Genomic DNA, 72,089 nt, shown 5'->3' with positions numbered 1-72,089 from the left:
TCTGGTTTCTTCCTTTTTTAATTAATTTTATTTTTATATTTTTTTGTTTTTTATTTTTATTGAAATACAGTTGATTTACAATGTTGTGATAGTTTCCAGTGTACAGCAAAGTGATTCAGATATGTGTGTGTGTGTATATATATAATATATACATATATATATTCTTTTTAAAATTCTTTTCCATTATAGGTTATTACAAGATATTGAATATAGTTCCCTGTGCTATACAGTCGGTCCTTGTTGGTCATCTATTTTATATATAGGAGTGTATGAATTTTAATCTCAAACTCCTAATTTACACCCCCTTCTCCTTTGGTAACCGTTTGTTTTCTTTGTCTGTGAGCCTATTTCTGTTTTGTAAATAAGTTCATTTGTATCATTTTTTTTAGATTCCACATATAAGTGATATCATATGATATTTGTCTTTCTCTGTCTGACTTACTTCACTTAGTATGATAATCTCTAGGTCCATCCATGATGCTGCAAATGGCATTATTTAATTCTTTTTTATGTCTAAGTAGTATTCCATTGTGTATATATACCACATCTTCTTTATCCATTCATCTGCCAATGGACACTTAGGTTGCTTCTGTGTCTTGTGTTTTGTAAATAGTGCTGCTGTGAACATTGGGGTGCATGTATCTCTTCAAATTATAGTTTTCTCTGAATATATGCCCAGGAGTGGGATCACTGGATCATATGGTAACTCTATTTTTAGTTTTTAAGGAACCTCCATACCTAAATGTAAGACTGCATACTATAAAACTCCTAGAGGATAACATAGGCAGAACACTCTTTGACATAAATCACAGCAATATTTTTTTGGATCTGTCTCCTAGAGTAATGGAAATAAAAACAAGAGTAAACAAATGAGACCTAATCAAACTTACAAGCTTTTGCACAGCAAAGGAAACCATAAACAAAATGAAAGACAACCCACAGAATGGGAGAAATTATTTGCAAATAATGCAACCAAAAAGGGATTAATTTCCAAAATATACAAACAGCTCATCCACCTTAATATCAAAAAACAAACTAATCAAAATATGAGCAGAAGATCTAAATAGACATTTCTCCAAAGAAGACATCCAGATGGCCAACGAACACATGAAAACTTGCTCAACATCGCTAATTATTAGAGAAATGCAAATCAAAACTACAATGAGGGACTTCCCTGGTGGCGCAGTGGTTAAGAATCTGCCTGACAATGCAGGGAACACGGGTTTGATCTCTGGTCCGGGAAGATCTCACATGCCACGGAGCAACTAAGCCCATGAGCCACAACTACTGAGCCTGCACTCTAGAGCCCACCAGTCACAACTACTGAGCCCTCGTGCCACAACTACTGGAGCCCACATGCCTAGAGCCCGTGCTCCACAAGTAGAGAAGCCACTGAAATGAGAAGCCCGCACACCAAAACAAAAAGTAGCCCCCGCTCACCGCAACTAGAAAGCCCGCATGCAGCAACAAAGACCCAACGCAGCCATAAATAAATAAATAAACTACAATGAGGTATCACCTCACACCAGTCAAAATGGTCATCATCAAAAAGTCTACAAACAATAAACGCTGGAGAGGGTGTGGAGAAAAAGGAACCCTCCTACACTATTAATGGGAATGTAAATTGGTCCTGGTCTCCTCTTTACGAGACATGCCCTCTGTCACCAACACAGATGGCTCCAGAGAGACCGTTCTTTGCCTATAGGACAGATCCTTGTGGACCTAAGGTGTTTATTACCCTAGCTTTAAAAACAGCTGCAGAGGAGGTTGGATGAGATCAAGTTTACACACATTCACTCCAGTTTACAGCGTTTACTTCCAGGTGAAAGCTCGATAGCTCCATGTGAAATATTGAGTGGAATATATTCAGGATTTTCACAACAATCATTTACCATGACTTCTTTGTCCAAGTGTCTGTGTTTATTAAACTTAATTATAGTAATTTTCTAGGAATATTTGTTGATTTGCATAAAATTATTAACTATGTTAAGTAGAATGATTGTAATTAACTTCTTCCTATCTTCTCCCTTGTTTCTTTCCCTCTTTCTTTTTTATTTAATTTAAAAATGGGAAATATACTGAGAGTAAATTTCAGGGGTACTCATCACACACAAAAATGATAACTATGTAAGGAGATATGTTAATTGGCTTGACTATAAAATCCATTTCACTATGTATATGTGTATTGAAGCATCATGTTGTACATCTTGAATTACACAATTTTTACTTTAAAATATATAAATAAATGAAATTTTTTATTAATTAAAATAAAATTACAATGGGAACAGTCTCAAGAAATCTGTTCTTGAAAAAAATTGGTTTAAAAAATATAAAGGCCTTCAAACATGTGAGATTACATAATGCCAATTGGCTCTGAATATTTAAACTGTACTAGAGCCTGTCTCATCTCTTGTCTTAAATGTCAGCATTCCAAGGCCACATTTCCTTTTGGATACCTGGAAATGACCCTGAATCAAGGAATAGAGTATTTGTTCTACCTATTTTCAGCCACTTGTCCTGGAGAGAGACACAAAGCTTCTTTGGGCCAGGTTTTCTCTTTTGACTAAATGATCTCTGGATTTGATTAAACAGTCTCTGTAATTATGCCATTTTAGAAATGATATATAAGAATAATCATTTTCTGAAAGTCAATTATCAATAGCCAAAGTATCAAGAAATTATTTTTTATGATTTTGAGCTAGCAATAAAACTGATCAAAATCATACATTTTTATTAGAAATGGATTTCAAAATTGTCAAGCCATTAAGAACCAAGTACTTGGTAGCTTTCTTGAGATGTCTCAAAATATTGTTTTCAGTTGACTAAAGGAGCAGTCGAGCCCATTATTTGCTTTATAAGGCTCCAGAACAATTTGAGAAACAGTTCATTATTGCTCAGTAAAAACTATTTGATAGTATTCTTTATTTTATAAGATAAAAATTAGTCAATAATTCTAGATATTCTATATGTGCCATCTGTTTTCCTTCCACCCTTAACTCAAAGGTGCCCCAATACTACCCTCCTCTCTGTTGCACTCTGAAATCTGGATAAAGAGAATGGGAATTGTTACTTATCATTGACCACCTACTTAGCACTGTATAGTTTTAGGGTCAGAATTTCATCATTAAAATATATGGGAATAATCTTTTATTTTGATGACAAATGCCAGTTTTACGAGTGTCCTTTCTGACTAGGCAAACATATTTATGGCTTAAATTGATCTACTACAAATTTTTTGTCCTCTTATTTTTATCTAGAATGATACATATAATTTCATGACTATTTTTTCCATGTTCCAGTCAAATTTCAAATGACTAGAATTTCTTACAATTGAAGAAGTTGGACTAGTTGATGAGAGATATCAGAATAAGTAATAGATTCTGATCATTCACATGCCAGAAAATGATAATTTATTCACTTTAGTACTAAAGAGAAAATCCTAAACTAATAGAAAACATGAATGGATTGGAATGGGGGAAAAGTAGACAGAATTAGCAATGGTAGAAATAATATGTGGGATAGAAATTATTAGAATAACTGAGAATACAGAGAAATTGAATAGTCAGAGAAAGAAGGGAAAAATTTAAAGTGACTGTAAACTTAAAAAGAGATGCTCTCTATAAACTTATAGATGCTTGAGACATGAGGAATTTAAAGAGGGACCTTCTGTTATTTTCTATTATGAGTAAAAATTTTAAATCCTATCTATTAATATGAAATTAAAATTTTAATCAAATAACAATCTCAATAAAAATGAAGTTCCATATTTATTTCTTGAGGAATGTTACATACAATATGTGGGATCCATTCTGATGTGTTATCTGTGAGTGTGAATCTCTCATGCTTCAGAGTCACTGGGGAAGAGAGATGGCTAACTGATCCTGAATCTAATAGTTGCCGATGTTACCATTGACAGGGAAGGCATGTATGTTATCAGAAACCTAATCTAGCAAAGTAGTAAGAAGAACATTGAAATAGCTGATAACCTTGGAAAATCATTGAAATTTGCCACATGACCACTTTCTGATCTATAAAATGAGAGGGTTGGCTTCCCTCAATGACTTCCAAATAGAGTTGGAGGAACATTGTGGACTGCTGGTCCATGACAGTTTTTATTGACCTATGGCCACATGGAAAATAAAGGAAGACGGTATAATGTTTTTCATAAAACTAAAGCTAAGTAGTTTTAAATTATGTAGGTTCTATTTTGTTGCTGTTAGGATGTCCTTTCTTTTATGAAATGATAATAAAGGCAGATGGTAATTTTATTTATTAATATTTTACTTTACAAAATTAAAGGTTCTTAATAATTATTAATTATTAATAACCTTACTAGACAACCCCCTGACATTCTCCCACAGTGTTTCTTAGAAACCTAAAATTCTGGTGCCACTAAATAGGCAGTGCTGCCTTTTTTTTTTAATCTACATTTGAAAATTTTTAATGGATCTTTAAATGAGAGTTTTGATTCAGTTAACTAAAATATACACAAGCATAATTTAGTAATCTAATATGAAGATCCATCAGAAAGGTAAGGACATTTTGAGAAATGTCAAGAAAGTGTGACTTTATTCATAATATATACACCATGAAACAGATATTTTCCATTATTTTGGTTACTTCAAAATTTAAATTCTACTTGTTTTTCAATTAATTTTTTTCATGACAGATGCTGAGTATTGACCTGTTTTTTTTTCCTGACAATATTAATAGGCTGCCCAATTACATGATACAACTGTTTTTTGCATTTAATTTAAAAGACTTTGGCTCAGCATTTAAAAAATCAAGTTACGTGATTTCTAAGATTTCAACTACCTCTAAATTTCCATTGTTTTGTGAGTCAAACTAATGTCATAGAAAATATGTGCAAGGTTCCCAAAAAGTATTTATGCAAAAGTTTTCATGTTTTGGAGCATGACTGCCTAGGTCTGCTAAGTCAGAAGGATGGGCCCAGTAAGGAGAAGCAGATGCATCCCAGGAGTTGGGTGGGTGGGGCTGGGAAGGGAGGCAGTGCATCTGCCATGAGGACAAGCTCTCTCATGAGGGTGACAGAAAGTGGTCAGTAGGCACGGGTATGTGACCTCCTCTGTGAGGTATGGAGGTGTCCTCATAAGCAACAGGAACAGGAGAGCTTAGGAGTTCACATGGACAAACAACAACAAGGAATGTGGGTCAGGAGGAAATGAGGCCCTGGTCACAGGGAAGGTGACAAGACCCTCCTCATTAAGAGGTGATGGAACAGGCAGCTTACCATGAGAGTCTGCCGTCCATGAGAACAGGAGAAATCAGCTAATATTTTAATGAATATTTAGCATCTATGTACCCTCCCCAGTTCTTTGCCTGGTTGTTGGGAAAGAAGAGACAGCTGAGAAACATCAACTGAAGATATTCCATGTGGAGTAGGAGAGCTGGCAGAAACTCCTTCCCTCCTCCAGGCACTCCAGACTTTCAGATGGCAGGGACTGAAAGTCAGGCAGGACAGCCAAGTAAAACACCTAACAAGCATTTCCAGAAGAATGAGATCTTCCTGGGCACAGAAAACCTAGGGCAGGCCTGAAGATCAAAGCAAACTCCCAGGTGTATAGAGAGCTGACACCTAGGCTCTAAAGCGGGGAGGCATTTCCTACAGTTTGGAAAACTGGTTGTTTGGATGTAAAGCACAAGGATAATACTGGAATTTCATGAGAGCTTACATCAAAAGTCTGCAAGAGAAAAGTCCTGATCCTATTTCAAAATCTTCCAACAAACAAAAGCCCAGGACCAGATGGCTTCACAGGCAAATTCTATCAAACATTTAGAGAAGAGCTAACACCTATCCTTCTCAAACTCTTCCAAAATATAGCAGAGGGAGGAACACTCCCAAACTCATTCTACAAGGCCACCATCACCTTGATACCAAAACCAGACAAGGATGTTACAAAGAAAGAAAACTACAGTCCAATATCACTGATGAACATACATGCAAAAATCCTCAACAAAATGCTAGCAAACAGAATCCAACAGCACATTAAAAGGATCATACACCATGATCAAGTGGGGTTTATTCCAGGAATGCAAGGATTCTTCAATATACACAAAAAAATCAATGTGATAAACCATATTAAAAAATTGAAGGAGAAAAACCATATGATCATCTCAATAGATGCAGAGAAAGCTTTCGACAAAATTCAACACCAATTTATGATAAAAACCCTGCAGAAAGTAGGTATAGAGGGAATTTTCCTCAACATAATAAAGGCCATATATGACAAATCCACAGCCAACATCATCCTCAATGGGGAAAAACTGAAAGCATTTCCACTAAGATCAGGAACAAGACAAGGTTGCCCACTCTCACCACTCTTATTCAATATAGTTTTGGAAGTTTTAGCCACAGCAATCAGAGAAGAAAAGGAAATAAAAGGAAGCCAAATCAGAAAAGAAGAAGTAAAGCTGTCACTGATGGCAGATGACAGGATACTATGCATAGAGGAAACTAAAGCTGCTACCAGAACTACTAGAGCTAATCAATGAATTTGGTAAAGTAGCAGGATACAAAATTAATGCACAGAAATCTCTGGCATTCCTATACACTAATGATGAAAAATCTGAAAGTGAAACTAAGAAACACTCCCATTTACCATTGCAACAAAAAGAATAAAATACCTAGGAATAAACCTACCTAAGGAGACAGAAGACCTGTATGCAGAAAATTATAAGACATTGATGAAAGAAATTAAAGATGATACAAATAGATAGAGAGATATACCATGTTCTTGGATTGGAAGAATCAATTTTGTGAAAATGACTCTACTACCCAAAGCAATCTACAGATTCAATGCAATCCCTATCAAACTACCACTGGCATTTTTCACAGAACAAGAACAAAAAATTTCACAATTTGTATGGAAACACAAAAGACCCTGAATAGCCAAAGCAATCTTGAGAACGAAAAATGGAGCTGGAGGAATCAGGCTCCCTGGCTATACTACAAAGCTACAGTAATCAAGACGGTATGGTACTGACACAAAAACAGAAAGATAGATCAATGGAAAGGGTTGAAAGCCCAGAGATAGACCCACGCACATATGGTCACCTTATCTTTGATAAAGGAGGCAGGAATGTACAGTGGAGAAAGGACAGCCTCTTCAATAAGTGGTGCTGGGAAAACTGGACGTACATGTAAAAGTATGAGATTAGATCACTCCCTAACACCATACACAAAATAAGCTCAAAATGGGTTAAAGACCTAAATGTCTTTAGGTCAGAAACTATCAAATCTTAGAGGAAAACATAGGCAGAACACTCTATGACATAAATCACAGCAAGATCCTTTTTGACCCAGCTCCTACAGAAATAGAAATAAAAACAAAAATAAACAAATGGGACCTAATGAAACTTCAAAGCTTTTGCACAGCAAAGGAAACCATAAACAAGACCAAAAGACAACCCACAGAATGGGAGATAATATTTGCAAATGAAGTAACTGACAAAGGATTAATCTCCAAAATTTATAAGCAGCACATGCAGCTCAATAACAAAAAAACAAACAACCCAATCCAAAAATGAGCAGAAGACCTAAATAGACATTTCTCCAAAGAAGATATACAGACTGCCAACAAACACATGAAAGAATGCTCAACATCATTAATCATTAGAGAAATGCAAGTCAAAACTACAGTGAGATATCATCTCACACCTGTCAGAATGGCCATCATCAAAAAATCTAGAAACAATAAATGCTGGAGAGGATGTGGAGAAAAGGGAACACTCTTGCACTGCTGGTGGGAATGTGAATTGGTACAGCCACTATGGAAAACAGTATGGAGGTTCCTTAAAAACTACAAATAGAACTACCATATGACCCAGCAATCCCACTACTGGGCATTATACCCATAATTCAAAAGGAGTCATGTACCAAAATTTTCATTGCACCTCTATTTACAATAGCCAGGAGATGGAAACAACCTAAGTGTCCGTCATTGGATGAATGGACAAAGAAATGTGGCACATATATACAATGGAATATTACTCAGCCATAAAAAGAAATGAAATTGAGCTATTTGTAATGAGGTGGATAGACCTAGAGTCTGTCATACAGAGTGAAGTAAGTCAGAAAGAGAAAGACAAATACCGTATGCTAACACATATATATGGAATTTAAGAAAAAAAATGTCATGAAGAACATAGTGGTAAGACAGGAATAAAGACACAGACCTACTAGAGAATGGACTTGAGGATATGGGGAGGGGGAAGGGTAAGCTGTGACAAAGCGAGAGAGAGGCATGGACGTATATACACTACCAAACGTAAGGTAGGTAGCTAGTGGGAAGCAGCCGCATAGCACAGGGAGATCAGCGCGGTGCTTTGTGACCACCTGGAGGGGTGGGATAGGGAGGGTTGAAGGGAGGGAGACACAAGAGGGAAGAGATATTGGAACATATGTATATGTATAACTGATTCACTTTGTTATAAAGCAGAAACACACCATTGTAAAGCAATTATACTCTAATAAAGATGTAAAAAAACAAAAACAAAAAAACTGGATCTGATTTAGACTCCAGATACAACCGTTAAATTTTAGGCAATACAGGGGATAGAAGAATATGTTAATTGACATATCAGGATTATAATCAGCAATCCAGGACTATGGGAAACTTGAAAGACAACTGGGTTTCTTCAACAAATGTACTGCAACAAAAGAGAAAAAGGAAAACATGGATTAATCGATTTAATAGATATTAACTCTTTTCAGTGTTTGGACTTTATTTGGATGCTTGAGGTAGTTCAGGACATTTAAACATTGATAGATATTTGAAATAAAATGATTTGGGGTTTTGGTGTGTAGTATTGTGGTTATTTTAAAATAGCACTTATATTTTAGAGATACAGAAATATTCAAGATAAAGTGATATGATGTCTGGAATTTGCTTCAGAATAACCTGGAAAGGAAAAGTGGGTGAGAGGGGGTTTAGATGAAATAATGTTGAAGATAGGTAGAAGTTAACCAAGATGGGTAAAAATTGTGACAGATGGGGACTGGAATTAAGGACATATTGAGTGGAGACCAGAACATTAGTTAAGACCTCTTTGAATTGGCACAGACTGTGAAGGTATTTGTGTCCCATGTGAATGCCCACCAAAGGCCATCAACTGCACAAGAGGCTGTTAATGATGAGGTGGACAAAATAACTCACTATGGCTGTGAGTCAGCTTCTTTCCCCAGCACTCCAGTGCTAGTTCAATAGACCCCTAAACAAAAAGGCTGAGGTGGCAAGGATGGAGGTTATATATGGATTCGACAACATGTAATTTCCCTTACTAAGGCTGGCCTGGCTAGTGCTTCTGCTGAGTGCCTAATGGGCCAACAGAGAGTCCAGCCTTGAGTCTCTAATATGGCATCATTCCCAGGGGGACAAGCCAGTCACCTAGTGGCAGGCTGATTACCCTGGACTTCTATCATGGAGGGGCAGAGATTTGTTCTCATGGAAATAGACATATATTCTGGATAGAGATTTGTCTTCCCTGCCCTTAATGCTTCTGCTAGCACTACCATTCATGGACTCACAAGAATGCCTTATCCACCACCTTACATTCTAAACAGGACTGTTTCTTTTATATATATATAGTTTTGGTTTTTTTGGCTGTGCTGTTTCTTACTTGCAGCATGTGGGATCTTCGTTGCCGTGTGCGGGATCTTTAGTTGTGACATGCAGGATCTAGTTCCCCGACCAGGGATTGAACCCAGGTCCCCCTGCATTGGGATCACGGAGTCTTAACTGTTGGACCACCAGGTAAGTCTCTAAACAGCATTGTTTCTGATCAAGAAACTTCATGTCACAGCGAAGAAGTGCAGCGATAGGGCTTGTCCTATGGAATTAACTCGTCTTTCCACATCCCCCATCACCTGGAAGTGACTGGCCTAAATGAGAGGGGAAATGGCTTACTGAGGACTCATTGATGGTACCAGTTGGTAGACAACATCCTGAAAGAATGGGGTTCTGTCTTACAGGTGCAGTATATGCTTTGGATCAGAAAGCATTACATGGTGTTCTCGCTCCTATAGCCAGAATACAAGTGGCAGAAGTGGAAATGGCTTCTCTCCCTATTACATCTTATAACCCATTTGCAGATTTTTGCTTCCTGTCCTGACAACTTTGAGCTCTGCTGGTTTGGCTATCTAAGTATCTAATAAGGGAATGCTTCTGCCAGGGGATACAACAATGTTTCCACTGAATTGGAAGATGAGACTATGTGTTTAAAATAACAGAAATGTCTTTATCCCATGGTTTCTGTGGGTCAAGGATCTAGGCACAGGTTAGCTGAGTCCTCTGCTCAGGGTGTCACCGTGCTGAAATCAAAGTGTTGGCTGAGGCTGCAATCGCATCTGGGGCTCAGTGTCCTCTGCACAGGTCATGTGGTTGTTAGCAGAACTCGGTGCCTTGCAGCTGCATGATTAACATCCCTGTTCTCTTGCTGTCAGCTGGGGATGGCTCTCAGCACCTGGAGGTCGTTCTCAGGGCCTTGCCATGCGGCCCCTCCTATCTCAACATGGCTGTTTTGCTTCCAGACTAGCAAGAGAATTCTTCTGCTTTTTTATTGTTCTGAAACATGTTTTTATCTTTCATTTAACATTAAGAACATCTTTGTTGTTGTTGTTGTTGTTGTTGTTTTGGTGGGATTATTTTTGTTTTTTGGGGGGTTTTTTTGGCCACTAGTGCAGCATGCAGGATCTTAGTTCCCAGACCAGGGATTGAACCCGTTCCCCCCTGCAGTGGAAGCAGAGTCTTAACCACTGGATCACCAGGGAAGTCCCAAGAATGTCTTTTCATGTAGACAAATGTATGTTTACCTCATCCTCATAAACAGCTGCACAGAATTCCATTGTAGTAATAGATCATCATTTATTTAGCTAGACCCTAGTGACTGACTGACTATTAACATTGCTTTCTATTCCCGCTGTTTCAAACAATGCTGCAGTGAAATTTCCTTGCACACACAGTATGTCCTGGGGCATTTCTGCAAGAGTGCCTGTAGGGCACATTATCCCTGGGTCCAAGAGGAAGCATGTTTCAAATTTTGATATATTACTGACTTACCCTCAATTATTATGACAATTTTCACTCCTGCCAATAGTGTTGGAGAATTTCTGTTCTCCCTACCCTAGCCAGCATGGGATATTATGAAACTTTTTTTTCCTTCCAGTTTCCTTGAGATATAACTGACATACAGCACTGTATAAGTTTAAGGTGCATGGCATAATGATTGGGTTTAAGTACATCTTGAAATGATTATCACAATAAGTTTAGTGAACCTCCATCATCTCATATAGATACGAAATAAAAGAAAGAGAAAAAACATTTTTTCTCCTTCTGATGAGAACTTAGAATTTACTTTCTTAACAGCCTTCACAGATAACATATAGCAGTGTTAATTACATTTATCATGTACATTACATCCCTAGTACTTATTTCTATAACTGGAAGTTTGTACCTTTTGACTATTTTCATCCACTTCCCCCTCCCCTCAATCCCCACCTCTAGTAACCACAAATCTGATCTCTTTTTCCGTAAGTTTGTCTGTCTCTTTTTGAAACCTAATTGACCTACAACACTATGTTAGTTCCTTTTGTACAATATAGTGATTCGATATTTCTATACATTTCAAAATAATCACCATGATAAGTCTGGTTGGCGACCAGCTGTTTGTTTTCTGAATCTATGACTCTGTTTCTGTTTTGTTGTGCTTGTTCATTTGTTTTGTTTTTTAGATTCCACATATAAGTGAAACCAAACAATATTTGTCTTTGTAAATATCTTCTTTCATTCAGTAGATGGCCTTTGGTTTTTTTTTCATGGATAGATGTTGAATTTTGTCAAAAGATTTTTCTTCATCTATTGAGCTGATCATATGATTTCTATTCTTCAGTTTGTTAATGTGGTGTGTCACACTGATTGGTTGGTAGATATTGAATCTCTTTCATCCCTGGAATAAATCCCACTTGATCATGGTGTATGATCCTCTTAATGTGTTGTTGAATTCAGTTTGCTAATATTTTGTTGAGGATTCTTTCATCTGTGTTCATCAGTGATATTGGCCTGTAATTTTGTTTTCTTGTGTTCTCTTTGTCTAGTTTTGGTATCAGGGTGATGCTGGCCTCGTAGAATAAGTTCGGATGAGTTCCTTCCTCTGCAATTTTTTGAACTAGTTTGAGAAGGACAGATGTTAACTCTTCTTTAAATGTTTGGTAGAATTCACCTGTGAAGCCATCTGGTCTGGGATTTTTTGTTTGTTGGGAGATTTTTTACTACAGACTCAATTTCATTCCTGGTCATTCATCTGTTCATATTTTCTACTTCTTCCTGATTCAGTCAGGAGATTGTACCTTTATTGGAATTTGTCCTATTCTTCTAGTTTGTCCACTTTATTGACATATAGTTGTTCATTGTAATCTCTTATGATCCTTTGTACTTCTGTAGTGTTTGTTGTAATTGCCCCTTTTTGTTTATGATTTTATTTGGGGGAGGCCTTCTCTTTTTTTCTTGATGAGTCTGGCTAAAGGTTTATCAATTTTGTTTATCTTTTCAAAGAACCAGGTCTTAATTTCATTGATCTTTTCTGTTTTTTTTTTAGTCACTATTTCATTTATTTCTGCCCTGATCTTGATATCTTTCTTTAACTAACTTTGGGTATTGTTTGTTGTTCTTTAGATGTAAGGTTAGATTGTTGATTTGATATTTTTCTTGCTTTCTGAGGTAGACTTGTATCACTATAAAATTCTCTCTTAGAACAGCTTTTGCTGCATTCCATAGATTTTGGATTGTGTTTTCATTTTCATTTGTCTCCAGGTATTTTCTTCTTTCCTCTTTGATGTCTTCAATGGCCGATTGGTTGTTTAGTAGCATATCATTTAGCTTCCACGTGTTTGTGTTTTGGGTAGTTTTTTCCTTGTAGTTGATTTCTAGTCTCATAGCACTGTGGTCAGAAAAGATGCTTGCTATGATGTATGGTCAGGCCCTCAAGATGGCTGTTCTCTTGCTCTCTGTACCTTCCCTGGTCAACCAGTCCCTGCTTTACTCACATGACTCTCTAATCCTCTTAATTATAGGGCTTAATTAGTAACTGCCTACCTACTTGCCCCCTGCCCCAGCTGCTGGTTTCCCTGGTAACTGATGAGCTAATCTGGCATCAATTCACCCTATAAATGGTAGCCGCCTTCTCCCTGGAGTGGTGAAGAGTGTTGCCATGTCCTGCCTGCTGTCTGCCATGCACAGTGAGGTGTTGCTCCAGGACCTTGCTTCATGTGTACGTTTCTCTTGTCCAATAAATCTTTGATGTCTCTGTTGCTGTCTCTGGGTGAGAAAACTCCTGGGAGCTGAGATGTCAGGACATAAGGATGGGAAACAGAAAGTTGTGGAGGTGATCGGGAGGAGGCCGTCTACTAACATGTGGGGCCTTGTGGTAGCTGTGTACCATGAGAGATGTCTTTTTCTTCCATTATGTTGATGATATCCTGTTAACCTCAGTCTTTTCCCAGTTTAAAAGTAGCAGCCCAGTGCTCCTCATTCATCTGACTGCACGGGGGTGGCTGGTGAATAGAGACAAAACTCAAGGACCTGGATTATCTACAAAATACAAGCATATCCCTGACCTACCACCCCTAAACAATTAGAGACACAGGCTTTAGGGATATGAATTCAGAGACAGACTTGTGAATTAACATGGCCCGTTACCCACGAGTGTTTGGTTGAGGTCTGTGGCAACAGCAAAATAACAAGAGTGCCCTTGGGCTTCTGGTCCCAACTACGGAAGGGGGCAGAGCAATGATAGAGTGTGATGGAACAACAGCTATAGGCAGTCTACCATACATTACAACAGGTGGAAGACATTACAAAAAACCTACCCAATTCTTTGCGCATGCAAAAAACCACTATTCATTTGTATGCAACATATAGGATCCTTGTGGACATCGATAGTGACCAAGGAATCTACTTTATTGGCCATGAAGTTCAGGAATGGGCCAATACAAAGGACATACAGGGGCATTTCCACCTGCCTTACAACCCCACTGCTACCGGGCTATGAAGAGACTACTTAAACAGCAGTTGAGGTGGGAAACTCACTCTTAACACATGGACACATCCCAGGAGCAGTTATCCCAGTGCCGACGCCATGTTAACCTGGAGGAAACTAGTCAACACCATTCGAGTTCAACTGTTGACCACCGAAGGACTGTTGCCAACTACAGGTCAGGAGAGCAACTCATTTTTGCGCTTCACAGGATCTATCCCCAGGGGAACATATTATAAATAGCCCTTAGGACTGGCAGGGAAGTCCTCAGTGGTTTGGGTTTGCTGTCCCACTGGGGAATAGGATCAGAAAGGGATTTACAGATTTCACCTGTCTTCTACCCAGCCCCACCTCAGATTACTAAGGTAATTAATCCAGGCCTCTACTGTAGAAAGGCACCATTATACTAACCCTGTGTACTGTTACACCACCTCTCCAGTATTCGGCACTGGCTATGGAGACTGAGGGTGGGCGGGTGGTATGGTATTGCAGGCCAGGACAAAACGCGTAGACAGGGGTGGCATTACCTCAGAATGATGTTACTGCTTGTATTTTGCTTAATGGTCATGATCTTCCCTATATTGTGCCTGTTAGACATCTTGCAGCTTGTCCTATTCTGAGTGAAGGGAATCTGTTTGCGGACTGGGTGACAATGGTGGCCTCACTGAGAAATGAGTTTGATTACAGCAAAATGCCATTGTCAACCTCTGAGGGTCCATGAAGAATTGACTTGATAAGCTCCTGGTTCCAAAGCTTGCCCACCTGTTGGACTGTCGGTATCACATTTGTGGTATTTGGTTGCAGCTGCACTTCTACCTACCTGTCCTCAGGGATATAGCAGAAGAAGTATGGGCCAAGATTATAGAGGTCATACAGGGTATGTAAGGGTGGAGTGTTTGACCACGCCATTCAAGATGACTGTCCTCTTGCTCTGTATATCCCCTGTTCAGCCAGTACCTGCTTCACTCACATGACTATCCAATCTCTTAATTATAGGGCTTAATTAGTAACTGCCTATGTGCTTGCTTCCTGCCCCAGCTGCTGGTCTCTCTGGTGATTTATGAGCCAAACTGATGGTTAATTCCCCCTATAAATGGTAGCCTCCTCCTCCCCCGGGTAGCAAAGACTGCTGCCATGTCCTGCTTGCTGCCTGCCACAAACAGTGAGGTGTTGCTCCAGGACCTTGCTTCAGGTGTGTAAGATCCCTTGTCCAATAAGTCACTGATGTCTCTGTTGCTGTCTCTAGGCTCTTTCTTCAGTCTTGAGGCTGGCAACTACAAGCCTTGCAGGCCTGTGGGGTGCAGCCCAACATATGATTTTAATCTTCAATTTACTGCGACTTGTCTTGTGGCCTAGCATGTGATCTATCCTGGAGAATAGAACTTTTGCTTTTAAAAGACTTGCCTGATTAGATAGGTTGAACCCACCCAGGATAATCTCCCTTTGAATTATAGTCAACTGATTAGGGACCCTAATTTCATCTGCCAAATTCCTTTTGCCATATTGTTGTATAATCATGAAGGTGATATCCAATTGTATTTACAGGTCCGTACAATGCTCAAAGGAAATTACACTGGTGTTTACCCCAGGGGGCAGGAATTGTGGGATCCATCTTAGAATTCTGTCTACCACAGACTGCTCCCTGGCCACCTTACACTCCTTATACCACTGAACCAGCAGGTGAAAAAGGTTAATCTACTGGTGTTATGATCTCAGTTACTGCAGGAAATTGTTCGACTTTTTAATGGAAGCAAGGAGGATTTTTTCTGGAACCCAGGAGATTTTCTGAGGTTCCCTTCAATAATTCCATGCCAACAGTAAAGATCAATGGAAAGCTAAAGGAACTGGAAAAAGGCAGGACAATTGAGTTTTCAGACCATTCAGAAGGGAAGGATTGAATCATTCTACCAGTAAAGAATCTGGATGGAGCTGTGGGTTCTGGCTGTGGGCAAGGAAAACAGGGAATAAGTGGGTGAAGTTGGAAGCTATAGACGTCAGCTCTGACCTTGTGAATAACTACAGAAACGAGGACTGGTAGCTTTGCATATTTTCTGTTATATGTATGTGTTTATTCTAACTTCTCCTTCCCATTTTAATTTTATATAACACTAGGTGGAGGTCAACTTTACAATGTAGTCTTTAGTGGGACCTAAGACTGAAATTGAGGCCTAATTAATATAGGCAGCAATGGATTCAATGACCTTTGGGGCTTTGTGTTTTACGTGGGGGAAGGGCAAGAACTTCACTTATCAGAGGGTTAGCTGTTTCTTGCGAAAATGTAGTTTCTTTGCTGGGCAGGCATTGAAATGTGTGTAGAATGGTGCATATGAAAGCTGAGAAGTCAAAGGGGTCGACTGAGCTGCTTATGAACTTATTGCTTCCCAGCTCCAAATTCATTCTCCAATTGCACACCCAGAGTGCTCAGTCCTTTGACTACCTTGTAGCCCCAGCCCAGGAGCCTTGGTGTTCACCTTGCTGCTGTCTTAAGAGGCACACCGCGTGCTTCTGGCTTCATGCTGTAGCAACCCACAACCCTCACCACGCACACTCCCAAGCATGACCAGGCCTGACTTTCCTGCCCCCTGCAGGGATGTTCCTGAGACCTTTCCAAGGTGGGCAATGTCCGCTCTGGCTTGGTACCTGCAGAAACATCCCAGCTTCCTCAGCAACCTGCTTACATGCCTTGGCTTGCCTGTGTCCTAGGTGATTGTTTCCTGTTTATCAGATGACCCTAACCCAGCAAACTTTCTCACCAGCCAGTGGTTGTCTGCAACCGCACCTTCTCCAAAATTCAATTAACCATCAAGTTAAGAAAAAGGGAATTCGGTTGGAGCCAAACTGAGTATTATAACCTGGGAAGCAGATTCTCAGAAAGCACTGAGAACTCTTCCACCTGTTAGAAGTTGAAGGCATAGACTTATCCATTTTTTTTTCTTTAATTGATTCTATTTTTTACATAAAAAGTTCAGTAAAAATTGGATAAAGTAAAGTGATTTTTTCTTTTTTCGGTACGCGGGCCTCTCACTGTTGTGGCCTCTCCCGTTGCGGAGCACAGGCTCTGGATGCGCAGGCTCAGCGGCCATGGCTCACGGGCACAGCCACTCCACGGCATGTGGGATCCTCCCAGACCGGGGCATGAACCTGCGTCCCCTGCATCGGCAGGTGGACTCTCAACCACTGCGCCACCAGGGAAGCCCAAGTAAAGTGATTTTAAGCAGTAAATCAATCTTATCAACATAGCACAAGGCTGGCCAAAACCACAAGGCAGCCTGCTCTGGAATATTTACATGATAACACATTAAACCTTGCAGGAGAACTTAAACCATCCTTACAAAGTCTTCTGTGATCCTAGCACGCAGAGGTTTAAAAGCAAAACAAAAGCCAAAAACCAGGAAAGACAAATTATTTTCAATATAGTCACATATACATTAAAATATAATACCAATCATCAGGGTAAGGGTCGTGGGTGGGGATGTGCATGAGTCTGTGCGCTGACAGCACTGCCAAGGAGGAGACCCAGCCTTAAGAGTGGGGTCAGGCCTGGCCGAGATCTCAGAAGGTAAGGTCTCAAGGGCCTAAACCCTTGCCTCAGATGGCCTCTACCAACAGCTCACAACCAGGGACCACTTGTTGTAGATGGAGCTCATTTTTGTGAGCTCATTCTGCAGGTTTGAATTCCCCAGGGTGATGTGTCATCAGTAGCACAGCCCTGACAGTGGGGTGGGGAGAGAGGGCCCACGGGATTTCTTCTCCCCAGAGTCTCTCCTACCAGCTTGCCCGTCCTCCCATCCTGGCCCTGAAGGTCACTCTAATTCAGTGTCCCATTTGGGTTTGTAAACAGCCCCAAACTTCTGCATGTACTTCTTAATGTACTCCTTGGTTTTGTGTCTCACATTCTCATTGCACTCCAGGTCCTCAGGGTTCTTGCAGTACTTCAGCTCCTTATTCATAACGCCGTGAGTCAGCTTGCGAGCTAGGTGTTTGAAATCTTCAGTTGTGGTAATTCTTCCTACTTTGCAGTCAGGTTTCCAGTAAGGGTTCAGGCACTGGACAATGAACTGGGACATCTCTTTTCTGAATACTTCTTTGCTTTCCTTAGCCAGCTCACTGGAGGCATCTGCTTTTGCTGTCTTAGGCTTTTCTGAGGTCTTCATGGGATTTTCATCATATGTTGGGGTTCCCAGGTCCATCTCAGCTTCATGCTCAAGGCTGGCATCATCTCCTGGGCTTTCTCAAGTAGGAGGATCCCACTGAGTCTGCCTTGTGATCACATGGTCGTAGTAAATCTTCCCTTCTGGGTCTCGGGCTGTCTTCCAGTTGGGAGGTAAGACAATGGTTTTTGGTTTGGGAGGAGATGGGGGTGGTAAATCCAAGAGGTTATTTGTCACAACTATTTCAGGTGACTGTAAGGGCTGAGGCTGCTCTGGTGCAACTATTGTAGTCACAGCTGTGGCTGGCTGTACCACCACTCCTTGTGGGTGAGCTGTGAAAATCTGTTGTCCCTGGATATACTGAAGACTTGGCTGGCATAACTCTGTACAATTGGTGGAGTTGTCTGTGAATAGGGTGATGTCATACCATAGACAGTTGGACCAGCCTGTCTTTGATAATATATGGTTGCTTGAGACTGTGCAGGAGAGTACTGCTGCTGTACACTCACAGACTGTTGGTTTGAATCCCAAACACCATAATTCTGTCCCTGGACTGGGCCTGGGGCTGGCACTGGCAGGACGGTGACACTGGAGTCTTGGTGTACCACACCATCACTTTGGGCCACATACTGTGAACTGGAAACTTCCACAGGGGCTGCCACATGTGGCACCACTGGCACAGGTGGAGGGGCAGCAAGAGGTTCTGTAGAATGTCCCACCAAGGGCTGAGAATAATCATAAGGAGAAGGAGAACACACAGGATCCATGCTGGGTGTGGGGAGGAGCACTTTCCAGCATTAGGATTGCTGGGATCCACATAGGCCTGCATGGGGTAACCTGGTGGGTAGCCAACAAAGGGGTGACGAGGGGCATGGTAGCCAAGAGAGTCATAAGGCAGTGGAGACGTCATTCCCAGGTTCTGCATCTGCTGCTGTTTTTTTTGAGCCTCCCACTGAGCTACCTCCTGCTCAAACAACTTTCGGCGCTCCTCTGTAGAAAGTTGATTGTGATCTTTAATTCGTACTTTCTTTTTAGAAGTTGGTGTATCATATCTGCCACCTGGCCTTTTTGTTCCCCACTCATAGGCAGAAGAAGGTGGTGAGAGGCAGCCCCTTCATTTCCTTTTCTCTTTATTTTGAGTTTGTTTGTCTGGGTCTCTTTCTCTTGACCTGTTAGAAGTCTTTGGGGCAACTGTTTGATCTCTGAAGCCAACAGCATCCCTTCCTCGTTCGGTTATTGTGCTCTCCTTTTCAGTTTACCTTTTCTTTGGAATTCGATATACCTCCTTTAGGTCTTTCCAACTGTCCAGGAGCTTGGTGGCCAAATCACTTATATCTACTGTTTTATGTGGCTATTCCTGGCTCCTCTCACTCTCTACATCAGATACACTCTCCTCTTCATCTTGGGATGGTGTTTCCTCAGCAATAGGTTCGTCTAGTTTTGTGCCATTGCTCTCTTTAGGCTCTATTTCAGTGTCAGCCTCTGGTTCAGATGTCGGTAGCTTAATGGCCTCCACAGCAATTTCACTATCAACTTTAGATTCAGGCAGCTGTTGTGTGAGTAGCTGTTGTGACTGTGACTCTTCCTCTTCTTCTAAAGGGACGTTTTCTAACTGGTCAAGGTCCTCTTTGCCATCCTTGCCTTCTAGCTCGCTGGTAGCATCAGAGATCACACTGTCCATGCCATTTTCACTTATAATATTAAGTCTGCGAAACATTAGCTCCTTGGGGGTGTCTGTGTCAGCTTCTATGCTCAGCTTGGTGGAAGGATCAGGTGTGTTGAGCGGTGTGTAAGCACGTGATGTATTCTCGCTAGAATACCCATCTCCTTCGCTCAGCTGAGGGACAGCAGTCTTGGTTTGAGACCAACGTTGAATAATAGGAAGTACTTTGCTTTCCTTCAACATATTTTTAGTAGGAATGGATAAATGTTCCAAAGTCTTTATAATCTCTTCCTGAAGCTTCTGGTTACTTTCCCAGCCATCACGTAGTTCTGCCATCCAGATCCACAACAAAGGCAGCCCATGACGTTCCAGAAAGGACTTCAGGCAAGACTGTGAATGTGTGTTCTGTATGAGCTTGAGACAGGTAAGTTTCTGTTCCAAAGTTTCAATTCTAACCATTAGCCAGGATAAGCTGAGCACCCTGGTTTTTATCAGAGAGACACTCACCATTCTCCAACAGAGCTTCTAGCTCTCCATCCACCGAATCCTTCTTCCGAGATCGTTCTTTCTTCATTTTCCCTCCTGCTGCTCTGATGCTGACTCTGTTCTCTCCTCCCAGGTAACCCTGGCAATTAGCCGACCCACAGAAACATTTCTGTCCTTCCTTCCCATATCTTTGGAACTGATAGTCAAATGTTAACTCTGAGCCTGAAGGAACCAGCTTGGTGGTAAAAATCCCAACTCTCAGTTGTCCGTTCACAGTCCATTTTTGAGTCTCACAGTTTGGTTCACAGCTATGATTCATGAAACGGGAGCAATTTCCTTTCTGAGTGGCATCTATTATCTCATCATTCTTCAGGGCCATTAAATAGTAGGGGATGTTTTTGTTTCGTGCATACTCCTTTACCTGGGCTTTAAACTCTTTATGATCAAGTACCTCTCCACAATATTCCAGGACAAAGGCGTTCGAAGGAAGGTCTTTAGTAGCTCTCAAGCCCCAGCCTTTCTTTTCTGTGAATATGACTTCCACATCTGCATGCTGTTTTCTTTGAAACTGTCTATTGGAACAATAATTCCCATTTGGACAATGAGAAGAACATTCAATCATGAGGAGACGATTAAGACAATCTTCCCCACATGCTATTTCACCTTGAGCTCTTTCATCTTTAGAAAGAGGTGTACACTCACACTGCATTTGCTTAATATCCTGATGGGATTTATTCTTCTTTCTTTCTGTTAAATAAACATTTTCTTCAATCAGATCAAAGTAACAAGGCATCTTCCCTTGTTTGGCGCATTCCTTCTATCGCTCTGTGTCCCTGAAGTCCTCCATGACACACGAAGGCCCAACCAATGCTGAGCCTAGAGGCACTGATGTCTCTCCCTGCTCTACCTCCACTCTAACTTTCTTTCTGTCCTGAAGCTCACCATCACTTTCAGAATCACTCTCCAATTCCTTTATCCTTTTTTAAAGAGGCCTTCTATCTTTCATATCATTTTTTTCTAAGTTTTTCGAAAGATCTTTCTCCTCATTCACAGCTAAAGAGTCCTTAATGGAATTGCTGCTTATTTCAGGTGCTTGCACTGACCCCTTGTCCTTCTGAAGGGACAGAAAAAAATTATTGGACTGGCCTGAAAAGTGAGATCCTCCACGTTGATCTCAATTCTCCTCCTCTTCACGGTCATCTGTTAAGGAATCTGGTACCTGCCCTTGAATTCGATCATACACAACCCCAGTTCCAGGCAGCCTACCTGCTGATCTTGGATCCCAGTAGCCATGGCCTTGCCAGTAAGTACATGTCCCACTATACTGTTCTGCACTTTGCTGATACTTGTGTCCACCACAGGCTCCATAGCTGCTGTCAGGTTGCTGATATGTGGTAGTAGGCTTTTCTTGTTGAGAGAAATCCCACCCTAGATTTCTGAGCTCTTCTGATGATGAACGGAAACCATCCACTCGGGAGATCTTACAAGAAGAAAAATTTGACTCTGTTTTACCCAGTCTACTATCTGGCCTGTTAGGGAAAGTGGTCTGTTGCCAAGACTTACTTGAGACATCTTCAAAATCATCAGAAGAATAAACTGGCAGCTCTTCTTGCTGCCTAGAAGTTATTTTGGCTTTCACTGTTTCCTCAGAATTTGGATGACCTAGAGGGTCAGATTTTATGTCTGTATGACTTGTACTATCAACCCCATCACTCTGAGGATGAGCAATTTCAGACAGGTGATTATCTGTCTGTTTTTGTCTGGGCTGTATAAAAGAGATTTCTGAATTCTTCTCTGTTGCTTTATGAAAGAAGAACTTCTCAGTATGAGGACAGGCTTTACTTGCTATACTCTCAAATTTTTCCTCATATGAATGCCTCCTTGGCTCCAATCACTCATCTTCCCAGTGGTCAGAATAGTGTCTGTAACTTTGACTGCTCCAAGAAGAACAAGGACTTATTTCTTCCATGGACAAAGTAGAATTCTTTGGCACAACCACAACAGACTGAAGATGGTTTCTTGGAATACTGCTATCATCAGAATCTGTATCTTCTGAATCTCTTTCATTACTTGAACTTTCGGAAGAACCAGAATAATCTTCATGGACAGTGGATACAATCTCTGAGGCACGATCACTATTGTCACATTTTAAGGTATATGTTACACCATCACTGTCCTCCATGATTAAATTCAAATTACAAGAAGAAAATACAACTTCTGAGTCATCAGAAGTATGTGTATGTCCTCTTCTACCTTCTTCATCTAAAGAGGTTTCTGGTCTTCCTCTTCTATCAGGCAGTATGGAATTCCCTTCTTCTTGAGCCTCTTGCACACATTTCCCAGATAGTCCATTATTATGTCTATTTTCCCAGGAAGCAAATCCTCTTCCTGAATCAGGAAGGCCACTAGCTACTTCTATTATTTCTTTCTCTGCATGCTTTAAAAACTCTGAGCTTTTACTCTTCAGCACAGCATCCAAAACTGGAGATGTATTCTCTCCACATTGCAAGAGAGTTAAACTGTCTACTTTTGTCCCTGGTGGAAGACTCTGAAGGGATGAAGCAATACATGAGCTCCCTGTAGGTGGATATAAATCATCAAAATGATTAACAGAAGCTGAACTAGTACTACCAACACTCTGCTTATATTCTCCACATGCAAATTTTGAGTGCTGATCTGTCAGACTTCCATTATCACATATAACTGTTTTTGATTTCAAATGCACATTCATAAAGCTATTTGAAGAAATCTTGAAGAAACGAGACCTGCTCTGCCTTCACGCTCTCTCTGATCTAAAGCAAGGAGATATGTAACGAGTATCTCTTTCAAGTTTTGAGTAGTTAAAATATTTATCATCTCTCTCTGTTTTAGATCGTGAAGATTTGAAGAGCTCTGCTTAATGTGTAATGCAGATGCACACTGGACATTAGGGAGGGAGAAGGCCAAAACAGAATTCTGTGTTTAACTTTTTTTGTCCTGCCTTTAAATTTTATTCCATCAGAGGTATGAATGCCAGAGGGGGATCTTCTTCCAAGCTTGCCTTTCCTTGGGTACTCTCCCTCTGCCCTAGGGTACTGTTAAGAGTTCTCAACACGCAATCATCTCTCAGCATGAGCAAGGAATTGGTTCTAAGGCTCCCCCTGCACCCCCAGTCCCCTGCGATTGCTGAAGTCTCTTATATAAAATGGAGTAGTACAGTCTGCCCTCAGTTACCCCGGGGCTCCACATTGGAGGATTCTGCATCCGAGGATTCAATCTACTGCAATTCAATTTACGGTTGGTTGAATCCGGGGTGCAGAACCCATGGATACAGAGGGGTAATTGTATTTATTTCAGTCTATTATAGCTTAACAATTCTGGTTAAATTTACCGTGTTCTGTCTCCTGGTTGGACCTAGATTGGTAGAGGTGTGATGACTTGCTTGAATTTGGGACAAAGAAGTGAGCATAAGTAGCACTTTCTCCCCTCTCTTTGGGAATAAGCTGCTCACAGAAAGCATGCATTGGGCCCCATTTCTCCATAAGTCTTACAAGGGCAGGCGGCAAAATAGTCTGGGTCCAGTGCTGTCTGCAGCTGGATGCGTATGTCTGTATCATTATGGGGCTCAGTGTAAGGAAGCCCTCTTTTACACAGATATAAGGCTGAAATTAGAGAATGAGGGTTATTAGTAATAAAGATAATACATCATGTTCCACATACCTCTTGTCTACTTATGAATTACTTTAGAACCTGGGTGGGGAAGAGGTTAACATGCTTCACTTAAGGGAAGAAGCTTATTACTATTTCTTTTGACAAGTTGAATGTGAATTGGTTTTATCACTTTCTAGGCTTGTTCTATTCATAATTAACATATATTGAAACTTACATTAATATAAGCAAACGATCCTGCAATATTTGCTGTCAGAAAATAGATAAGGGACAACCTTCAAATCCAACTTTTGTGTAGTTGGGCCTTCAGCTATAAGCAGATTTTATTTATTTTTCTAAGTCTCTTATGCTTTTCATGGTGAATTGAATATCTTTATTATTAAAAAAAAAGCTTCTCTGTAAAACTAAACATTTTAAAGAACTTATACAACATACATAAGGGTCCCAAAATGCTCACTTTTCATAAAAATGACATCTATTTCCATAGACAAGTTCACCAACATCCTGACAGCTGATGGAAAAGTGACACATAAGCTTTAGTGTCTAGATCACAGATTCTGTCACCTAGGAAGCTTTCAAGTACAGCAAGTAATAGAAAAACCCAACTGAGAATGGCTTACATAGAGTGAACCAATTAACTTCCTTTGAAACTACAGAGATACATGTTGCTAGGAGTGAGACTAGAAGCTCACATAATGTGACTTAGAACCTAGTTTCTTTCAGTTTTTAACTGTCACTTCCCTGGTGTTGACTGTTTTTGGACAAACTTACTCCCTCCCCCCACACCCCAGTTCATAATCCTAAACTGACTTTGAGAAACTCTAAGAATTACATGAATCCTTTTTGTGAAACAAAGAGAATCTATATCATATATTCAGCAAAAGTATTTAAGAGTCACTGATTTGACCAGCTTAGGTAATCGTGCCAATTCCAAAACATTCAGAGATGGCACATTCAGATTGCCTCTGAATCAGGGCCTTTCTCTGGGGCAAATGAGGCCCATTTTCCATGTAAATCACAACGGTGAGAATGGAGGGACTGGGTAGGTATTGAAAAGAAATTCAGGCTATTACTCCAAGAAGGAAGAAAAATAGATACTGGGCAGCCATATAACAGGTATTCATTATAGGTACTTCCAGAGTCTATTTCCTATTTACTCAAAGAAATTTAAGACTTTAGGTAACCCCAAAATTCACATATTTTCTTCATGTTACCTAACACATTTTTAGAAAATAAAAAGGTAAAATAATGTGAAATGATTTAATTTCTATAAGTGATCTTATAATCAAAGAGACCTTGCTACAAAAGTGAAACTTTATCTAGAGGATTTTATATTCAGTAAAGCGCTCACATTCAAGAGCAAATTCTCATTCTGATGATTCATGAAGTCACTTGTGATATTCCTTCTTTAGTGTGGTGTTTATATAAAAACATGAGTCTCTAAAATTGCCATGGCAAAAACATATATTGAAGCTTGATAGCCTTCTTTTCACAATGCATGGTTTCCATCATTGTCTTGGATCACACTGTACTTTATGTTCATTCTCTGGTACAGAGCTCCAGAGGTTTTTTTTTTTTCTTTTTCTCTTGCCCTACATCTTAATCTTCAAGCATTCTCCTATAGTCATGTTCTGGTTTTCCCTTTGTCAGCCTCCGCCACTTCCACTCCCTCCTAGACTCCTAGTACTTTTTTCAAGCTAAAGTTCTTTACCTTTATCTGCTGAAATCCAAGAGCCTGTTGTGAAATGAAGACTTGTAGTTTTCCCCACCTGCTTAGTTGCTTGCAATCTGTCTTCAGCCGCTACAATTTGAATCTTCCTCAAGTTATCAGTAGCATTAATCTTCATCCTACCAAAATATTTACATGGTTGGTAACCCCTTTTTCTTTGATCCTCTTATCTGATTGGTCTTCCTCTGTCACTCCTAAGACATAGCCATGTCTTTCTGTTCTATTAATTTCTCTCACTGTTCTTTTATGTATCAAATAAGCAGGTTAAGTAAGGCTCTGAAAGTACTCATCTTTCTGGTCTCAATCTTTCAACTTCCTCTTCCATTTCTTGTTCCATTACCACATTGACTCTTCACTGCTCAAGACATGTCATCTGTGCTTTTTTCCGAAGTTCCCTTGGAAATATCTTCCTTCAAGGCTTAGCTTAAATATTTTCCCTCCATGAACACTGCTCTAGTTTCCTCCAAATTTGAACTACCTCAAACTCCGTTAACCAGGTCCACGCTCTATCACCAGTTCTTGACCGAATATTTGCGAAAGCTCTCTAGCTAGTGTCCCTGCTTCTTGCCTGTCTTCTACTTGATTCTCCATACTACCACTAGAACTGTCTCTCATACAATCTTAAGCCCTCATCATGGCCTATAAGATCTGGCTCCTGCTAATGTCTATTGGCCTAGGAACTGTGCTAAGAACTTTACTTGAATTAATCCATTTAATCCTATGAGCTACATACATTTTTTAATTTTTACATCTTTATTGGAGTATAATGGCTTTACAATGTTGCTTTATTTTCTGCTGTATAACAAAGTGAACCAGCTATATGTATACATATATCCCCAATCTCTTCCCTCTTGAGCCTCCCTCCCCTCCCTATCCCACCCCTCTAGGTTTTCACAAAGCACCGAGATGATCTCCCTGTGCTATGTGGCTGCTTCCCATTAGCTATCTATTTAAAGTTTGGTAGGGTATATATGTCCATGCCACTCTCTCACTTTGTCACAGTTTACCCTTCTCCCTCCCCAGATCCTCAAGTCCATTCTCTAGTAGGTCTGTGTCTTTATTCCAATCTTACCCGTAGTTTCTTCATGACATTTTTCCCCCCTAGGTTCCATATATATGTGTTAACATATGGTATTTGTCTTTCTCTTTCTGACTTACTTCACTCTGTATGACAGACTCTAGGTCCATCCACCTCACAACAAATAACTCAATTTCATTTCTTTTTATGGCTGAGTAATATTCCATTGTATATATGTGTCACATCTTCTTTATCCATTCATCCGATGATGGACACTTAGGTTGCTTCCATGTCCTGGCTATTGTAAATAGAGATGCAATGAACATTTTGGTACATGACTCTTTTTGAATTATGGTTTTCTCGGGGTATATGCCCAGTAGTGGGATTGCTGGGTCATAAGGAAGTTCTATTTATAGTTTTTTTAAGGAACCTCCATACTGTTCTCCATAGTGACTGTATCAATTTACATTTCCAAAAGAAATGCAAGAGTGTTCCCTTTTCTCCACACCCTCTCCGGATTTATTGTTTGTAGATTTTTTGATGATGGCTCTGGTGACTGGTGTGAGGTGATACCACATTGTCGTTTTGATTCGCATTTCTCTAATGATTAGTGATGTTGAACATCCTTTCATGTGTTTGTTGGCAATCTGTATAACTTCTTCAGAGAAATGTGTATTTAGATCTTCCACCCATTTTTGGGTTGGGTTGTTTGTTTTTTTGATATTGAGCTGCATGAGCTGCTTATAAATTTTGGAGATTAATCCTTTGTCAGTTGCTTCATTTGCAAGTATTTTCTCCCATTCTGAAGGTTGTCTTTTGGTATTGTTTATGGATTCCTTTGCTGTGCAAAAGCTTTGAAGTTTCATTAGGTCCCATTTGTTTATTTTTGTTTTCATTTCCATTTCTCTAGGAGGTGGGTCAAAAAGGAGCTTGCTGTGATTTATGTCATAGAGTGTTCTGCCTATGTTTTCCTCTAAGAGTTTGCTAGATTCTGGCCTTACATTTAGGTCTTTCATCCATTTTCACCTTATTTTTAGGTAGAGTTCTAATCTCATACTTTTAAATGTAACTGTCCAGTTTATCCAGCACCACTTATTGAAGAGGCTGTCCTGTCTCCACTGTATATTCCTGCCTCCTTTATCAAAGATAAGGTGATGATATGTGTGTGGGCTTATCTCTGGACTTTCTATCCTGTTCCATTGATCTATATTTCTGTTTTTGTGCCAGTACCATACTGTCTTGATTACTGTTGCTTTGTAGTATAGTCTGAAGTCAGGCAGCCTGATTCCTCCAGCTCCGTTTTTCTTTCTCAAGATTGCTTTGGCTATTCGGGGTCTTTTGTGTTTCCATAGAAATTGTGAAAATTTTGTTCTAGTTCTGTGAAAAATGCCAGTGGTAGTTTGATAGGGATTGCATTGAATCTGTAGTTTGCTTTGGGTAGTAGAGTCATTTTCACAATGTTGATTCTTCCAATCCAAGAACATGATATATCTCTCCATCTATTTGTATCAACTTTAATTTATTTCAACAGTGTCTTATAATTTTATGCATACAGGTATTTTTTCTCCTTAGGTAGGTTTATTCCTGGTATTTTATTCTTTTTCTTGCAATGCTAAATGGGAGTGTTTCTTAATTTCACTTCCAGATTTTTCATCATTAGTGTATAGGAATGCAAGAGATTTCTGTGCATTAATTTTGTATCCTGCTATTTTGCCAAATTCATTGATTAGCTCTACTAGTTTTCTGGTAGCATCTTTAGGATTCTCTATGTATAGTATCATGTCATCTGCAAACAGTGACAGCTTTACTTCTTCTTTTCCGATTTGGATTCCTTTTATTTCCTTTTCTTCTCTGATTGCTGTAGCTAAAACTTCCAACACTGTGTTGAATAAGAGTGGTGAGAGTGGGCACCCTTGTCTTGTTCCTGATCTTAGTGGAAATGCTTTCAGTTTTTCAACATTGAGGATGATGTTGGCTGTGGGTTTGTCATATATGGCCTTTATTATGTTGAGGAAAATTCCCTCTATGCCTACTTTCTGCAGGGTTTTTATCATAAATCGGTGTTGAATTTTGTCAAAAGCTTTCTCTGCATCTATTGAGATGATCATATGGTTTTTTTCCTTCAATTTGTTAATATGGTTGATTGATTTGCATATTTTGAAGAATGTTTGCATTCCTGGAATAAACGCCACTTGATCATGGTGTATGATCCTTTTAATGTGCTGTTGGATTCTGTTTGCTAGTATTTTGTTGAGGATTTTTGCATCTATGTTCACCAGTGATATTGGCCTGTTGTTTTCTTTCTTTGTGACATCCTTGTCTGGTTTTGGTATCAAGGTGATGGTGGCCTCATAGAATGAATTTGGGAGTGTTCTTCCTTCTGCTATATTTTGCAAGAGTTTGAGAAGGATAGGTGTTAGCTCTTCTCTAAATGTTTGATAGATTCGCCTGTGAAGCCATCTGATCCTGGGCTTTTGTTTTTTGGAAGATTTCTAATCACAGTTTCAATTTCAGTGCTTGGATTGGTCTGTTCATATTTTCTATTTCTTCCTGATTCAGTCTTGGCAGGTTGTGCATTTCTAAAAATTTGTCCATTTCTTCCAGATTGTCCATTGTATTGGCATAGAGTTGCTTGTAGTAATCTCTCATGATCTTCTGTATTTCTGCAATGTCAGTTGTTACTTCTCCTCTTTCATTTCTAATTCTATTGATTTGAGTCTTCTCTCTTTTTTTCTTGATGAGTCTGGCTAATTCAATTTTGTTTATATTCTAAAAGAACCAGCTTTTAGTTTTATTGATCTTTGCAATTGTTTCCTTCATTTCTTTTTCATTTATTTCTCATCTGATCTTTATGATTTCTTTCCTTCTGCTGACTTTGGGGTTTTTTTGTTCTTATTTCTCTAGTTGCTTTAGGTGTAAGGTTAGGTTGTTTATTTGAGATGTTTCCTGTTTCTTAAGGTGGGCTTGTATTGTTATAAACTTCCCTCTTAGAACTGCTTTTTCTGCATCCCATAGGTTTTGGGTCATTGTGTCTACATTGTCATTTGTTTCTAGGTATTTGGTGGTGCTGAACTCTCTCAGGTTTTCCTTGTCTGTAAAGGTTTTAATTTCTCCTTCAAATCTGAATGAGATCCTTGCTGGGTAGAGTAATCTTGGTTGTAGGTTTTTCTCCTTCACCACTTTAAATATGTCCTGCAACTCCCTTCTGGCTTGCAGAGTTTCTGCTGAAAGATCAGCTGTTAACCTTATGAGGATTCCCTTATGTGTTATTTGTTGTTTTTCCCTTGCTGCTTTTAATATGTTTTCTTTGTATTTAATTTTTGATAGTTTGATTAACATGTGTCTTGGCATGTTTCTCCTTGGATTTATCCTGTATGGGACTCTCTGTGCTTCTTGGACTTGATTAACTATTTCCTTTCCCATATTAGGAAAGTTTTCAACTATAATCTCTTCAAATATCTTCTCAGTCCCTTTCTTTTTCTCTTCTTCTTCTGGAACCCCTATAATTCGAATGTTGGTGCGTTTAATGTTGTCCCAGATGTCTCTGAGACTGTCCTCTGTTCTTTTCATTCTTTTTTCTTTATTCTGCTCTGCAGTAGTTATTTCCACTATTTTATCTTTCAGGTCACTTATCCGTTCTTCTGCCTCAGTTATTCTGCTATTGATCCCTTCTAGAGTATTTTTAATTTCATTTATTGTGTTGTTCATCATTGCTTGTTTCCTCTTTAGTTCTTCTATGTCCTTGTTAAATGTTTCTTGCATTTTGTCTATTCTATTTCCAAGATTTTGGATCATCTTTACTATCATTACTCTGAATACTTTTTCAGGTAGACTGCCTATTTCCTGTTCATTTATTAGGTCTGGTGGGTTTTTACCTTGCTCCTTCATCTGCTGTGTGTTTCTCTGTCTTCTCATTTTGCTTATCTTACTGTGTTTGGGGTCTCCTTTTTGCAGGCTGAAGGTTCATAGTTCCCGTTGTTTTTGGTGTCTGTCCCCAGTGGCTAAGGTTGGTTCAGTGGGTTGTGTAGGCTTCCTGGTGGAGGGGACTAGTGCCTGTGTTCTGGTGGATGAGGCTGGATATTGTCTTTCTGATGGGCAGGTCCTCGTCTGGTGGTGTGTTTTGGGGTGTCTGTGGCCTTATTATGATTTTAGGCAGCCTCTCTGGTAATGTATGGGGCTGTGTTCTTGTCTTGCTAGTAGTCTGGCATAGGGTGTCCAGCACTGTAGCTTGCTGGTCGTTGAGTGAAGCTGGGTCTTGGTGTTGAGATGGAGATCTCTGGGAGATTTTCGCCATTTGATATTACGTGGAGCTGGGAGGTCTCTTGTGGACCAGTGTCCTGAAGTTCGCTCTCCCACCTCAGAGGCACAGCACTGACTCCTGGTTGCAGCACCAAGAGCCTTTCATCCACATGGCTCAGAATAAAAGGGAGAAAAAGTGGAAAGAAATTAGTAGAAGTAGAAAGAAAGAACAGTTATTAAAATAAAAAGTAAAAAATAATTATTAAAAACTAAAAAATAATAAAAAGTAATAAAAGAAAAAAGAAAGAAGAGAGCAACCAAACCAAAAAACAAATCCACCAAGGACAACAAGTGCTAAAAACTATAGTAAAAAAAAAAAAAAAACAGTCAGATCCCTAGGACAGATGGTAAAAGCAAAGCTATAGAGACAAAATCACATACAGAAGCATACACATACACACTCACAAAAAGAAAAAAAGGAAAAAATATATATATATCATTGCTCCCAAAGTCCACTGCCTCAATTTGGGATGATTCGTTGTCTATTCAGGTATTCCACAGATGCAGGGTACATCATGTTCATTGTGGAGATTTAATCTGCTTCTCCTGAGGCTGCTGGGAGAGATTTCTCTTTCTCTTCTTTGTTCTCACAGCTCCCGGGGTTCAGCTTTGGATTTGGACCCGCCTCTGCGTATATGTTGCCTGAGGCCGTCTGTTCCCACTCAAGACAGGACGGGGTTAAAGGAGCCACTGATTCGGGGGCTCTGGCTCACTCAGGCCGGGGAGAGGGAGGGGCACGGATTCGGGGCAAGCCTGAAGCTGCAGAGGCCAGCGTGACGTTGTACCAGTCTGAGGCACGCCGTGTGTTCTCCCGGGAAAGTTGTCCCTGCATCACGGGATCCTGGCAGTGGCGGAGTGCACAGGCTCCCGGGTGGGGAGTTGCGGATAGTGACCTGTGCTCGCACACAGGCTTCTTGGTGGCGGCAGCAGCAGCCTTAGCGTCTCATGCTCATCTCTGGGGTCCGTGCTTTTAGCCGCGGCTCGTGCCCGTCTCTGGAGTTCCTTTAAGCAGCGCTCTTAATCCCCTCTCCTCGCGCACCAGGAAACAAAGAGGGAAGAAAAAGTCTCTTGTCTCTTCGGCAGGTCCAGACTTTTCCCTGGACTCCCTCTTGGCTAGCCGTGGTGCACTAACCCCCTGCAGGTTGTGTTCCCTCCGCCAGCCCCAGTCCTCTCCCTGCGCTCCAACCAATGCCCGAGCCTCAGCTCCCAGCCCCCGCCCGTCCCGGCGGGTGAGCAGACAAGCCTCTCGTGCTGGTGAGTGCTGGTCGGCACCGATCCTCTGTGCAGGCATCTCTCTGCTTTGCCCTCCGCACCCCTATTGCTGCGCTCTCCTCCACGGCTGCGAAGCTCCCCCCACTCTGCCACCCGCAGTCCCCACCCATGAAGGGGCTTCCTAGTGTGTGGAAACTCTTCCTCCTTCACAGCTCCCTCCCACTGGTGCAGGTCCCGTCACTATTCTTTTGTCTCTGTTTTTCTTTTTTCTTTTGCCCTACCCAGGTACGTGGGGAGTTTCTTGCCTTTTGGGAGGTCTGAGGTCTTCTGCCAGCCTTCAGTAGGTGTTCTGTAGGAGTTGTTCCACGTGTAGATGTATTTCTGGTGTATTTGTGGGGAGGAAGGTGATCTCCACATCTTACTCTTCCGCCATCTCGAAGGTCTCTGGGAGGTATAATTTATTTGATGTCTTACTTTAGTTTTTTCAAATGATATTATATGAAATCTAATGTGGGATGGTTCTAAAATGAATTTATGAAGAGAGGGCTCATAGGAAAGTTTCTCGTCTACGAATTCAGATGGAAACTGTATAAATGATGAGCTGGGCTGTAAAATCAACTGTAAACAAAATAAAACTGGTAAGCCTAATGTCATCGTTCAGTCAAGCAATTTTAGAATATTCTAGGATATTAAATTGTGATCTGTAGTCTTATTGTTTCATAAGGAAGTGAAAAACTCTTTCATATCCTGATAGGCTTTTACGTGGTAGAATATAACAGTGTTAATTCATAGCCCAATACTTGTAGTAAAGTATAAACACTCTTTGGGGCCATTGCTCACCATGCTGTGTGAACAGGGGTTTCTGCTCCAGCAACAAGGACCCTCACCTGGCTTCTGTTTATATCTCAACACCATTTTTAAATGCCCCAACTCCAACAGACTGCCAGTCTATACTCTATTTCAATTATTTATTCCTGCTAAATTAGCTGCCTGTCCTCAATTCTGTCAGCCTGTTTCTTCTTGCTCCCCTTCTTCAGCCAGCGGTTTGTCCTGTTAGACATGCACCCATCATTCCATCTGTTACCCCTTACCTCCCTCCCTTGATTTCCCTTGTGCTTAATTTACTAATCCTCCACCTTGAAAAGAATCCTCTCCCCCTTCCTTAGGTACAGGCTGTGCCTAGTGACATCCTTCTAAAGAGAACTGTACAAGGGAAAAAAAGAGTAACTTTGCAATGGAGAAACCTGACAACGACTACCTCAGCCAGGTGAGCAAGGTCAGCATTGGTATTCATAAACCGTCTGCTGATAGTGTGTACTCTCTATGACATTTACCTTTGTGGTCTTCCTCCCAAAAACCCTTAACTAAGTCCTATCAGGAGAAAAACATAATAATGGGGCATCCTACCAAAAAAAATCCTCTAATCTATGTTCCTTCTCCTGTTAAAAAACCACAAGTTTTGCTGGTAAATGTCTTTAAAATGGGCTGCTCCCCCACATGTGTTTTCTTTGTCCTCAGCTGTGCTGCAATGGAGATTTGCTCATCTCTAGTTGATGGCTCCAGATATGTCCTTATTTCCCAGCTCTTGTTGCAAAGTTGTTCCTCATTTCCCTTCACCGCACCTGTGGGTGACCTTCATTCCTCCCACAGTTTGGTTGTGAGCTTTAAATGAAATCAAAGTACGTGAGGTGTCTGAAGTCTGTGAGGAGAGTTCACAGGTGCACCTTCGCTCTGCTGAGAGGATGGGGTCCTGTGGAGTGACTGATCTCAGATGCTCTCTAGTTCACAAACTTTCTTTTCATCTTCCTCCTTCTTATTGTCTCAGAGGAAGAGTTGTGTCTATTATGAATGGTGTAAAATGTCAGTGGATGTTTCTGAAAAGGTAACTTTTATCATTCACACACATAAATGACAAAATTAATTCATAAGTGCAAATGCTGGAGAATAAAATTTTATCAGTAATTCCCATCACAGCATCTCATTAGCTCATCCTAATCATTCCAACCTCATCAGCGTCTGTCTCACCAGCTGCTTCTGAGAGAAGATTTTGATTCAACAGCTTTGTGTGTGTGAATTATGTTAGTTTTTTTTTCTTCTAGTTTTACTAAGAAATAATTGACATACAACACAGTAGAAGTTTAATGATAATTAAGCACAATGATTTGACTTACATACATCATAAAGTGATTATCACAATGTTTAGTGAACATCCATCATCTCATGTAAGTAAAAAAATTAAAGAAATATTTTTTAAAAGCCTTTTTCCTTGTGATGAGAACTCTTAGGACTTACCCTCTTCACACTGTCACATGTAACATACAGCAGTGTTAATGTTGCACATTACATCCCCAGTGCTTATTTATCTTATAACTCGAAGTTTGTACCTTTTGACTGCAAGATTCAACAAATTTTAGACCAAAAAAAACAAAAAAGAAGTTCCTACAGAATGACCCTTTCTATGTCAAACTGCTCCACCATGTCAGTGTTTACATAATCCCATGGGAACGTCTTTCAGTCTGCTCGACACTGGGTGTGCATTAGCGAAAGAACAAAAAGTGACTTTAGGTAACTTAAATAAGAAGACTATACAGTGAGGGTAGGGGGAGCTCACAGAATTGAAAGGAATGTGGAGGAAGCTGGCTTTTAGTAAACAAGAAATGGGAGATGTTATGGGCTGAATTTGAAATTCAAATGTTGAAGCCCTAATCCCCAGTACCTCAGAATGTGACTGTATTTTGGCCTTTAAAGAGGTGATTAAGTTAAATAAGGCCATTGGCTGGGGGTGGGGGGGAGGTTGTCTAATCCAATTTGACCAGTGTCCTTATAAGAAGAAGAGATTAGGACACAGAGACACCAGGGATGCATTCACAGAGGAAAGAGCACATGAGAACCCAAGGAGAAGGCAGCCGTCTGCAAGCCTGGGAGAGAGACCTCAGAGGAAACCAGACCTGCCAACACCTTGATCGTGGACTTCTAGCTTCCAGAACTGTGAGAAAATACATTTCTATTGTGTAAATCACCTAGTCTGTGGTATTTTTGTTATAGCAGCCTGAGCAAATTAATATGGGGTTTTGACAGTAAGATCTGAGAATCGTCACTGGAATAAATGATAAACTTCCACTGTTTTTGTCTCACTTAACATCAAAGTCCTCAGTAGAGAGAATCCTATTAGCGGAGTTTAGATTCAGGTCATGTACCTTCATCCCCCCTAGGTTAGTGAGATGACTGGCTTGTCCAAAGTCATCAGAGGACTGATGCAGAGAGCAGAAAACTTTGAGTCTCAACAAAATTGTACATGGCAGGTAGAGAGGGACTTTCCAGTAGGAAATCCAGGTGTGGCTAAGGGTAGATACTGGGATGCTCAAAAAGTGACAAACATTCTGCTTCCATTTTTAAATAAATTCATCTGATTTTGAAATGACCATTTTACTTTTTTGATAGAAAATAAAAATTCAGTTTTGTATGCACGCTTTCTATTTTTTAAATGTGAAAATTTTAAATATGAAATGAAATCAACCTTTGCTTTTGAGTTTCATTCCATCTCCATCAAACCAGTCTGCCTTCAGCATCATGACTGTTGCTGGAAACTCAGCCTCTGTGCACTGGTGCTGAATCGAGTCTCAGAGACAGAGTTTTGGGTGAAGTAGGAAAGAATCACTTTATTGCTTTGCCAGGCAAAGGGAGACAGAGTGGGCTTGTGCCCTCAAAAACTGTGTGTCCCAACCTGGGCGGGGTGGGGTGGTTGTGAGGAGTTTTGTAGTCAAGGGGCATGATTGCTGATAAGGATCAGTGTGCGTGCAGGGCCTGTATTTCTTCAATCTAGAGATCTTCTGGAGTCAGGTGGTCTTGTGATCTGTGGTTCTTGAGGTTATTGAACTGTGACTTTCTCTCTGGAACATCTTCCATTTGGTGGGAGTTTTAGTTCTGTAGAAGAGCGTAAAGATATCGTTATGTGTATCCCTTGAGGCAGAACCAGGACCCTGCCCCAAGGCTGCACTATTGTTTCTTGACTGCTCCTCCCTTGTCTCTGCATCCCCTCCCTTCCCTGATTAACAATTGTTTGAACCTGCCCTCCAGAATGCAGGGAAGGAGGACATGGTCAGCTTCATTGTCACAGATTATGCTAGACCTGTTCTCTCTAACCACCCAGGGCCAAGTCTTTCTGTAAAAACAGACTCTAACATCCAGTAATGTAATGTCCTTTTTTAAGTCTTTTTTTTCTTCAAAATATTCTTTTCACATTTCAGTTGTCAGAACTTTTATAAAGAACTTCGAGTTCTGCCCTTTATTAAACCTTTGTCTGAACAGCAGCTGTGTCTTCATCTAAGTGACCTTGGGTAGTGGATCTTTGGAAAGACAGCAGTTTATTTCAAGGATAACAAGCTGGGGTTCAAACCCTCACATGGAAACCAAGTGCCCCTGAAACTGAGTTCCTCTGCTGAGTGTATGATTAACCTCTCTATCCAAAACTTTATTACTTTTCTTGTCCCACACCTGTTCCCCCAAATATTAAGGAGTATGAAAGAAAAGGGGGGATTAAAACCAAGCAGTAGCCTATGGGGCCCTCCTGTTGCAGGAAGGGGGACCCCTTCCAGGTCCCAAAAGTGGGCTCCTGTCTAACACTCAGAAATGAATTTTCTGAGGAGACACACATGCTGACAAAGCAAGAGACTTTACTGGGAAGGGGCACCTGGGTGGAGAGCAGGAAGGTAATGGAACCCAGGAGGACTGCTCTGCCACATGGCTCACAGTCTCAGGTTTTATAGTGATGGGATTAGTTTCCAGGTTGTCTCTGGACAATCATTCTGACTCAGGGTCCTTCCTGGTGGCACACACATCACTCAGCCAAGATGGATTCCAGTGAGGAGGATTCTGGGATGTTGGTAGGACATATGGACTGGCATCTCCTTTTGATCTTTCCTGAATTCTTCTGGTTGGTATGGCTTGTTTTTCATGTTCTTTACCAGGACCTCCTGTCACAAAATAACTCATGCAAATGGTTACCTTGGTGCCTGGCCATGGTGAGCAGTTTCAGTCAGTGTTTCCCCTAACACTCTCAGGTACCAAAGTCCTTCCATGTCCCCTGTTTCTTGTTTGTATAAAAAGGCTTTAGTCTCCTAGGCCTTCCCTGAGTTCCAAAGATCAGGCACAGGCAGTTACTAATTAGAGAAGTGAGGGAATGAAGAAACAAAGGAAAAACAATTAAATAAAAAAGTAATGACAAAATCTCTGGATAAAACAGAGTCCTAGTTCCTTCTCGATGGATATATATAAAAATCTTATATATTTGAGTTATTCTTAAGGAACTAAGACACTCACTGCCACCCGCCCCCCAGGTGGAGGATAGTGACTACATGGTGACCACAAACACATAGACCACAGACTAGTTGGAACCAGAAGGTTGATGATTGAGATTCCCAAAGCACCACCCTGTTACTTCACCACCAACCAATCAGAAGAAAATCATGAATCCTGCAGCCCTCACTCCAAATATTGCCTTTAAAAATGCTCCCCTAAAAACCATCAAGGAGTTCAAGTCTTTTGAGCATGAGCTGCCCATACTCCTTGCTGGGCCCTGCAATAAATGATGTACTTTCCTTCACCACAATCCAGTGTCAGTAAGTTGGCTTTGCTTTGTGGTGGGTGAGCAGACCCTAGTTCGATACGATAACAACAGCAGATGGCAGTAATTCAAAGAAAGCTCCTTCACCTTGCATCTAGAAAGATGCTCTTCTTCTGAGAGAGTGTGTAGTAAGTCAAGATTCGATTATTGAAACACAACCATCACATCTGTGTGAAGGAAGACACTATGTAATCTGAGAGGCCAAGGGAGAGCATCTGAAAGAATTTTGTTCTATGCCAAGAAAAACTATCACTACTTTTAGAAACCATGAGATCATCTTTTTTATTCTTTATACTGAAATAACATTTAAGAATCTAAGACTTTAAGTTTATACTTATTTCCTCAAGTCCAGATGTGTTTATAAATTTGTCGATGCTGAATAATGTTTGGATGAGTTTAACAGTCACTGCTATGAGTCAGCACAGTGCTTTGGCTTATGTAGGATCTGCATAAAACCACACTTCTCCAGTCCTTCTCCTGCATTTACCATTTACTAAGCAGGTGACTTTGGACAAGTTACCTGTGATATTGTGATTTATGATAAGAAATATATATATTTGGTCTTCATCCCTGGTCCAGGCACAAAGCTCCTAAAACACTTGAAATTTCCTAAGTGTTGAGAGGGATAAAGCTGTCTTTTGTTGTCAATGAGGTGACTTTCAAAAAGCCCCTAGGTAACTTAAGAATGGGAGCTAGTTGCCAGGGGAACAAACCATGTGATAGAATAGTTGCAACTTTCACTTCTACCCACTCCCCACAACCTCCCAGGTGGGAAAAGGGGCTAGAGATTGAGTTCAGTCACCAATGGCCAATGATTTAATCAATCGTGCCTGTGTAATGAAGCCTACATTAAAAAAAAAAAAGTTGGTGTTCAGAGAGCCTCCAGGTTGGTGAACACATGGAGATTCAGGGAGAATGCACCACTGCAGAAGGCATGGAAACTCTACACCATTTCCCCATACCCTGCACTATGCAACTTTCCATCTGGCTATTCCTAAGTTATACCCTTTTATATTAAACTGGTAATCTCATAAATAAAATGTTTCCCAAGTTCTGTGAGCCATCCTAGCAAATAAATAAAACCCAAGGAGGGGGTAGTGGGAACCTCCAATTTATAGTAGGTCAGAAGCACAGATAATAACCTGGACTTGCAATTGGCATCTGAAATTGGTGAGGGAGCAATATGGTAGAACTGAGCCCCTAACCTGTGGGATCTGATAGGACATTCAGCTGGTGTCAGAGAATTGCTTCGTGGTATCAGACACATGTTGAAGTTGTGTCAGAATTATATACCTAACCATTCTGGCTTCCATTTCCTCATCTGTAAATTGGGTACGAGGATGAAATAAGACAAAACATGCAAGCTGTTAGTATCGTTATTATGACCTAAGGACTGAGGTACAGAGACAGCGAGACTGGTCCTGCCCTAGAGGGGCTGCAGAAGGTGGTACAGACCCCTGAACCCAGTGATGTCAGCATAGGGACTGTACAGTCAGAGGACAAAGCTAGGCCTCCAAAGATGCTTTTCTTTTGGACCCACATCATGCTTCAAAAAAATAAGTAAGTCCCTAATTGGCCATAATGGGCAAAATCCAGCCACATGATCACAAGGGTACACAACTGATACACCTACAACTGAACTGTACCCAGACAACCATTCTGCTTTTCACTTCCAGTACAGTATTCCATAAATTACATGAGAGATTCAACACTTTGTTATAAAATAGGCTTTGTGTCAGATGATTTTGCCAATTGTAACCTAATGCAAGTGTTCTGGGCACATGTAATTGTAGGCTACGATGTTCGGTGGGTTAGGTGTCTTAAATGCATTTTCAAAGTATGATATTTTCAACTAATAATGGCTCTATTGGGATGTAACCCCATGGTAAATCAAGGAAGAACTGCGCTAAGTCAGTGATTTCATTTACTTGCATGTCAAAGGCCTAACTGCCAATTTCATCATAATCTGCTTCAGCAAATTAGAAGAAATGTCAACAGTTTGGGTGACGATAATGTTTTGACAGAGACCCTGTCCTCAGTTTGAAACTATAAACCTACTCGACCATTCCTAGGACATCTGGCTTCACTGAGGCCTAATTATATGGGGTGGTTTTGCTTGGCGGTACAAAAGCAGCCTTACAGAATACCTTATATAGGCCTTTGTCTTGGAGAAAATTCAAATTCTGATCAAGTTCCAGTCTTTCTCAAAAGAGCTTCTTGCTCTAAAGAGATCCCAGTGTCCAGTGCATTTCAGGATGACAGGTTCCCCCACAGTTTCCATTGGCAAAAACCTTACACACAAGAAGTACAAATACCCAGCACCATGTTTCGCAACGCAGCTGATGAGGGCTTCCATTTATTGGGATGCTGTGCTCAATGGTTTAACTCAGTCTTTATAATTCCGTTTTACACTGAGAAATTCGAGGCTCAGTGAGAGTGAGTAACCTGCACAAAATGACCCAGCTAGCAAGAAAGGAGCCAGGATTTGAGCACACATCTGATTTTAAAGCCAAAGAATACATAAACACTTGTTTTTGTGTTCCCAACACCTAAACTAGACCCAGTGTAAGCAAAGAGAAATATTCATAATCCTGCTACAGGGAATTTTCTTTAATTCCTATTAACAAGAAATCATCTGATGTCTAAACCTGGGGAGGGTAATGACTACACATCTTCACCTGGTTGTAGTTACAGCCCATGCTACCGTACTCTTGTTTGGATTAAAACGAGAGTTTTAATTACAGTAAGTCCCCTACATACGAACCTTCAAGTTGAGAACTTTCAAAGATGTGAACGTGCCTTAGCATGACCAATCAAGCGTTAGTTCACGTGTCTGGTATACATTGTCACATGCGTGCATCCTCTAAAGTGGTTGTGCTTTTGTGTACTTTACTGTACAGTACTGTATACAGTAAAGCAGTACAGTGTCTTTATTTCAAGCCCAGGATGTCCAGAAGCAAGCATAAAAGCAGTGATGATGTAGCTGTACTGCTAAAGAAGCACCAAGCGATAACGATGGAAACAAAAATGAAAATAATTAAGAGAGTGGAGTCAGGCGAAAAGATGGTAGACGTCACTCATTCTTATAACATGAGCCATTCAACCACCGGCACAATTCTAAAGAATGAGGACAAGATCATGGAACATGTGACGTCTGCTGTGCCGATAATGTCAACAATAATATTGAAGAAGCGTGGAAAAGTGATGGAGGAAATGGAGAAACTTCTCAGTGTGTGGGTGCAGGATCAGCATCAGCATCGAGTCTCACTCAGCTTAATGCTGATTCAAGAGAGAGCTAAACGGCTTTATGAACACTTGAAGAAGGAACATGGCTAAGAATCAGAGGGTGCATCTTTTAATGCCAGCCATGCCTGGTTTCATCGGTTCAAGGCTAGAGCCAGCCTCCACAATGTAAAAGTAAGTGGTGAGGGAGCGAGTACAGATGCGGTAGCTGCCTGGGAATTTCCTGAAACACTTAGAGAAATTATTGATGAAGGCATGTATTTACCTGAGCAGGTTTTTAATGTGCATGAGACAGGACTCTACTGGAAGAGGATGCCAGACCAAAGTTACATCAGTAAGGAGGCAAAGTTGGTGACAGGCTATAAAGCAGCAAAAGATAAGGTAACTCTGTTGTTTCATGGCAATGCTTCTGGTGATATGAAGCTGAAGCCTTTCTTAGTTTATCATTCAGAGAATCCAAGATGCCTCAAAAACCTAGCCAAGGGCTCTCTTCCTGTTTGAAAGAATCTTTGCCCACAGTTTGTTCAAAATTTTCATGGATTTGAGAAAGTAAATGAGGAGTCCAAAGAGGTCTTCAGCAACTTAGAGACCCTCAGTGAGAAGCTGGAGCTAGATCTGCAAGAGGACGACTTCATTGAACTCCTTGCTGTGCAACATGAGGAGCTTACTAATGAAGACCTGATGGAATTGGAGGCCCGGAGAAAGGATGAAGAGAGACAAGAGGAAGAAGAAGTAACTGAAGAACCGAAGAGATTCATGACACAGAAAATGGCAAGGGGATTTTCTTTATTTGAGGAGGCACTGTTAGTTTTTGAGGCACAGGACCTGAATGTAGGATGGTACGCGAAGGCTACAGCAGCCGTTCAGAATGCAATCCAGTGCTACCGTGTCATCTATGATGAGAAAAAAAGAGCTACTACCCAGACATCACTGGATCATTTTTTTCAAGATGGTAAATGGAGTTGAATCCAGCAAGGAACCAGGCCCTGTGCCATTAACGTGAGTGAACTTGCAGCTTGCCCTCCATCTCCTATTGCTGACGATCCTTCAGCTCTACCATCTCCCATCTCCCATCCCTCCTCCAGTCAGTAACTATTCTTGCCTGTTGACTCGCTACCTGCCCCTGTATGCCAGCTGTTGTACTGTACTACTGTACTTTTCAAGGTACTGTATTATAAGATTAAAAATGTTTTCTTTATATTTTTGGGGGGGGGTTGTTTGTTTGTTGTTTTGTTTTTATTTTTTTGGGTTTTTTTTTTTTTTTTTTTGCGGTACGCGGGCCTCTCACTGTTTTGACCTCTCCCGTTGCGGAGCACAGGCTCCAGACGCGCAGGCTCAGTGGCCATGGCTCACGGGCCCAGCCGCTCCATGGCATGTGGTATCTTCCCGGACCGGGGCACGAACCCGTGTCCCCTGCATCGGCAGGCGGGCTCTCAACCACTGTGCCAGCAGGGAAGCCCTTGTTTGTTTTTTATGTAGTAGTTGTGTAAAAAGAATTATAAACCTATTACAGTACAGTACTATATAGCCGATTGTGTAAGTTGGGTACCTAGGCTAACTTTGTTGGACTTACCAACAAATAAGACTTATGAACGCACTCTCAGAATGGAACCCGTTCATATGTAGGGGACTTACTATACTGAAATAACGCAAACTGATCAAATTTTCCTCCACAGTCTTCAAAATACTAAGAAAGACATAAAATAAAATATCTTTTCTCTTATATCCAGTTTGTGGACTCTCTGAAACTTGCTTATGAGTGTCCACGGACCACAGGTTAAGAACCCATCAGGAGGAGAGACTAGGACTGGGGCCATGTCTCTGCCACATTGGAGGCCTGGTTATTTTTCGTTAGGAGAAAGTTGATGGGCTTCTGAGGTAGTTGATCTCACTATAGCTTAAGGGCAACAAATAGCACTTCAAACCAGGAGTTGGCAAACTACCATCTTTGGGTCAAATCCAGTCTTCCACCTACTTTTGTAAGTGAAGTTTTATGGGAACACACCCATGCCCCTTTGTTGATATTTTCTCTATGGCGGCTTTCATGCTATAATGGCTGAGTTGAGTGACAGAGATCATATGACCTGCAGAGCCAAAAGCTTTTACTCTCTGGCCCTTTATATAAAGTTTTCCAATCCCTTGCTAAATTATCCTCTCCCTCTACAGGCAGCACACTCCTCTTTGCTGTTCTCTGAATTCCTGAGCCAGGGAGAGCAGCAGACCTACCACAGTGAATATAAGCCCTGCAAGAGCGAAGTCCTAATCAGCTGGTTTCCCCGGGGTGCTTCCTTCACATCACGCATTGGCTCAGAAACTCAAGACTGATTTTGCTCAAGTATAGGAGATAGTTAAATGTAATGTCTTAAAACCTTGAAGCTTTGTTCAAATTCCTACTCAACTAGCTACTTCCTAGCTTTGTGACCTTGGGAATAAAGCTTTACTTCTCTGTGCTTCAGATTCTTTATCTTTAAAATGAAGATGACAATGATAGCGCCCACTTGACAGGGTCATTGATAGAATTGAACAAGTGAATCCATGGAAAAGTTATGTTTAGCCCAGAGCTTGATTTATAATTAAGTACTGTCTAAGAACTAGCTCTTTTAAGTGTAGTCATTGTCAAAACTAGAAGTCAGGTCAAAGAGGGCCCAGATTTTAGAGAGAAACAAATTAATGCATTTCAGCCTCTAGCTGAACACTACTTTGTTTTAATTTAATTTTTTTTAATTTATGTTTACTTTCTCAGGGATGTCCTCCTGCTCCACTGTCCAGTAATGTTGAAAAAATAGCTTAATATTTTTAAAACTTGAAGATACAGTTGACAGAACTTGTCTTTCTGTCATCTTTACGGTTCTACAACAAAGTGTTGTAAGAAATATGGGAATGAAGATTCTAAGTTAAAAGGAAGGCTTTAACTGTAATCTTGACTTGCTGTAATTATAATAACAATTTTGGATCTACCAAAATAATTTATGATCTTTACATTTCCTTGTGGAAAAAATATGCCGATAACTGCATATTTCAATTAAAATACTTACAAGTACTAACTTAGGGCATCAAGAAAGCAAACACAGAGGCCTGACTCTGGAGAGAGAAGCAATCTTGGAAGCTGCAGGTATATGGAATGTTTTGCATTTATCTCATTTTTATATTCTTTTTGTTCATTGTAAAACTGAAGATGGGAAAAGAGTAGCAGAAAATGTTACAGAAGGAGCTTACAGTAGAATACGATGGAAAAGCAGTGTTCTTGGGGTTAACTCCACCCACCTTCACTTGGCTATTATAAATATCACTGCCTCTTGCCATCACAGACCAATGATCTGATCTTGTCACACTTCCACAGAACCATTTGTGTATTCCTCATTTGAAACATAAAGCAGAGTAACTATGCTAACTGAATGAGAAGTAAAGGATCAATTCCAATAAGAAGGTATCCATATCAGTGCAGTAATCGAAATGCTTAACACATTAAGAAGAAGATGGTCTTCTAGCCTATGCTGTCTTTTCAACCTACATCTTACCAAGCACTCTTTACATTTAGATAGATAGAATTTTTCTGGATAGAAAACAACAGAATTTTTTTCTTTCACAGTTCTGGAGGCCAGGAGTCTGAAATCAAGCAGGAGCAGGTTTGATTCCTTCTGGAGGCTCTGAGGGACCATTCATTTCATACATTTCTACTACCTTCTGGTGGCTGCTGACAGTCCTTGGGTTTTTTTTGTTTGCAGCTGTGTAACTGCAAATCGGCCTTCATCTCCACGTGGCCTTCTCCTCTGTGTCTCCTCTTCTTGTAAGGACACTTCTAATTGAATTAGGACTCACTTGGATAATCCTGGGTGATCTCATTTCAAGATGACTTAATTACATCTACAAAGACTCTTTTTTCCAAATAAGGTCATATTCACAGTTTCTGGGTAGACTTATCTTTTGGGAGGCCACCATTCAATCCACTACAAATATTAAGTGAAAACATGTTATCCTGGAGAAATTACAGCTGCCCAGAAACTAGACCATCATCAGTAATTTCTTCTTCTAGCCCTTTCCAGCTTCCTATTTGATCACTCATCTCCTATCTAATCAACAGGGGGTGCAGGCAATCTTATCCCAAACAGATCTCAGGCAATCTTTTTAAATATTTTCCCCATGGTCATTCCCATAGTTAAGTGGGGAAGCAGGGACTGAACCAAAGTACTTGGGTTGAAATCCCAGCTTTGCCACTTATCAGCTGTGTGACCTTGGGCAAGTTACTCAACCTCTCTGTTCATCAGTTTCCCGTGTGTAATTTGGGGGTAATAAGGTTATAAGGATTAAAAGAATTAATATATGTAAAGTGCTTAGAACAGCCTCTGACACATAGTAGCTATTCATGAGTGTTAGCTGCTGTTCTTATTTTATTGTAAAGTCAAAAAATTTAATCTCTCTAAATGAAAAACCTAGTCCTAGTCATTTTTATTTTAAAGTCACTTTATATCAACTTTAAAGCCCAAACCTAAGTTTAATAAGAAAGGAAGGAAGGAAACAAGGAAGGAGGGAAGGAGGGAGGGAGGAAAGGGAGGGAGGGAAGGAGGGAGGAAGGGGAGGGAGGAAGGAAGGAAGGAAGGAAGAAAGAAAGAAAGAAAAAGGGGGAAGGGGTAGGAAAGAGCTGAGTGAACATACAGGGTTTTTCTCTAAGGAATCATCTATCAGCAAATCTTGTCACTTCTGATTCCTGAATATTTCCTGAATACTTCCACTTCTCTCTCTAGCCGCTGCTGTAGTTCTGACCCCTAGCCTTCTCTCTCTACTCCTCTACTGAAACAACTCCCAGAGAAATCACTCTAAAATATTAAACTGTTGGTCTCACTTCTCTGTTTAAAACATTCTGTTACCGAGCCAAACTTTGGTCCACCCATCTGCGTTCAGTAAAGGCAATCTATTGACACTGGGTTGTGGTGAAGGAAAGTGTAGCATTTACTGCAGGTGCCAAACAAGGAATTCGGCCCTTTTGAGCATTAGCCACCAGAATTCCTTGTTTGGCACCTGCAGTAAACACTACACTTGCCTTCACCACAACCTGGTGTCAGTAGATTGGTTTTACTGCACATGGGTGAGCAGACACAAATTCCATTCAGCAACAATTCCACTGACCCCCACTGCTTCAAATAAAGCCTAAATGGGACCTCCAAAGCCCCTCAGGGTCTATGCACTCCCAGACTCAGCCCTCTAAGATCCAGCCACCCTGAATTCTTGTAGTCTGTCAGAAGCCCCACATTCTCTTTTCTCTAGATCCTCTGCTTAGGACATTCTGCCCCTTCCCAGATCTCCCTTCTGCTCTGGAAACTAATTGTTATACACTCTTAAATTCTCCGCTTAGTTATCACTGCCTCTGGGAACTTTTCCCTTGTCCCCACATCTGAGATAAGCCTCCTCTTCTGTGCTCCCATGCACCTTGATCACCACTGTAACAAGCTGTTTTGTAATTACCCAGATTTCCTGACCTCCTGTAAGCTCATTGAGGATGGGAGCTCTGTTCCCAGCACCTAACACAGTTCTTGGCACATAGCAGGCCCCGCATATATAGTGAACTACTCAGATTTTCAAATGCTTGAAAATTAATTTGTCCAGGACCTTCTCACTTCTGAGATATCCCCCTGTTAATGATTCTGCTCTGGTCTGCACAGACCTCGACCTTTTCCTCTCCTTCCAGTCACTCAGAACTGATTGCCTTGTTGGCCAGACCAGTCATATGATAATTCTCTCAAGCAAGTGGACTTTACTACCCACCATTGTGGAGTAATTCAGGAGCTTTCCAAGTCCCCATGCACACCCCTGGGTCTGGATGGTGTCTTTCTTCCAACAGGCACCTAGGAGAACTGTGCAGAGGAAGAAGGAAGCAGTGATTTTGCAGGCTGGAAGGGGATGGGAGAGAGTCTTAGACACAAGTCGGCTGCATGGTTTCCCACGTTGAAGGAAATGAGACTGGTGGGAAAGACTAAAAGGAAGAGGCAGAGAATAAAGGGGCACCACACAGTGTACTTCATCTCACACTTTGTAGAGGAGGTTGTGGTTATGGGTTATTCTCCTTTTATGAAAATCACTAATCTCTTTCTTTGGTTCTTTATCATGCTCACAAAGATCAACTTAGGCTATTTCATCAAATCTCTGTGATCAAAAAGCCTTCCCGGGCTTCCCTGGTGGCGCAGTGGTTGAGAGTCCGCCTGCCAATGCAGGGGACACGGGTTCGTGCCCCGATCCGGGAAGATCCTACATGCCGTGGAGCGGCTGGGCCCGTGAGCCATGGCCGCTGAGCCTGCGCGTCCGGATCCTGTGCTCCGCAACGGGAGAGGCCACAACAGTGAGAGGCCCGCGTACCGCAAAAAAAAAAAAAAAAAAAAAGCCTTCCCCTTGTAGATGGATAGACATGAAAGGAAGAAAGGGTTTACTTAATGCTGGCTCCCCTAGCAGGATGAGTGCCTGTCATTGTCCTCTGCAGCATGTAGCTTTGCAGGAGCCCCAGTGTCACCTCACCTCACCTTCTGCCCACCACACCCTAAATTAGGAAAGCCAGACTGGCCTGATAATTCAGAGCTGTATGATTCCCTGGTTGTGTGATGTGCCCTCAGGATGCATGATGGGCCCTGCTGTGCTCCCAGAGATGCCTCAGGTGAGATGACAGAGCTGTGCTCGGGCTCCAGGTGTGTCTCTGGCACATACAAACCCTTAAGTACGTGCTAAGGGCATTTTGTTCATATGCAGGTAACATGTTTGTTCAAATACACACACCTGGGGCTTCCCTGGTGGCACAGTGGTTGAGAGTCTGTCTGCTAATTCAGGGGAAAGGGGTTCAAGTCCTGGTCTGGGAGGATCCCACATGCCACGGAGCAACTAGGCCCGTGAACCACAACTACTGAGCCTGCACGTCTGGAGTCTATGCTCCGCAACAAGAGAGGCCACGATAGTGAGGGACCCGTGCACCACAATGAAGAGTGGTCCCCGCTTGCCACAACTAGAGATAGCCCTCACACAGAAACAAAGACCCAACACAGCAAAAATAAATAAATAAATAAAATACGCACACCTGCCTTCTTCATCATTTTCCATATGTTTAGTATCTCATATAATTCACAAATCCTAACCATTAGATAGAGAAAAACCATAAACTGATAGAAGTCTAAGTTCAAGTACATTCCAAAAGATCTACATTTTCTACTCCCTTCTTCCACATTTTGTGATTTTGATGTCATATTTTACATCTTCATGTTTATCCCTTAACTGTTTATTGTAGTTACAGTTGATTTTACAATTTTTGTTTTTTAATCTTCATACTAGCTTATTTAAGTGGTTGATCCACAGCATTTACTATATATTTGTCTTTACTAGTGGGATTTTTCATTTCCTATAAATTCTTACTTCTCATTGCAGCCTTTTCTTTTCCACTTAGAGAAGACCCTTTAAACACTGCTTATAGGGTCGGTTCAGTTTGATTAACTCTTGTAGTTTTTGCTTGTCTGAGAAGTTCTTTACCTCTCCTTCCATTCTGAATGATAACCTTGCTGAGTAGAGTATCCTAGGTTGTGGGGGTCTCCTTTTCAGCACTTTAAATATATCATTACACTCCCTTCTGGCCTGCAAAGTTTCTGCAGAAAAATCAGCTGATAACCTTATTTGGTTTCCCTTGTATGTGACTCTGTTTTTCTCTTGCTGCTTTTAGAATTCTTTCTTTATCTTTAACTTTTGCCATTTTAATTATGATATGTCTTGGTGTGGGTCTCTTTGTGTTCATTTTCTTTGGGACTTTTTTTGTACTTCCTGTAGCTGGAAATTTGTTTCCTTCTACAGGAACAGTAAGTTTTCAGTCATAATTTCATGAATACATTTCTGACCCCTTTCTCTCTTTCTTTTCCTTCTGAGACCTCTATAATGCAAATGTTAGTACTTTTGATGTTGTCCCAGAGGTCCCTTAAACTGTCATTTTTTTATTTGTTTTTATTTTCACTGTTCTGATTGGGTGATTTCCATTATTCCACCTTCCAGATCACATATGCGTTTTTCTGTATCACCTGGTCTACGATTAATTTCTTCTAGTGTGTTTTTCACTTCAGTTATTGTATTCTTCAGCCCTCATTAGTACTTTTTGTTGTTGTTTTTTTTGTTTTTGTTTTAGTTTTGCGGTACGCAGGCCTCTCACTGTTGAGCCTCTCCCGTTGCGAAGCACAGGCTCCGTACGCGCAAGCTCAGCGTCCATGGCTCACGGGCCCAGCCACTCCGCGGCATGTGGAATCTTCCCAGACCGGGGCACGAACCCGTGTCCCCTGCATCGGCAGGTGGACTCTCAACCACTGTGCCACCAGGGAGGCCCAGTACTTTTTATATTTTCTAGTTCCTTGTTAAAATTCTCACTGTATTCCTCTATTATTTTCCCAAGTTCAATTAGCATTCTTTTTTTTAAATAGATCTTTATTGGAGTATAATTGCTTCACATACTGTGTTAGTTTCTGTTGCACAACAAAGAATATCAGTCATATGCATACACATGTCCCCATATCCCCTCCCTCTTGAGCCTCCCTCCCATCCTCCCTACCCCACCCCTCTAGGTCATTGCAAAGCCCCAAGCCGATCTCCCTGTGCTATGCTGCTGCTTCCCACCAGCCAACTATTTTATATTCCATAGTGTATATATGTCAAGGCTACTCTCTCATTGCCCCAGCTTCACCCTTCCACCCCATGTCCTAAAGTCCATTTTCTATGTCTACCTCTTTATTCCTGCCCTGCAGCTAGGATCATCAGTACCATTTTTTTGTTTTAGATTCCATATATATGAGTTAGCATACAGTATTTGTTTTTCTCTTTCTGACTTACTTTATTCTGTATGACAGATTCTAGTCCATCCACCTCACTGCAAATAACTCAATTTTGTTTCTTTTTATGGCTGAGTAATATTCTATTGTATATATGTGCCACATCTTCTTTATCCATTCATCTGTCAATGGACATTTACATTCCTTCCATGTCCTGGCTATTGTAAATAGTGCTGCAAGGAACACTGTGGTACATGACTCTTTTTGAATTATGGTTTTCTCAGGGTATATGCCCAGTAGTGGGATTGCTGGGTCATATGGTAGTTCTATTTTTAGATTTTTAAGGAAACTTCATACTGATTTCCATAGTGGTTGTATCAATTTACATTCCCACCAACACTGCAAGAGGGTTCCCTTTTCACTACACCCTTTCCAGCATTTGTTTCTAGATTTTTTGATAATAGCCATTCTGACCGGCAAGAGGTGATACCTCATTGTAGTTTTGATTTACATTTCTCTAATAATTCGTAATGTGATGTTGAGCATCTTTTCATGTGCCTCTTGGCCATCTGTATGTACTCCTTGGTGAAATGTCTGTTTAGGTCTTCCATCCATTTTTTAACTGGATTGTTTGCTTTTTTGATATTGAACTCCATGAGCTATTTGTATATATATTTTGGAGATTAATCCTTTGTCTGTTGTTTCATTTGCAAATATATTCTCCCATTCTGAGGATTGTCTTTTTGTCTTGTTTATGGTTTCCTTTGCTGTGCAAAAGCTTTTAAGTTTCATTAAGTCCCATTTGTTTATTTTTGTTTTTATTTCTGTTACTATAGAATGTGGGTCAAAAAAGATCTTGTTGTGGTTTATGTCAAAGAGTGTTTTTCCTATGTTTTCCTCTAAGAGTTTTATAGTGTCTAGTCTTAAACTAAATTCTTTAATCCATTTGGAGTTTTTTCTATATGGTGTTAGGTAGTGTTCTAATTTCACTCTTTTACATGTAGCTCTCCAGTTTTCCCAGCACCACTTGTTGAAGAGGCTCTCTTTTCTCCATTGTATGTTCTTGCCTCCTTTGTCATAAATTAGGTCCCCATATGAGTGTGGGTTTATCTCTGGGTATTCTATCTTGTACCATTGACCTATATTTCTGTTTTTGTGTCAGTACCATAATGTATTGATTACTTTAGCTTTGTGATATAGTTTGGAAGTCAGGGAGCCTGATTCCTCCTACTCCATTTTTCTTTCTCCAGATTGCTTTGGCTATTCGGAGTCTTTTGTGTTCCCATATGAATTATAAGATTTTTTGTTTTAATTCTGTGAAAAATGCCATTGGTAGTTTGATAGGGATTGTACTGAATCTGTAGATTGCTTTGGGTAGTTTAGTCATTTTCACAATATTGGTTCTTCCAGTCCAAGAAAATGGTATATTTCTCCATCTGTTTATGCCATCTTTCATCAGTGTTTTATAGTTTTCTGAGTACAGGTCTTTTGCCTCCTTAGGTAGGTTTATTCCTAGGTATTTTATTCTTTTTGTTGCAGTGGTAAGTGGGAGTATTTCCTTAATTTCCCTTTCTGATCTTTCATTGTTGGTGTATAGGAATGCAAGAGATTTCTGTGCATTAATTTTGTAACCTGCAACCTTACCAAATTCATTGATTAGTTTTAATAGTTTTCTGGTGGCATCTTTAGGATTTTCTATGTATAGTGTCATGTCTTTGGCAAACAGTGACAATTTTACTTCTTCTTTTCCAATTTGTATTCCTTTTATTTCTTTTTCTTCTCTGGTTGCTGTGGCTTGGACTTCCAGTACTATGTTGATTAAGAGTGGTGAGAGTGGACGTCCTTGTCTTGTTCTGATCCTAGTGGAAATGCTTTCAGTTTTTCACCACTGAGTCTGAGGCTTGCTGTGGATTTGTCATATATGGCCTTTATTATGTTGAGGTAGGTTCCCTCTACACCCATTTTCTGGAGAGTTTTTATCATAAATTTGTGTTTAATTTTGTCAAAAGCTTTTTCTGCATCTATTGAGATGATCATATGGTTTTTATTACTTAATTTGTTAATGTGGTGTATCACATTGATTGTATTGTGTATATTGAAGAATCCTTGCATCCCTGGGATACTCCCACTTGATCATGGTTTATGATCCTTTTAATGTGCTACTGGATTCTGTTTGCTAGTATTTTGTTCAGGATTTTTGCATCTATGTTCATCAGTGATATTAGTCTTTAATTTTATTTTCTTGTGATATATTTTTCTGGTTTTAGTATCAGGGTGATAGTGGCTTCGTAGAATAAATTTGGGAGTGTTTCTCCCTCTGCAATTTTTTGGAAGAGTTTGAGAAGGATCAGTGTTAGCTCTTCTCTAAATGTTTGATAGAATTCACCTGTGAAGCCATCTGGTCCCGGACTTTTGTTTGCTGGAAGATTTTTAATTATGGTTTCAATTTCAATATTTGTTATAGGTCTGTTTATATTTTCTAATTCTTCCTGGTTCAGTCTTGAAAAGTTGTACCTTTCCAAGAATTTGTCCATTTCTTCCAGGTTGTCCATTTTATTGGCATATAATTGTTGGTAGTAGTCTCTTATAATCCTTTGTATTTCTGCAGTGTCAGTTGTGATTTCTCCTTTTTCATTTCTAATTTTATTGATTTGCATCCTCAACCTTTTTTTCTTAATGAATCTGGCTAAGGGTTTATCAATTTAGTTTATCTTGTCAAATAATCACCTTTTAGATTTATTGATCTTCGCTATCATTTTCTTCATTTCTATTTTATTTATTTCTGCTCTGATCTTTATTATTTCTTTCCTTCTACTGATTTTGGATTTCCTTTGTTCTTCTTTCTCTAGTTGTTTTAAGTGTAGGGTTAGATTGTTTATTTGAGATTTTTCTTGTTTTTTGAGATGAGATTGTATTGCTATAAACTTCCCTCTTAGAACTGCTTTTGCTGTGTCCCATAGGTTTTGGGTAGTTGTGTTTTCGTTGTGATTTGTTTCTATGTATTTTTTTATTTCTTCTTTGATTTCTTCAGTGATATCTTGGTTATTTAATAGCATACTGTTTAGCCTCCATTCATTTCTGTTTTTTACAGGTTTTTTTTTCCTGTAACTGATTTCCAATCTCATAGCATTGTGGTCAGAAAAGATGCTTGGTACGATTTCAATTTTCTTAAATTTACCAAGCCTTGATTTGTGACCCAAGATGTGATCTATCCTGGAGAATGTTCCGTGTGCACTTGAGAAGAAAGTGTATTCTGCCAATTTTGGGTGGAATGTTCTATAAATATACGTTAGATCTATCTGGTATCTTGTGTCATTTAAAGCTTGTGTTTCCTTATTTATTTTCTGTTTGGATGATCTGTCCATTGGTGTAAGTGGGGTGTTAAAGTCTCCTACTATTATTGTGTCACTGTCAATTTCTCCTTTTCTGGTTGTTAGCATTTACCTTATGTATTGAGGTGCTCCTATGTTGTGTGCATAAACATTTATAATTGTTATATCTTCTTCTTGGATTCATCCTTTGATCATTATGTAATTTCCCTCCTTATCTCTTGTAACAGTCTTTATTTTAAAGTCTATTTTATCTGATAGAAGTATTGTTACTCCAGCTTTCTTTTGATTTCCATTTGCATGGAATATCTTTTTCTATCCTTTCATTTTCAGTCTGTATGTGGCCCTAGGTCTGAAGTGGGTCTCTTGTAGACAGCATATATATATGTCTTGTTTTTATATCCATTCAGACAGTCTATGTCTTTTGGCTGGGACATTTAATCCATTTACATTCAAGATTATAATCAATATGTATGTTCCTATTATCATTTTCTTAATTGTTTTGTTTGGGTTTCTTTTGTGGGTCTTTTTCTTCTCTTGTGTTTCCCGCCTAGAGAAATTTCTTTAGCATTTCTTGTAAAGCTGGTTTGGTGGTGGTGAATTCTCTTAGTTTTTGCTTGTCTGAAAAGCTTTTGACTTCTCCATCAAATCTGAAGGAGATCCTTGCTGGGTAGGGTAATCTTGGTTGTAGGTTTTACTCTTTCATTACTTTATTCTGCCACTCCCTTCTGGCCTGCAGAATTTCTGCTGAAAAATCGGCTGATAACCTTATGGGGATTCCTTTTTATGTTACTTTTTGTTTTTCACTTGCTGCTTTTAATACTTTTTCTTTGAATTTAATTTTTGTGAGTTTGATTAATTTGTGTCTCAGTGTGTTTTTCCTAGGGTTTATCCTGTATGGGACTCTCTGTGCTTCCTTGACTTGTGTGAATATTTCCTTTCCCATGTTAAGGAAGTTTTCAATTATAATCTCCTCAAATATTTTCTCAGACCCTTTCTTTTTCTCTTCTTCTTCTGAGACCCTTATAATTTGAATGTTTGTGCATTTAGTGTTGTCCCAGAGGTCTCTGAGATTGTCTTCAATTCTTTTCATTCTTTTTTCTTTATTCCACTCCTTGGCAGTTATTTCCACCATTTTGTCTTCCAGATCACTTATTTGTTCTTCTGCCTCAGTTATTCTGTTATTGATTCCTTCTAGTGTATTTTTCATTTCAGTTATTGTGTTGTTCATCTCTGCTTGTTTGTTCTTTAGTTCTTCTAGATCTTAGTTAAACATTTCTTGTATTTTCTCAATCTGTGCTTCCATTCTATTTCCGAGATTCTGGATCATCTTTACTATCATTACTCTGAATTCTTTTTCAGGTAGATTGCCTATTTCCCCTTCATTTATTTGGTCTTGGAGGTTTTTTCCATGCTCCTTCATCTGTGAAAAAGGTTTTTGCTGTCTCTTTTTTTTTTTTTTTTTTAATGAGTGGGATTGTGTTCCTGTTTTACTAGTTGTTTGGCCTGAGTCTTCCAAAAGTGGAGTTTGTAGGCTATTGGGTAGAGCTGGGTCTTGGTACTGAGATGAGGAACTCTGTAAGACCTCACTCTGCTGAATATTCCCTGGGGTCTGAGGTTCTCTGTTAGTCCAGTGGTTCAGACTTGGAGCTCCCACCACAGGAGCTTCAGCCTGACCCTGGGCTTGTGAACCAAGATCCCACAAGCCACCTGAGGTGGCGAAAAATAAAATAATAAAGTAAAAATAAAATTAGACTAGGAAACTAACAGATATGTTAGGAAGAATATAAAAACAAAAATATAGATGAATCAACAACTGGAAGGTACATCAGTACCACAATAGCAAAAAGAGGAGGAGGGAAAAGAAAAGAAAAAAGGGGGGATAAGGCCTTGGCTGTGGAGAGAGGGTCCTAAGCAGGGGCAAAGTTTGGGCGGTGGACCAATGTCCAGGATCCACAGAGCTGGAAAAGGCTCTGGAGGCTGGGGAGGTGGGGCTTAGGCTCAAGGAACAGAAAGGGCCCAGGCGTGCCCCCCACCCCTGGTCTCAGAGGGCAGGGGACCTCACCTGGGGGCCCAGCAGGCTTCCTGGGCCCGAGTGGGCAGAGCAAACTCCCTCTTCTCCTCTTCTGCTCCTCCAGTCTGGGAGGGCCCCTACCACCCACCTCTCCTGATCTCCCTGGTTTCCCTCCTATGCCTCCAAAGACCTACGTGGCCTGGAGGGGTCTTTGGAGGGCAGAGGACCAGCCTTGAGCTCAGCAAGCTCCCCATGCCTGAGTGGGTAGGGTAATAGCCCTCTGCTCCTCTCCCGCTCCTCCTGGATGGCCCCTCCTGCCTGCCTCTCCTGATCTCCCCAGCCTCCCTCCTATGCCCTCATGGACCCACACAGCCTGGAGGGGGCCTTGGAGGGCAGGGAATCAGCCTGGGATCTCAGCAGTCTCCCCAGGCCCGAGTGGGTGGGTCAATCACTCTCCATTCCTCTCCCGCTCTTCCTGGATGGCTCCTCCTGCATGCTTCTCCTGATCTCCCCAGAGTATCTCCTATGCCCTCAAGGACCCATGCAGCCTGGAGGGGGCCTTGGAAGGCAGGGGACTGGCCTGGGAGCTCAGCAGGCTCCCCGGCCCATTGGGCCAGGCAATCGCCCTCTGCCCCTCTCCCGCTCTTCCCAGAGAGTCCCTCCCTCCTGCCTCTCCTGATCTCCCGGCCTCAGGGCTGCAGATCCTGTCTGGTGTCTGCTTCTCCTCCCTCCTCAATCCCCCTACATCCTACCAGTTCACTTTGAGGTTCCTCCTGTCTCCTTGGGTGTCAGAGTCCCCCACCAGCGGCTGGCAGGCACCCTAGTTGTGGGGAGACAATAACTCTGCATCTTCCCACACCACCATCTTAACTCTGCTCCAATTAGCATTCTTATTACTAATGCTTTGAATTCTTTATCTGGTAAATTATTTACATCTCTTTCATTAAGCATTCTTCCAGGGAGGGGGGTGTGGTTCTTGTTCTTTCATTTGAAACATATTCCTCTGTCTTCTCTGTTTATCTTTCTCTCTATATATGAAATTAGGTGAAACACTTACCTATCCCAGTCTTGAAGGGGTGTCCTGTGTGGGAGCATCCCTATGAAGTCTTCATGTCTCCAGTGGCTTTGTTGGGATAGCTGGATCTGAAATGACTATGGGTCACATCTTCCCCTGGGGTGTGCTGGCATCTATCACGTTGGTGGGAGGTGGAGCTGGAGAGTCAGGAGCTAGAGCCAGAGCCAGGTGTGAGCCAGAGCTTCTCCTATGGTCAGTGGCCATCACCGCCCTGTCAGGGGTGTGGGTTGGTCCCAAGGTTCTGGAGCAGAAGCCCTGAGGGTTGAGTCCAAGTTGGTTTTATTTCCCCTAAGTGTGTGCTCTCCCCGCACCCACCAGAGTGGGTGCTGGTGCAGTCCTGGCACACCAGTCAGAGCTCAAGATAGCTCCCAACCCACCACCTCCACGAGTGCCAGCAGTGGCTGCCCTCGCCTTGTTCAAATGCAGTGCCAGGTCCAAGCAAGCTCCATCCCCCATAGTAGTATTCTCCTCAGCAACAGCCTTCCCCTTAGTGGGGAGTTGGAGCAGGAGGGGCCAGAGCAGGCACCCAGTGAGGGCCAGGGTGTGCACAGGGACTGTCAGGGGTAACCACCAGAGCCCCAGGCAGTTTCAGTCTGCTTCCTCCATGCAATTCCCAGAAGTGTGTGCACACTTCACAAGTGGAGTCTTGGTTTCTTCAGCCCTCTTGTTACTCCCACTGATTTTCAAACACCTAAGGGGACTCGTCTTCCCAGTATCAGACCCCAGGGCTGGGGTGCCCAACATGTAGTTCGAATCCCTCACTCCACAGGAGGATCTCCAAGCCCATGTAATCACCCTCCTCTTCTGTGTCCCCTCCTAGGGGTGCAGGTCCCAACCTGATCACTTCTCGTCCCTTCTTATCAACTCCTTGTGGATCTTTCTTTACAGCCTTGGTTATGGAAGAGAGTCTTTCTGCCAGTCTGCAGCTTGTTTTCAGTGAGAACTGCTCTACATGTAGATGTAGTTTTGATGTGTCCATAGGGGGAGGGAGCTCAGCCTCCTCCTACTCCGCCATCTTCATCTCCTCCCCTGGGAAAACCATTTCAAATACAGTTCATGAAACTGTGAGTAAAACATGAAGGAAATTGACAACATTCCTGAACACTACTCTTTACTGCTTCTTAAAAAAATGTATCAGGGCTTCCCTGATGGTGCAGTGGTTGAGAGTCTGCCTGCCGATGCAGGGGACACGGGTTCGTGCCCTGGTCCGGGAAGATCCCACATGCCATGGAGCGGCTGGGCCCGTGAGCCATGGCCGCTGAGCCTGCGCATCCGGAGTCTGTGCTCCGCAACGGGAGAGGCCACAACAGTGAGAGGCCCGCGTACCACAAAACAAAACAAAACAAAACAAAAAGTATCAGTTTTAGGTCTGGAGTTCAAACTCTGCTGTCTTTGGTTGGATTATGTTGACATTTATACCCTTAAAATGTTGTACTTTAACAATCAGAAAGTATTATTTAAACTTTATGGGTATATTTTTCCTTGAACAATGAATTAACATTTAACAATTTTACATAGCATACTTGTGGGGAGAAAATGAGTGCTAAGTTTACCTGAAAAAATATAGGATAAAAGGAAATGTTTTAGTAAATACTTTTTATAATTAAAATCTATTTTCTGTCAGGCTCAAAAAGAAAACCAAAGCAGACATTAAGTCACTTGGGATAAGGATATAAAATGAGTGTGATTCACTGGTGGTTGATTTTAAAGGATTATAGTAAGTAGTCAGTTGGACACTTTGAGTTTATCTCCAGTGAAACAATAAAAATAAATGCTGTTTTATTAACTTTTTTGTGAGAAACATTTCTCTTGAGAGATGAAAAACCAAATAATTAAAGCTACAAATATACCCCATAGTGATTGATGAAATATTTTATCATCTCAGGCAAGGCTAACATATCTGGCTGGTTGGAAAGTACCCTCCTCACTGTCTAGAGGGCCCTGTTGTAAATATTCAAGCAGTGTTGGTGTCTTTTCAAATAAATCATCACTCTTTATCAGCATTAGAGAAAAAGGAAAAACTACCAGCTTATTCATTATTTTGGTGATTATTTACCATAGGCGATTGGAAAATTGCCTTTATTTCAATATTACTACTTCTACACAAAAGTTGCTAAGGGAGGGATTCCTCCCCCTTCCAAGTGCCTATCCCATCTCCCATTTCAGTGTATCTAATTTTGTCCCATATCTGCACACAACAAGAGAGAGAATGAAGGGAAACGCAGGGTTAAAGTATCTGAAGTCAGTTCTAACAATCTTGATTCCAGCTGTAACAACGGTGTAGATTCCAAAAGCAAGAGTGAAGTTAGTCATTTGAATTGTATTTATTACCAGCCAATCACTTTTTGGCTGGCTTATATTTCTCAAACTACCCTAATAAACTAGGAATGATATACAACATGACTATTCCACTTCTTTTAAATTTTTATTTTATTTTTACAATATTGCATAATTACCTCTGCTGCTTCCCTCTGGGCATGGCCCATTTAAATATATTTGTATAGTGTGGGAAAACTTGCCCTGGAAAAATATTGCCTTTAAAGTTACAGTTTCTATTTAAAACCTGAATCATCAGGGAAAAAAGTCAAAACTCTTCCCTTAAATCTTCAGCAAACACGAACATTAGATTTTCTTTGCTGAAGGGCAACTCTCATGTTTATTCTGCATTCTAAAAAGTTTGGGATTATGTGTAATGGAGAATCAGAAGACCTTTGAGTTGCCCTGGGGAAGGTTTCTACAATTCCAGCTCTTGTGTTGGGAGTAGAAAATCCAGACCATCCAATATCTCAGCTCTTCTTGCACAAGCACTCCAATGAAATGCATCATCTGTTAAATCCAAAAGGAGCACAGTGACACTGTCTGGATAAAATGCAGAGGATGCCCATTAGTGAACTTTTAATGGCCAATAGTTGATTGATTAATTTAAAAATTTAGTTTAAAGCCAAGAATCATAAAGAAAATAATATTTAACCTCAAACATTTTATTTTAACCTAAAACATACAAATATACAGTCACCCATATTTTAAAGACAGGTCTAGGTCTTTTAATGAGAGCCTATCGATTAGAAAACTAAATCATCATTAGCACATCCAAAATGCATCACCTATGATTAGCATCAATTTTCATATATTTAAAGTGGAACAAAAATCTAAAGGTACTTGCAAGTACATTGAGTAAAGAATCCACTATTTTCAGGGGTTTTCCCCTCTAGTCTTTTACAATTGTCTCATTCATGCTTAGTTGAACAGAAGTTTTCTATTTGTTAGCAATTTCACTTTTTTAGACTTTCCAAAGCACACACTTGGTTTTCATAAAAATGACGACTCTTTCACACTCAAATCAAATGATTTTATCCACTTACAGGATGTTTTACTAAATTATGCAATTACAATAGAAAGTGCAACTGAATAAACTTGGGAATAAACATTAAGTGACTCTTAGCAAACAAAAAACTCAACCAAGTGGGAGCAGAGGTGCACAGGTGTATTAAAGAGCAGAGCACTTCCTCAAGTGTCTGTCAGGTCATAACTCAGTGTATTTCACAAAGGGAACAGAGAATGTCTGCTAACCTGGTGATTTTTTAAAGTAGAGACTATTTAAAAGAGTTTCTATTCAATATTATAGGAGAAATATATCTACTATAGATAAAATAGTAAAAAAAAAAGCACATAGTTTCTACTATTGTTCAGACCCACTGGATGAAATTATCTGTCATTTTCAGCTGGTCATCAAGAACCTCACATCTGGGAATGCCAGTGAGTTACACTGGTCTCTCCAATGTCACCAGAATATTACCCCATGTTCCACGGAACATTTGTTCACCTAGATGTCCTTCCTACCACTCCATTCCTGTAATGCCCCTATGGTACCCAGTGCTCTAAGATTTGCTGCTGTGCCCCAGGTGTTTGGATATCAACGATGTGCAGGATTTAATCTTGATAAGAGGGTTGAGATCATCACTCACTCAGACATCCATTTTCTTCTTCACATGTATGACTTCAGCACAAAATAAAAAGTAAATTAACTAAGATTGATTTTCTCCTCTAATATTTTGGTCAAACAGGAGATATATTATCCTGCCCTATGGAGGACTCAAGTGTGTCTGGACAACCGTGGGACCCTTACAATGGCCATATATGCTCCTGATATGTCTTTTATCGATGTTTTAAGCAGAACCTCTGAAAGGAAAGAAAACTGCACAAATAGGATTGAAGTTCCTTGATCATGTTGTTTTCTATCTGAGTATAACTAAAAAGGAAGGACTATGCTTTTAATGATTCTGTACAAAAGAAACCCTATCTCACTTTGGTTAAAACATGGCAAAGGAAAGGTCTGACCTTATTTTTATTAAAATTCACTTAATGCATAGAGACTTGTTATGGTAATATTGCCATTAATATAATACCTAATCACCCTTCCTGTATGGGCAACTGGAACTCCTCAAGGTAATTTCATAAGACTTAGATGTATAGTTTTCAATAAGAAAAAAATTATTTTAAAAAAATGGTGACTAGTAAAGAAATGTTATTAGAGCTGTAAGGAAATATAACAAAAGCTAACTGAAGGTGCAAATTAGCCTACTTTTTTTGGTGCTATCCTAAGAGCATTCAATAAGATTATTATATTGTATTTCTTATGTAAAGTATGTTCAATGAAACATGCAGTTTGAACATAATAAAAACTAAGACCCACTGAACAGGAAAAACACCACATTTTTACACAGCTTATTTTTAATGAACTTTTAAAATAGCTCTCATAATTATGGATGGCCTCATACACCAACTGGCAGGTGCTTCTGGAAGGAATTAAAATTCCAACAACACTTGTTATCCAAGTTTAACACATGGAGAAATGTCCTCTGCTGGAATGAGTTTACTACTATATTGGTGTTCACATTTAGAGTCCTGCATACTGTGTTAATTTTACTTAAAATAATAAACTAGAATTGTTTTAACATCACCTAGTAGTCACATGTGTAGATACATTTTAAAATCAAAGCACTATTATTTTCATTCAAAATGATTTTTTTTCCAAGAAAATATTGCTATCATTTATGTCAAAGAGAGTTCCACCTATGTTCTCTTCTGGGAGTTTTACTTTTTCGTATCTTCATTTAGGTCTTTAAAACACTTTGAATATACTTTTCTGTACGGTGTGAGGGAATGTTCTAATGTCATTGTTTTACATGTGGCTGTCTATTTTCCCAGCACAACTTGTTGAGGAGATTGTCTTTTCTCCATTTTACATTCTTGCCTCATTTATCATAGATTAATTTACCAAAAGTACATCGGTTTATTTCTGGGATATTTTGTTCCATTGATCTATGCGTCTGTTTTTGTGCCAATACCATCCTAGTTTGATTATTGTAGCTTTGTAGTGTAGTCTGAAGTCTGGAGGGGTTATGCTTCCAGCTTTGTTCTTTTTCTCAGGATTGCTTTGCCTATTCTGAGTCTTTTGTGATTCCTTATAAATTTTAGGATTATTTGTTCTAGTTCTGCAAAAAATGTTATGAGTATTTTGATAGGGATTGCATTAAATCTGTAGATTGCTTTGAGTAGCATGGCCATTTTAATAATATTAATGCTTCCAATCCCAGAGTACAGGATATCTTTCCATTTTTTTGAATCTTCTTCAATTTCCTTCATCAGTGTTTCATCATTTTCAAAATATGGGTCTTTCACTTCCTTGGTTAAGTTTATTCCTAGGTCCTTTTTTATGTGACTTTAAACAGGATATTTTAAAAATTTCTCTTTCTATAGTTCATTGTTAGTGTATAGAAATGCAACAGATTTCTGTATATTAATATTGTATCCTGCAAATTGCTGAATTCATGTATTAGTTTAATAGTTTTGGGGTGGAGACTTTAGGGTTTTGTATATAGAGTATCATGTCATCTGCAAACAGTGACATTTTTACCTCTTCTTTTCTAATTTGGTTACTTTGATTTCTTTTTCTTGTCTGATTGTTGTGGCCAGGACTTCCAATACTACGTTAAACAGAAGTGGTGAGAGTGGGCATCATTGTCTTTTTCATGAATTTAGCAAGAAGGCTTTCAGCTTTTCACCATTGAGAACAAACAACTATGTATAAAATAAATAAGCTACAATGATATATTGTACAGCATAGGGAATAAAGCCAATATTTTATAATGACTTTAAATGGAGTATAATCTCTAAAAATATTGAATCACTACGTTGTACAACTGTAACTACTATAGTATTGTAAATCAACTATACCTCAGTTTTGGTTTTTTTTTAACCTCAGTTTTTTAAAAGGAATATAATGTAAGCAAAAAAAAAATTCTTTTCTGTGTAGCTCATGAAAATATTTGTCTCTGGGGCTTCCCTGGTGGTGCAGTGGCTGAGAACCCGCCTGCCGATGCAGGGGACACGGGTTCATGCCCTGGTCCGGGAAGATCCCACATGCTGTGGAGCGGCTGGGCCCATGAGCCATGGCCGCTGAGCCTGCGCATCCGGAGCCTGTGCTCCACAATGGGAGAGGCCACAACAGTGAGAGGCCCATGTACTGCAAAAAAAAAAAAAAAAATTGTCTCTGTACTTATATTTGTGTTTTAAAATGAAACAATAAGGTTTATTACTTGAGCACACTACCTATGCTTTTATTTTAAAAATTTGTGATTCATCTTATAGGATGAAATAATTTTTTTTTAATGGTGAGACCAACTAAATGCAGTGGCTGTTCACCCCAGCACTAAAAAGTAGCAGTCTTTTCCAGTTCAGTGAAGTATTTGTTTTTTATACCAATGTGAGTCTGAATTTCTTTCAATAGGGTAAGGAATAACTATGAACAAAAACTTCTGTATAACTGTACCTGTAGAAGCAAGAGTCAAGTTTATTCTGGCAATTGATGTGGAAACACAGACATCTCTTGAACTCTACATCTTTTCAGTAGAAATAAATCCCACTTGATTTTTCCAAAGATATCATGCTCCAGTATAACTCAAACACACATTTAATTAAAGAGAAAAACATAAAGTAGGTTTTATCTTTGCAAGAGTCTTTGGTAAATAGGAGAAAAGTATGTGTTTTATAAAACTGAATTTGTAAAATATCAACAGTATTTTTACTTGGTTGTTGAAGAGTGTTTTTAATAAAATTCAGCTTTGTTTCATAAACAGTCGTGCTCATGTGTGGTTAGGTGAAGCCCACAGAAATTTTCACCAGATACCTAGAGAGAAAGAGAAGATATTCCTGCAAACCTTTGTCATTACAGAAATAAAAAATGTCATTATCCAGATGGAGGACTGAGCTTGGTATTAGCAATAGAATCATTAAATTACAGTAAATGCCAACAAGCGAATGTTAGTTTGGGGCTATTTGTTAAAAGAAAGTCTCTTCTCTGCTCAAAGAGCTCATATTTTTTTCCTTTCTCCTTGTTAATGTTTGTTTCTGGTTTTGAGAGCTCAGGGGTGAATTTATTTCCTGTTTCAGATCAAAAAGAAAAAAGTTCTGCAGTCAGTGAACATGACTCTTTAAAGAACAGTGGGACCGTGAGTGAGTATGAAGTCCTAGAAGGTGGGCTGAGAGCAGCAAGAGAGGGCAGCTGCGTGACCCAGGGGACGGACATCTTACAGACACCTCAGTGCATCAAGGAAGCTCTTCTTGAATTTGGTCTGACCCTCCCTCTAGTCAGTGCTTTCACCTCAGATGCTTATTTCTAGGGCCCCCAAACCCAGAGAAATAAGAAAAAGATCAAGTTTTAAGAAATTATCTTTTCTGTGATAAAAGGGGGGAAAATATGCCAGATATGCTTTCCATTACTGTTTGTCATCTAGGAAACAATGAGCTTAAGAACTGCCCTCACCGTGCTCACTTCACTCACCCAGAATCTATCAGAGATCACAGCGCTTTACCTAAATCAGTAAATCCTGGCTGAGATATGCTCTTTGTAATCGCTTCCAGGGAGTAACAAAGTAGTTCTCATGTCTAAACCAAGGACTTTTCATGGGCTTGGAACAGGAGTATTTTTTCAGCACAACAGTGTTTTTTGCCTCCTGCTACAATAGACTCTATCTCCTTTCAGAAATATTAGCAGAGGGCCGTGCTGGCCCTGTTACTGTTCCCAGTGTGCTTTGCGGCAGGGGAGGCCCTAGAACTGTCTGCCTATTAAAGGTACACCAAGCAGCATCAGGAAAGGCCCAGCTCCACGTGTTTTCTCTGTCCAGCTGCCTCTAATAACATGTCTCTCCAAACAGCTTCCCAAGCTATTGTGTGGACCTTTTAAGCTATTGCGAAGTGTCTTCCTTGGCGTTTGCATAAGAACTCCTTCTCCAAAATTAAACTGATCTTCTTAGATAGGACAGAACAGGGAGCAAGTGGGGCATTTTGTTGTCAAAGGATTTGACAAGTGCAGATCCTGTTTTTATTCCTTGGACATTTTCTAGGCTTTTCTACATTAAAGACAGCTTCACAGTTTTGTTGTTTAGATGACAGAGATGGAGAGTACATATTAAATTGTCAAATATATCCACTCTAAATGTAGCAGAAACATCTGAATTATGTACCTGTGATCATTTGGCTTCTTTATCATTTAGGAAGAAAACAGATGCCCTTGCTTCCTACATCAGCATAAATTTCCTTTATTAATGTACATCCAGACCTCCTTTGCATTTGCGCTTGAACCTTGGGATTGCTAGCCTTTTTTTTTTTTTTACATAATTGTGCATTATTTAAAATTTTATTTTTATGTATCTTGCCAGGATTTTCTACATCAGACGAGGTAAGATCTCGTGACAAAGAAGGGGGAAATGAGACAACTGATGAATCCAAAAGAAGAACCATTTTAGGGATATAATTTATTTTTATGTGCATACATTTTATGTAACTTTCCTTCTTTGGAAGGCTAGGTTTACTGATTCTCTGATCTAAAGACATTTATGTAAATCCCTCATATACAAACCAAAGAATTCCCACCACCTTGTGTAAAAGGAGGGCACTATGGAGCAGGTTGCAGCAATCCCTCCAGACCAAAAACTCAGCCAGCATCTCATGAGAATTTTTTTTTTTGGCTGCGTTGGGTCCTCATTGCTGCACGCGGGCTTTCTCTAGTTGTGGCAAGTGGGGCTACTCTTCGTTGTGGTGCACAGCCTTCTCATTGCGGTGCCTTCTCTTGTTGCGGAGCAGGGGCTCTAGGTGCTCAGGCTTCAGTAGTTGCAGCATGTGAGCTCAGTAGTTTTGGCTCGCAGGCTGTAGAGTGCAGGCTCAGTAGTTGTGGCACACAGGCTTAGTTGCCCTGCAGCATGTGGGATCTTCCCAGACCAGGGCTCTAACCCATGTGCCCTGCATTGTCAGGTGGATTCTTAACCACTGCACCACCAGGGAAGCCCTCATGAGAATTTTTTACCAAAAGAACTTGCAAGTAACTTTATAAGCCATGAAAGATTGGAGTTTATTTAACCATGCTAGCTGTGTATGCTATTTCTAAATTGCATTACTTAGGGGTTATATTCACTACTATGTGTCAAATCTATGCTCTCCTGCCAAATTTGTATACCTCAAGAAAAAATTTATAAACGACTTTATATTACTTTTTTCCTTTTACAAACTAGAAATTTATCAGAAAGTTTGGCACAGTTGTACCGTTTTTGATGAGAAAGTAATGGAAGATTTCAGTGTTTTATTTTGGTCATGGAATACCTGGATTAGAAAATAATAATAATTAAATTTTTTTAATTAAAAAAAAAAACAAGCAAACTTTGCCAAACTTAGAAGAGTTTGACAATCGTGGCCTAGCATTTACACTATTTCAGGCTGTATCCACTTACGAAAGTGCCATGAACAGCCCTGAAACACTGACCAGAGACACGGAAGAGCCAAAGGTATACTATCAGAAGGCTCTTCAGCTACATCCACAGCACATTCGGGCTGTTTTAAATCTCAGGAATCTCCTTAAGCGTTGTCTACCATTGATCAAGCAGCCTTGTGATTCCCAGAAATCCTTTCCTCCTCATTTAGTTGTGGTTAGTGGCCTCTTCTGAGACCTTATCAGGGCTTTCAAGCTTTGAAAGGACGTAACATTCATCTGAATTGATTCTATCCCTTGTCAGTCAAGATAAGTATTTACCAGAGTGTCTTCCTAGAAATACAAGTTCTGAGGGATGTTCATAGCTACTCACACATTATGGGCAGGGGAGAGTCTAATGGTCAAATAGGAAATGCTGAGCTAAGATAAGTAGGTTCCTTTGTTATGAGAGTCACTCACTCACATTAACTCATCTTGTGAATCTTTAAAAAAGGAATATGGTATTCAGAATTTCCCAAGAAACTCTTTTTTTTGCTAAAATTTTCCCAAGACAGACATTACATGGTTGTACATTTGGGGAAAGACTAGTCTAGAAAGAGAAAAATGTACTTTAAAGTGTAACCAAAGTAGCATGACTACAACTTGTGACAATTTTTACTAGATACAGGAAACAAAATGAGATTTGCCTGCAGTTGGTAGTGATAAGCGTTGCCCTTATGAAAAACTCCCAGACCTAATCAATGGTGTTTGCTTTTCACTTACTGTTCTCTTAAGGGTTGATAATACAGTCAGAGTCATTGAAGACTGGGTGAAAAGTTCTGCAGCTTGTATTTCTACTACTGGTGGCAATGGCCATGGTGGAAGTGATTTGGGGGGAAGTAGTGGTGAGAATAGGAGTTGAACTTTTGAACTTAAAAGTCATATTGAATATAATATAAAGGGCAGAACCAACATAAAATGGTTGGAATAAGGGAAAGTAGGGATAGGTTCATCTCTACTTGTTAGTATGTTAGCAGTTAACACACATACTGAAATGGTTTTCATTTTATAAACCTCTGAAGGGGAAGGTATATACTTGTCCATTTTATATATCTATAAGTATCTTCCATGGTTCCTTGTTTAAATAAATCAAAATAACTCAGCAGAAGTTTGATCATCCCACATTATACTATGGTAACATTTCATTTTATCTACAAAGATGAAAAACCTGAAACTAACATTAAACTTTTCTTTAAAAATAATTTAAAGGGTTTTCTTTTAAAACAAAATTTAAAAAGCTATTTTGAATATGGCAATAAAGAAGCTAGGTCGGCCTTTTCATGTATAAATGTTTATGTTCAATCTCAGTTAATAACTATTCTAGAGTTCCTAATTGCCTAAGGATACATAATTTTCTTAAGTGTGTACTTAAGCTTCTTTAGGAAGCTGTTTTTCTGGTTCAGTCCATTCCTGGGAAGGTCATGGTTGCCCAGATGAGCAGACATGTATACATTGGTTGACATGGTTGCCTCTGTTTCTGTCTTTCGAAGCCTGTCTTTCAAGGGCTCTACGTATGCCTATTACCTGCCCCTTTACCATCTCCTTTAAAATTGTTTGTGTATAGGACTTCCCTGGTGGTCCAGTGGTAAAGAATCCACCTTACAATACAGAGGATGTGGGTTTGATCCCTGGTCAGGGAACTAAGATCTCACATGCTGCAGGACAACTAAGCCGGCATGCCACAACAATTGAGCTTGCACGCCTCAGCTAGAGAGCCTGCATGCTGCAAACTACAGAGCCCATGCACTCTAGAACCCACGCACCAAAACTAGAGAGAGAACCCACATGCCACAACTAGGGAGAAGCCCACGTGCCACAGCAAATAGCCACGCGCCGCATTCAAAAATCCCACATGCCTCAAGGAAGATCTCGCGTGCCGCAACTAAGACCCGATGCAGCCAAAAATAAATAAAATAAATAAATAATAAATTTTTTAAATAAAATAAAATTGTTTGTGTAGCTTATGCTCTTTTTTCTTCACCATAATAGAATGACTTAATTACTTCAGTACTTCAGTGGAATGTATCTTTTTCTCTTGCCTTTTTATTCACTTTTAGGGGCATATTCACATAGAGATTTTTCCCTTCTACTAATTTGTGTCCGTGTTTGTGTGTGCATGTTTATCTTCAGCCCCACACTAAGAGAAATATTGATTTATCATGGAATAATCTTAACATAGTACAAGGTGTTAGGTTTTATCACTTATGTTTAAGAATGGCTTCATCTATCTTGTGGTAACAAAAAACCAAAGGGATATCTAACACAAAATAGATGTCAACAAAATACTGTTTTTTAAGTGAAAGAAAAAATATAATTCAGTTCAAGCTAAGTAAGTTTGAAAATTAGATGATCTATTGCTATAATTTGGTAAAACTAAGCATGATAAAATTGAACAAAGAGGTTCATGGTCTGAAAACTGTACTGTTTTGCACTAAGAAAGTCCCTAAGAATATAAAAGGGAATCAAAGAAAGGGAGAAAAAGTGTACTCGGGTGTTTTTTTTTTTTAACTTTATTGAAGCACAATTGATCAAAAAAAGTATAACTTGTTATTGTTATATCATTTAGGTTTAGGACCATGTGCTTATTATTTTACTCTGCTACTTTTAAGTTATTATGGCCACTTATTTACTTTTTAAAAATCACTGCCATATCTCAATATGTTCTGCTTAGGGACCAAATAACAGAAAAACTGGGAAAATTCCTTTCAAATGCTTTTTTGGGCCACTGGACCATACAGTACCATTAAAATCTTGTTTCAAGACTCATGTGGATGTGTGTGGTTTTGTGTGTGTGTTATGGGGGGACAGGGGTGGGCATTTGAGCAATTCTTTCTAAAGGAACCAGCTTTAATGACCTAGCTAAAAGTGCCATTTCGTTGTAATGGAAGATTTCCTTCCATTAATGGTTATAACTGTGTCAGATGTGGCTCCAAATGAAAACAATAGCAGAGATCTCTTAAATTTCATTTTGCAAGGTCCTGGGCAAGAGAATGATATTGTGATCTTTCCTTTTAAAGTCATGTTATCTTCAGGACGTATGAATAAAATTTAGGGAAGAATTGATTTTTTTGAGCATGGAAATGGTTACTTTTTACAATAAAGATTATTTATAAGTAAGCAATAAATGGAAAATGTTTAATTTCCTCAGCTCCTGATGTTTAGCCAAACTAGTGACAGTGGCTTACTGTTGTGTTGTATTTTGTAGTTCTCTGAGTGATGGTCATTATTTCATTAGAACCTCACAACTAGTTTGTGAAATAAAAAGAGACAGAGAAACAATGTAGCCCTGAAATTTCAATGACTTGTTCAGGATCACACAGAAAATTAGTGTCAAGTCTGGCATTGCCAACCTGCTTTACCATCTGCCCCTCTACATACAGATTTACATAATCTGTAGATAACTCAGTCCAGGAGAGTAAAAGGTCCTACTGTAGAGCATAGGGAACTATATTCAATATCCTGTGATAAACCATAATGGAAAAGAATATGAAAAAGAATGTATATATATATGTGTGTGTGTGTGTGTGTGTGTGTGTGTGTGTGTGTGTGTGTGTGTGTGTATATGTATAAATGAATCACTTTGCTGTACAGCAGAAATTAACACAGCATTGTAGATCAACTATGCTTCAATAAAATAATTTTTTTAAAAAAAGAAAATACAATTTCCTCAAAATAAAAAACAATAACCCAAATGATTCTTAATAATAAAATACTGAAATACTATAGCACTGTTTCCAAAAAAGTAAATAAATAAGGATTTGTCCAGCCCAGAAGCTCTCAATAAGACATTGTTCTTTCAGAACACTCCATTCCCATGGAACCACATTGTAGCATTGGGAATAAATTTTATTTGGATCCTTGGAACCGTATGGCCAGCCATGATGTGTCTTTTCACAGCACTGGACCACACTGAGTATTATCCATACTTTAGGCTCCTCCCACAACCATTTCCCTGAACCTTGAAATTAATCTATTAAGATCCAGTACCGCACAATTCCAATGTGAGGGGTTGATATGGAACAGCTTTCCATGCTGGCATCCTTAATTTATATTAATATTAATTACTGCTGGTTACTCTTGGAAACTAAAATGTAAAACAGTATATTTGCTGAATGTGGACAAGGTTAGCATAAATGTTTTACAGATGAGCAAAAGTCCCTCAAGGATCAGAACATTGTAATAGAATGTTTAAATCTGGGGCATTATAACAGTATTCTGTAAGTGCTTAGGTAAAACATTTGTTGATATTTACTACTGAAACTGAAGATAAAAAGAGTTTCTTATGTATATCATATCTACCCCATCCCTAATACTACCGTCATTCACATTATAAATGGTGGTTAAACTCTATGAGCAATATTTATTGGACTATACACAAGATTACTTTGATAATAGCACATATTTCATGGGTTTTTTTACTATGATTCTTTAGAAAATTGAATTTCAATAAAATAAAGAGGCAAAAAGACATGTAACCACTTTTTTCAGTAACAATTATTTTTGAACTACATTCAAGTAATGAGAATAAATATTTTTCTTATGGCCTTTAATCAGATACAGTGCCTTTCATTTCATTCCTGTAGTATTAAGACTGCAAGCAAACTTTTCCTACTGTCTACCTGAAGCTCCATAGAACCCATAATGGCAGGCCAAAGGGGAAAGAAAAAGCCTTTCAGAGAGCCCATCATATCATGTTGTCATGCCAGCATTCCAATTAGAACTCAGGGCTTGACAGGATCTACATTCTCATCTTCGAGTACAATTCAACGGCGCCTTCACAGACACACGTTGACACCCAGCATACCTCCAACCTTCCTGTTCTCTCATCTCACTGCCCCCAAGATATCCTCCTCACCCTCAACTTTGTCCAGTGTATACTGCCCCCTTTCCCAGTTCCTCTGCCTCCTTCACTCCAGAGCCCTTAATTTCTACTCTTCCTCAGCACTCCCCAGCATGGGTACCACTGACCTCTTCATAACTGAGAACTTTACTTCTAATACCAGCATCCTGAAATGTTCCCCTTTGACCTTAACCTCTTGCCTCTGCCATTTCTCCCATTCTCCCACCATTTCATTCTTGCTTGCCTTGAGGTTATGATTGACAGCTGAAGACTCTCAACTTTTCTCTATACTCACTTTCCTCTTCTCAGACCAAAACACTGCATTCCCTTCCTTTGACTTAAAGGGAGTATTTCTCCCCCCTTACTCCATCATTCCTACTGGCCCTGTTCTTTACCAGTGTTAGGGCTTCTGGTGTCTCTACTGCTTGCCACCTTCACAATCCCTAAGTCCATCTCTAACTCACTCTGCCATCTCAATAATAAGAATAATCAATTTAAAATATGTGTTACATAAAATATACAAATAAACATAAATAAATAATAAAATAAACAAGTAACAGTGCTATCCTAGACTTTTTCATATCCTGATTGTCCTTGTAACTGCCCAGCCAGGCCTCAACCCTGAGTAACTCCACTGCCTGCTTCCAGATTTCTCTAGGCCTTCACCTAGATCCCAAAGGCTGAAGGAGAAAATGACAAATTTGAGTTGAATGGGGACATTTACAAAACTCTAAAGAAAACATAGGGCAAAAAATAGAATTCATCTTGTGTGGATTTTCTCCTAAATACGTTCTTCTTTCCTAATCATGCCTCCTCCATTCTCTTCCTCTATGTCCATACGCACCCAACAGCAGACGTCACTCAAAGCTTTTATTAGGAATATTGAGTTCATCTAAAGTGGACCCCTAAGGTTCTTCTCTCAGGCCTCAGCCATCTTGATTTCTCCAAAATGAAGAGTTTGACACTGTTGTCCTAAACCTCTTACTATTCCTCCCATTCTCTCATCTTCTCACTCCTGCTGACCCCGACCCCCACATTTTTGAAAGCCTCTCATTCTTGATCATGCGGTCCTTCATTATTTTGTTTCTTCTGCAGCTGATACCATGCTTTTCTCACTCTTCCTCTAAATTTACG

The 72,089-nt window shown here is 40.1% G+C and overlaps 1 pseudogene; it reads right to left on the bottom strand.

Moving 5' to 3' along the window:
* Positions 1-17,716: 17,716 nt before the first annotated feature.
* LOC101328258 (histone-lysine N-methyltransferase SETD2 pseudogene) lies at positions 17,717-40,577 on the bottom strand (annotated as a pseudogene).
* Positions 40,578-72,089: the final 31,512 nt, after the last annotated feature.

This window comes from Tursiops truncatus, chromosome 11 (assembly GCF_011762595.2).
Source record: "Tursiops truncatus isolate mTurTru1 chromosome 11, mTurTru1.mat.Y, whole genome shotgun sequence".
NCBI lineage: Eukaryota > Metazoa > Chordata > Mammalia > Artiodactyla > Delphinidae > Tursiops > Tursiops truncatus.
Note: the sequence above shows the minus strand (reverse complement) of the source record. Positions and strands in the feature narration are given on the sequence as shown.